This window comes from Lolium rigidum, chromosome 6, assembly GCF_022539505.1.
Source record: "Lolium rigidum isolate FL_2022 chromosome 6, APGP_CSIRO_Lrig_0.1, whole genome shotgun sequence".
NCBI classification, from domain to species: Eukaryota; Viridiplantae; Streptophyta; class Magnoliopsida; order Poales; family Poaceae; genus Lolium; species Lolium rigidum.
Genome location: NC_061513.1, coordinates 80707589 through 80778245, shown reverse-complemented (window position 1 = coordinate 80778245; position 70657 = coordinate 80707589). Strand labels below are relative to the sequence as shown.

The 70657-nt window shown below is 45.7% G+C and overlaps 4 protein-coding genes across 6 annotated transcripts; 3 read left to right on the top strand and 1 right to left on the bottom strand.

Annotated features, from left to right (window-relative positions):
• The first annotated feature begins 26257 nt into the window (after positions 1-26257).
• LOC124665485 lies at positions 26258-31470 on the top strand. Of its 3 annotated transcripts, none has more exons than XM_047202894.1 (15): positions 26258-26386; positions 26509-26586; positions 26698-26784; positions 26884-27051; positions 27139-27207; positions 27309-27435; positions 27747-27819; positions 27933-28049; positions 28684-28803; positions 29426-29444; positions 29701-29779; positions 30079-30386; positions 30611-30726; positions 30802-30895; positions 31103-31470. In XM_047202894.1, exons 1-15 carry the CDS (start codon positions 26258-26260, stop codon positions 31157-31159), a joined length of 1641 nt encoding a protein of 546 aa, XP_047058850.1. In that variant the 3' UTR covers positions 31160-31470. The 3 variants fall into 3 exon arrangements, with proteins under 3 accessions (XP_047058850.1, XP_047058851.1, XP_047058849.1); XM_047202895.1 differs by having other exon boundaries at positions 30076-30386; positions 30829-30895; XM_047202893.1 differs by having other exon boundaries at positions 30076-30386.
• Positions 31471-34453: 2983 nt separating this feature from the next.
• On the bottom strand, positions 34454-41683 carry LOC124660938 (dymeclin). Its single transcript, XM_047198789.1, has 18 exons — positions 41467-41683; positions 39639-39878; positions 39498-39561; positions 39272-39401; positions 39028-39169; positions 38488-38745; positions 38324-38408; positions 37693-37795; positions 37108-37233; positions 36928-37041; positions 36507-36625; positions 36333-36420; positions 36155-36247; positions 35996-36085; positions 35800-35919; positions 35627-35718; positions 35181-35235; positions 34454-34858 (listed from the first exon to the last, which is right to left on the bottom strand). The coding sequence occupies exons 1-18, from the start codon at positions 41666-41668 to the stop codon at positions 34829-34831; spliced, it is 2151 nt and encodes a 716-aa protein (XP_047054745.1). The 5' UTR covers positions 41669-41683; the 3' UTR covers positions 34454-34828.
• Positions 41684-43699: 2016 nt separating this feature from the next.
• Positions 43700-63959, top strand: LOC124661873 (pseudouridylate synthase 7 homolog). Its single transcript, XM_047199763.1, has 20 exons — positions 43700-44059; positions 44166-44351; positions 44431-44678; positions 44767-44839; positions 44923-44979; positions 45227-45306; positions 45408-45470; positions 45776-45863; positions 45962-46064; positions 46166-46269; positions 46732-46805; positions 47001-47065; positions 60590-60747; positions 60855-60922; positions 61000-61060; positions 62447-62484; positions 62763-62831; positions 63011-63287; positions 63651-63774; positions 63885-63959. Exons 1-19 carry the CDS (start codon positions 43784-43786, stop codon positions 63678-63680), a joined length of 2118 nt encoding a protein of 705 aa, XP_047055719.1. The 5' UTR covers positions 43700-43783; the 3' UTR covers positions 63681-63774; positions 63885-63959.
• A 2227-nt stretch (positions 63960-66186) lies between these two features.
• LOC124668437 (homocysteine S-methyltransferase 4-like) lies at positions 66187-67678 on the top strand. The gene is made up of 5 exons (XM_047205580.1): positions 66187-66429; positions 66553-66788; positions 66873-67206; positions 67317-67400; positions 67478-67678. Exons 1-5 carry the CDS (start codon positions 66187-66189, stop codon positions 67676-67678), a joined length of 1098 nt encoding a protein of 365 aa, XP_047061536.1.
• Positions 67679-70657: the final 2979 nt, after the last annotated feature.

Below are 70657 nucleotides of genomic sequence, written 5' to 3'. Positions count from 1 at the left end.
GTCTGAACTAACCTTCTTGTCTGCGTAAGTTACTCATCACATGATCATCTTGTGTTGATACCTGATCCTGAAGTGAGACCCTGTTCTTCTCATCTAATTCTTCATTCGCAACCAAGGTTTTTGTTTGATGTGAATCCATTTTATCATCTCCACCATTAGAGATGAGGGGGACATTTAGTACCTCTGGCATATCTACATCCTTAGGGTCGTCCTTTTCCTTATCTAATATAGACAGAGTAATGAATGAGTGATCTGGTGATTCGGCTTCAAATAAAATTGCACTTAAATTTACCGAGAAATAAACTTTTGCACTGAAAACAATAACTTTCTCACCATTCGTGTTCTTGAGCACAGGTGAGCAATCTGGATGGTCCATGGGTTTGTCAAAATCCTTAGCACCATCCTCCGATACTAGAATTACCAAAAAAAAAAAGCTAGTTAGGGAAATATTTAGACTCATTCCTAGATAGAAGATAGTATTCAACAGCATTCTTACCTTGTTGACCAATAACGTTGTTGTTGCCCATCTCATTGCCCATTACTCTCAGCGCAGGCTCTTTAAGTACTAGACCAGCAGAATTATTGGCTATTAGAAACCATGGGGAGGTGCAAGTAAGCAGTACAGACTATTATGGTGGTGGCTACATCAAGATTAGTTAGAAAGGGTGCAACAAGACAGCACAATTTTCCTGTCAACCTCCTAATAATTATAATGCAGGGAGCACATAATAGGAAACACATGCTTTTTGGGTCATTGCTTCCTGTTGTATCATTTAATAAGAGTCGAGGAAATTAAAGTTAGTGATCTGGTCAGATGGCCCAACGATATTTGAATTACATCTTCATCAATGACTGATATTTTAAAGAATGCACTGTAATGCAATGTAGCAGGAAACCTGAAACCTTCTATACGGAGATCATGGGGAGTGGTGTTTTGGAACATGGGAGCATATGCTCCCTCTATTTTGAAATTCATCTTACATATATTTTGAATTTCAAAAAAATTGAAACCAAAAATTCGCATGTAAATCTTCTCGTGCTACACGCTTACAAAGTTGTTTCATAAAAAATCGACTTATCATGTGACAGTGTGTAAAAAAGATAAAACTCAGTGCTAAAAATAATGCTTTTCACGAGATAAGTTTTCTCTTTTTTATATAGACCACAAAAAATATTGATTTTTCGTGAAACTTGACGAACGAACATATATTATGAAGATGTACATGTAAAAATTTTTGTTAAAATTTTTCGACATTTCGAAATATGATTTTTTGGTAGAGGGTGCATACGCACCCGGGAGCCGAATTGAATTTCCGGAGACCATGCATAATCTCTTGTCATATTGGGTGCATGATTTGCTGGCTCTGTGCTTTTGCTGTACAGAAACTCGTGCATTTGCCTGCAGTCCTTATGCACGGGTTGCATGATCTACTCTCTCCGTTCACAAAAGAATGTCTTAACTTTATCAAAATATGATAGTATCTATATAGATACATCTAAATTTTGATAAAGTTAAAACATCATTTTATGTATGAAGGCAGTAATTAATTAGCCCTGAGGTTTGTTCATGACATGATCTGTCGGCTGGTGGAACATTTCAGGCCCTGTATTTACTGTTGAAGACACGCAATACATAGAGATGATTTTCTTTCTTATGTTAGACACATGTTATTCCACACTAGTTAGTGTGTACGATGCAACGCACGTCTCGATTAGTTGATGTAAATTGTAATGCAACATATATATCATAAGCTTAATGATTTTTCATCATTCATCCTTCCGCATCTTTGGCTTGCCCTCACCTTCGATATCTATTTCTAGATACGCGTCTATACTATGGATCGAAGTTCAACTCTTAGTTGTTGCAACTCACAACAATTTCACAGAAATTGAAAAGACATATTTCATGATCTAGGCGATTGTAGCATCAAAAATTTCCATAAACCTCTCATGTTAAGCGGCTATCAAAACCACCTATTTTAAATATGACAATTATTTTGTATCAAAAACTATATCTTACACATACATGCTCAGAGAAACCTACAAGAAAAAGATGCAATAGAGTACGGATAGTGGAAATCAATCTCAGATTTCCGACATAATAAAGTTTAGTTTGTTAGAAAGAGGTACCGAAGGACTTTGGCTCATTGTGATGCTCAAAACATGGAAAATGCAGTGACAAAGGAAATCAATCTTTGAGCGGCGACGCGCCGCTTGTGCGCGTGGGAAAATGTTAAGTCGGAGGCTGCACTTTGCGGTAGAAATTTGAGATGATTGTGGATACATGCTAGATTAGGGTGGAGTGGGATGCAGCGTATATATTCTAGAGCCTAGGAGCGTGCAGGAGATTTCATTCCAAAATAACTACTAATTCAATGGACGGTTTCCAAATCAGTCGGGCGATTCATTTGCAAGGAGGCGCAATGTCATTGGAGCATCCTAGGCCACCAGATCTCAGAAGATAGATGGCTGAGATTAAATGTTCCTGCCGACTTCTTGCTTTTATAAGTAGTTTAGATTTAGATAAACTTCAGCCTTTTGGGATGGATAACAATTTCAACCAGTACAAAATGCAACGAGCTAGAGCTGCATTTCAATCAACCAATCAAGCTTTCGGCGCAACATGCTCCTTGTCTCAGGGTTTTCTTTGGAAGCATTATGTCATGTTTTTATGGACTTAAAGTTTGGACCCAGTTGAGCTGGAGGGGGACATGCGCCTTTGGTTTTGTTAAATTTTGGGTCTACTCATGGCCTACACGACTCTTTCTGCGGATACCCCTTCTCTGGCAGGGCCCTTGTGTGTGCCGTGTGTTCCCTTGCATAGGTTGGAAGTCGTTTCCACCTCACACTTTTTTGTTTACGATTGTTATATCACCGGCTTTTGATCTTGTAGTTGTTGACTGGTTTTGGCAACTTTTGAGCTTACAATATCTTTCTGTAATCTTCTGATTATACACATGTGAGTATAAGTTAATTTCTGGTTGCTAGAGGATCGATCCTCCAACTTGATCCGCCCCACAATCCCCTCACGGCGATCTCCTCCTCTCCTCTATCTCTCTCCTTCACTAAGAACTGGAGAAGGGCAGCCGTGATGCGGGAGGCAATGATACGTCTCCGACGTATCGATAATTTCTTATGTTCTATGCCATATTATTGATGATACCTACATGTTTTATGCACACTTTATGTCATATTCGTGCATTTTCTGGAACTAACCTATTAACAAGATGCCGAAGTGCCAGTTGCTGTTTTCTGCTGTTTTTGGTTTCAGAAATCCTAGTAACGAAATATTCTCGGAATCGGACGAAATCAAGACCCAGGTTCCTATTTTCACCGGAAGCATCCAGAACACCCGAGAGCCGCCAGAGGGGGCCCTGTGGGCCCCCGATGATAGGGTGGCGCGGCCTGGGGCCTGGCCGCGCTAGCCTATGGTGCCGCCGCCTCTTCGACCCTCTGACGCTGCCCTTCCGCCTATTTAAAGCCTCCGTCGAGAAAACCCTGATGCGAAAAACCACGATACGGAAAACCTTCCAGAGCCGCCGCCATCGCGAAGCCAAGATCTGGGGGACAGGAGTCTCCGTTCCGGCACCCTGCCGGAGCGGGGAAGTGCCCCGGAAGGCTTCTCCATCGACACCGCTGCCATCTCCACCGCCATCTTCATCACCGTTGCTGCTCCCATGAGGAGGGAGTAGTTCTCCATCGAGGCTCGGGGCTGTACCGGTAGCTATGTGGTTCATCTCTCTCCTATGTACTTCAATACAATAATCTCATGAGCTGCCTTACATGATTGAGATTCATATGATGATGCTTGTAATCTAGATGTCGTTATGCTAGTCAAGTGAATTTTACTTATGTGATCTCCGGAGACTCCTTGTCCCACGTGTGTAAAGGTGACGAGTGTGTGCACCGTGTGGGTCTCTTAGGCTATATTTCACGGAATACTTATTCACCGTTATGAATGGCGTAGTGAAGTGCTTATTTATATCCCTTTATGATTGCAATGTGTTTTGTATCACAATTTATCCGTGTGCTACTCTAGTGATGTTATTAAAGTAGTTTATTCCTCCCGCACGGTGTAATGGTGACAGTGTGTGCATCCGTGTTAGTACTTGGCGTATGCTATGATCATGATCTCTTGTAGATTGTGAAGTTAACTATTGCTATGATAGTATTGATGTGATCTATTCCTCCTACATAGTGTGAAGGTGACAGTGTGCATGCTGTGTTAGTACTTGGTTTAGTCGTGTTGATCTTTCTTGCACTCTAAGGTTATTTAAATATGAACATTGAATTGTGGAGCTTGTTAACTCCGGCATTGAGGGTTCGTGTAATCCTACGCAATGTGTTCATCATACAACAAGAGTGTAGAGTATGCATTTATCTATTCTGTTATGTGATCAATGTTGAGAGTGTCCACTAGTGAAAGTCTAATCCCTAGGCCTTGTTCCTAAATACTGTTATCGCTGCTTGTTTACTGTTTTACTGCGTTACTACTGCTGCGTTACTACTGCTTGTTTACTGTCCTGGGCAAAGCACTTTTCCGGTGCCGTTGCTACTACTTATTCATACCACCTGTATTTCACTATCTCTTCGCCGAACTAGTGCACCTATTAGGTGTGTTGGGGACACAAGAGACTTCTTGCTTTGTGGTTGCAGGGTTGCATGAGAGGGATATCTTTGACCTCTTCCTCCCTGAGATCGATAAACCTTGGGTAATCCACTTAAGGGAAACTTGCTGCTGTTCTACAAACCTCTGCTCTTGGAGGCCCAACACTGTCTACAAGAATAGAAGCTCCCGTAGACATCAGGCAACCGACCAGTGTAGCGGCGAACACGCGGACGACGGTGTGGGTTCTATGACTAGCGATGACAGTGCCGCAACCGGTGGCGGAAAAAAATTGTAACATCTCAAAGAAGCATAGGTACACTATACTTTTCACACCTAGCCCTCCCAACCCTAGCTGCTAACCCTCCCAACCCTAGCCGCCTCCCTCTGCCGCCGCCGGCAGCGCCGCCGGGGCAAAGACCTCGGGGCGTGGCGGCGGCGGGGGCCCTTCCTCGCTGTAGCGCAGTGGACGGTGGACGAGTTCCCTCCTCCTTGACGCTGCGACCGGTCGGCGTGGATGGATGGGCGGCGGCGGCCTAGCGCTTCAGACTCCCTCCTCCCGTCGGCTCCCCCCGCAGCACGCCGGCAGGGGCTGGTGGTGGGCGGCGGCCAAGCCCATGGTCTGCGCCTTTCTTCCCCCGGCCTCTCACCGGTGCGTGGAGATGGTGTCGGGCTTCTCCCGCAACACGGGGTCACCCGGAGCAGCAGCCTTGGGTTCGACGGTGGAGGCAGCCTTCTTCTTCGCCGGAGGAGGTCGGCTGGTTGCTGGGGTGACGGATCACGAGATCCCTCTACCCCGGCGATGAAGATCTAGTCGACGACGAGCTAGCGGCGAAGGGGCCACCGGTGAACACCGCACTTTGACTTCGTTCTTGGCGGATGATGGCGGCAGCTATTGGCGTCGTTGCCCTGCGAAGGCATCATCTTTGTTGGCCTCTCTGTTTGCTCTCGCCGAGTTGGGGACTCGCGGCTGTCGGTGAAAACCGTGTCAAGATTGGCAGGCGATGGCAGCGTTAAGCATCGCTTCCTTCTTGAAGGCATCGTCATCGCAGTTCGCGGGAACTCACTCATGCTGCTCCGGGGGAAACCCTATATCCAGCAAGGATCGGACGATGATGGTGCTACCTCTTGGGGCATCATTTTTGGAGCAACGGCTGGATGGAGGTGGTTTTTGGTGGAGTGGTGTTCATCTACCACGTTGTCGTCGATGTTTCTCAGCGGCGTGGAGCTGCGGAGTATCGAAGACGGGCGAGGACTGCTGGACGCGGGCAGGATGGTGGAGCTGTTTGGTGTTATGGTGACATCAACGGCAGGCCTGGCACGGTCAATGCGTTGATCTCGCTTGGAGATGGGTTCGAGATAGATGGAGGTTGCGAACTCTGCGACGTGTGCAATGGCACACTCTCAGGGTTTTGCTTTTTGGATGATGTGTGTTGGTGTACCGTCAAGGAGTATGGCCTTGTTCATATGGTTCCCCCTTCATCGTATAGCGAGTTGTCGCTAGGAAGGAGGCTTCGAGTTGATCTTTATATTCCTCTTGTAAGGCATTGTGAATAATTAAATAAAGAAGAAAAATGCATGCATCCTTTGGATGCAGAGGCTGAGACTATGCTCCTTGATCGAAAAAAAATCTCAAAACAGCATGTCATAATGTGGCCCATCAGTATAATTTTGGTGTTTAAAGTGTAAACCAAGGGTGAACACCCGCTGGCACATAGAGCACTGTTTGGCCCTACCTACACAGAGGCAAAATAATAGGACAAATTACTTGGTAACTTATAGAAAAAATATCTAGTGGTACCACACTTTACATGTACCATGATATACCACATCACAAAATATAAAAATTAGATGTCAAAAAAATGTGAAAAAATTTGTGGGTCCTAGCAAGATGTGTGTTTACATTCATAGAATTTTCAGAACCAAATTTGAAATACGCAAAGAGAACAAAAAAGAAAATTGCTATGTGGATAGTGTCATTTTGTGTTTGTCTTTATGTGACACTATTTATGTTGGATTTCTCTGTTTTTTTCTCTAAGGGTATTTAGATTTTGATTCTGAAAGTTATAGGCAATGTAAATACACATGGGCATAGCCCAGTGGTTGGGGTCGCAGTGGCACACCCCAACGACCAGAGTTCGAATCCTGTCAGGAACGAATTTCTGGAATTCTCACGCCGAGGTCCCGCTTCTACTATATCATTTATTGTCTAGTTCCTCCTAGCACTAATTCATTTTTTTTGTAAATACACATGTTGTAAACACTCATAAATTTATTTTGGATTTTTTTTGAAAATTATAATTTAAATTTAAAAAGTAGCATCATGCATGGTATCAAATAAGAGGAGTGCGGGAAATTCAATTCGGCTCCCGGGTGCGTATGCACCCTCTATCAAAAAATCATATTTCGAAATATCAAAAAAAATTCACAAAAAATTTAACATGTACATCTTCATTATATATGTTCATTCGTCAAGTTTCACGAAAAACCAATCTTTTTTGTGGTCTATATAAAAAAGAGAAAACTTATCTTCTGAAAAGCATTATTTTTAGCACTGAGTTTTGTCTTTTTTACACACGTCACATGATAAGTCAATTTTTTATAAAACAACTTTGTAAGCGTGTAGCACGAGAATATTTACATGCGAATTTTTGATTTCAATTTTTTTGAAATTCAAAATATATGTGAGATGCATTTCAAAATAGAGGGAGCATATGCTCCCATGTTCCAAAACACCATTCCCAGTTATCACTAGATATATTCGCGTAACTTATACATGGCAGCATATGCTTCCAATTTTTCTATTGCTTTTCCAATCTTCTCTCTTCTGATTCTTTTTAGCCATCCATTGTTTTATTTTTTTCTTTTGGGTTCTAGTATTTTGTTGTTGTCTTTCTAATGCTTTCGTAGTTTCTTGTCTATGTACGAGAAGATAGGAAAACAATCTTGTGTTTCATGATATTCATCTTTCGTATGGGCTTTTAATTTATTTCCAAAATGCTTTTTTTAATTGGCAAAAAGTTTTCAAATTGTGGAATAAATTTGGACGTGTAGTACTGACTTGTGAATGGGTCTTCTAAGTGTGCTTTTGGGTAATTAATGACAATTCTTATGGACTAATGTTTTTATGGAGTTTATATGAAGGAATACTCCATAGGTATTTCTTATAGTCCATGTGTTGGATTCAAGTGTGAATGCCATGAAGATACATAAAGATTGTACCACTTTTGATCACGTGATCTTGCGGTTGGGTAAGCTTTATCAATTATGCTTTGTGAACTAACCCATCATATATGTGTTTATCTTATCTATGTGAGTTAGGTATCTCGAGAACTTATGCTTTAAACTTGTCTTCCATTTGGTGATAATGGACATGTGAAGATGTGCTTCAAGGAAGCTTTCTCATAGTGGTGTATGGGGGTGAAATCATGAGTCTTCACGAAGCAACAATAATCAAGTGAGGCATTCTGTCTTGAATGGAGTTTGAAGCGTTGTCATCAAGATCAAGCGGGATGCACAAGGCAGAGTATAGCCTTGCTAGGTTTTCCTTTTACCGGTCTCAAAGTGGTTGTTGGGTGACCGGGTTATAGGATAGATAGCCGCACTATCAAGAGGGGCTTTCGGGAGCTCAATGCTTTTCATGCTTTGCATCACTATATTCTTGTTGCTTCTTGGTGTTTCTACGTGTGAGGTGCTTGAGCTTGTTGCTAGCTTTCAATAAGGCCAAGTTCATCGAAAATAAAATTTGTATGCATCTTTTATTGTGTTTTCGAGTTTGGATGTCTTTATCATTTCTTGACGTTGTGAGGCTTCCTCTCTAAAAGCTTGGGGTTCTATTCCTTGTATCTTTCCAAAAAAATTGGTTTCATCTTAAGTGGAGTTTGGGAACTTTGTCGAAGCTTAGTTCTTCTAAGAAAACAACAATTTGAGGGGTTCTAATGATTTCGGAGCAGAAACTCCCAGCCGGAATTTCTCGGCGAGCCGGAATGCTTCCGGTTTATGACGAAAGGCATACCAGTACATAGTTCCAGCGAAATCGGAATTATTTCGGCGGGTCGGTTGACACCAGCCTAGCCTTATGCGATGTCAGATTCCAGCACCGATTTCGACCGGCCGATTTGTGCGCCCATCCAGTCTAGCGAGGGAACCAACTAAAAGGATTGTATGCCGCACCTAGAGGGGGGGGGGTGTTAATAGGTGCTCCAAATTTTAGTTCTTTTTCAATTTAGGCTTGACACAAAGGTAAATTCTGTAGATATGCAACAAAGTGAACTTACGTAGATGACAAGCTAGACGACTAAGAAAGCTACCACTAAGCAAGATACTATAAATACAATAAAGGATAGAATTAATCGAGAGTGGAGTATGCGGAAACACAAGGGATGATTCCCGTAATTCCTTCCTTTTGAGGGGAAGTACATCTACGTTGGAGGGGTGTGGTCGCCACGAAGGCTAGACCAACGCCACAAAGTTTTCACCCTATTATCCTGTGAGCTTTGCCACAAAGGCCTGACTCACATGTCACCCAAGGGATTTCCTCGAGGCGGAAATCGGACCTTTACAAGGTTCTTGGGGCATGCATCCACAACCGAATTGGAGCCTGGAACACTAGCCAAAGGGGCCTCAAGTGAGGGGGGAATTCAAATTGCTTTGGTGAGGATGTTGATCTTGGTCTTCTCCTTCGATTCTGCAAAGATCAAGAGCTTCGGATGGTTCGGGGTGGAGATCTAGTGATTTTGTCGCTCAGCTTTAAGGTTGTTTTTCTTGGGGAAAATGAGCTGCTTCATTTGGGGAAGAAGGGTGCTATTATACCCCCACAGGAAATGTAGTCATTGAAGGAAAACTTGGGCCGGAGTCCCCGATGTACAGACACCCGAGTCTCAGGTGTGCTTCTTCACTTAGAACTCTCATCCTAGGGACCGAAGTCTCCGGTCCTGGGTGTGTAGAAACGCCCAACACCAGACTCTACGGACCAAAGTCTCCGGTCCAGCCACAAAGACCATGGACCCTGATACAGGGGGCAAGGCACAAGGGCCAAAAAAATTGAGTTTGGTGCTACGGGGACTTTCACCGGAGTCTCCGGTCTGAAGGGACGTAATATCCGGTGTTAGCTAGGTTGGAGTCTCCGGTCTGGAGATAAGCAAGAACCCCAGTTCTTGTGGTTCTCTCCACCAACATTCCTCACCAACTCTTTAACTCCACCAACATTCCTCACCAACTCTGTAACTGGATCTTGGGCACATGTTGACATTTCATCACAAAGCTACGGGCGTCTTCATGATCTTTTCACGTTTGAGTTGTCAACCACCGTGACAATCTTATCGTAGAAAAAATCTAGAACACATAGGCACACAGTAAACACATGTATGTTGTTAACAAACACACAAAACATCATTATGGGAGAAATGTCCTTTCACTGGCGCCGCTGGTTTTACCGTCGGTTTGGGTCGCGGGAATTCCCCTAAACGGCTAGTTTTATCCCTTGAACTATAAATAACCCTTCTTCCTCCTTGAGGAGGCAAGATCAACCATTATATTTCTCTCTCTCTCTCTCTCTCTCTCTCTCTCCCATACTGCATCGTTGAACCTCAAAAGCTTGTTTCCTCTCCATTCTTTCCTATGATTCTTCCATCTTCTTGAGGGATTTGTAAAAAGGGAGATCTACATCTACAATCGCTAGCAAGAAATTCCTCCTCTAAGTGAGGGGAACTCTTAGGAACTAGATCTTGGAGTCATTTGTTGATTTCCTCATTTGTCTTCTTCTCTAGTTCTCCGTAGCGTTTGTTGCTTTGGTGGGATTTGAGTGTGAAGGATTTGAACATCCTTGGTGTTTTTGCTTTTTCATCATTGCATAAGTGTCGAGCTCTCCATTATGATTAGCTCGAGTGAGATACCATGAGCTTGTTACTCTTGGAGGTTTCCTCCTAGTTGGCTTGGCGGTTGGCACTCCGGTGACCTCCTCGTGGAAGATTGTGAAGAGGCATGTGCTTCTCCTTCATGCAGGTTGTGAAGTGCTTGTGGTGCTTGCCATCTATGGATTGGAGCAAGGTAGTCAAAATCCCGATCCTACTACCGGAATCCTACAATTTGACAATCTTACATAACCGTATCGATCTAAATCCCACTATGAATCCCAATCGGGTAGAATCCATGTTGAGTCCCGGTCCAAATCATAGAATCCTTTACAATAATGTAGAATCTCGATACTTTTTATGGATTTTTCGATTCTACTAACTCTTGATTTTTCCCATCCGCTAAGCCAAGGCTTACTACTTAAACATCCCAAGCCCTTTTCACTTGCTTCGGTACCCTTTATTTACCTACCAAACATCAAAGGATCTATCACTAGAACATTATTGCTATAAACTTTATGGATTATTATTTTTATCTCCATTATACTATTAAACAAACATTGTACTTGATAAAAATATCTTCTCTGAGTACGTATAGTAGGATCCCAGATTCTACGATTCGATACTATGACTCGATTCTGCCCAACGAAAATCGACTCAACTCCAAATCCCGACTCTGACTACCTTGGATTGGAGGAAAAGCTAACCATAAGTGTCCTTCGTGGAATTGTCTTGGAGAAGAAGGTGAGCATTTGTCGCGTTCGGGAGACCTTCATTGTAGCCCTCATCTCTCCAACGTGACGTACCTCACTCCGTGTGAGGGAACACTTGAATACATCTTTGTATCTGCGTGCCTCAGTTATCTCTATATCCGAGTTTACTTTCCTACTGATAGCCATCATGCTTGAAGTACTTATATCTTGATATCACTTGTGTTACATATATCTTATGTATGTTTGTCTATCTTGCTTAGTTGTTGTTGTTGCACTTAGTTGAGCCTAGCATATTTATGTTTTGTGATTGTAAAATAAATGTTAGTTTAATTTCACATTCTTACAAGACAAATCTGTAATAGTTTTAAAACACCTATTCACCCCCCCCCCCCCTCTAGGAGACATCTCGTCCTTTCAACTTGTCCAATATATTTTCGAGGAAGGTTTTCTAGTTTTCCTTTTGGTACACTGACCAAACCCACTCTGCATGATGGTCGTGGCGTATGCCTCCAGCAGCTTCGCCGCCCGCTCCACCACCGCCTGCAGTTCTCTGAATCGATGCCGAGGAGCACGTTCCTGTGGCACACAAACCTAAACTGCGGTGCAACGTTGTTGGAACCCGGTCACATGAAGGATGTCCCCAACATGGATGACCTCAGTGGAGACCAAGAAACCGCAGAGAATTTGTGAGTACATGGACTCGAAGGAGTCGGTTCAGAGGATGGCGATGTTGGGGCTCGTGTACACCTGGTACAACTTGAAGCTGCAGTGCTTGAACTAGTTATTCTTGTAGTAGCTTGGTATCTACGAGACTCCATGTGTTGTATCTACACGTAGGAGGAGGAGCTTCATTCTGATTTTGTAACTGGGGGCAATTGCACCCCCCTCCCCGCGATGTCACGATCACCATGGGGATCCCCCGATGTTGAAGTTGAGCATCGGGAGCTAGGGATGTACTTCCCCATGACCCCTGTCATGTTCATCGGCAGGGATCATCTCTAGTTACTTGGTGTTGCATCACATCCTGGTGATGATCCCTGACATAGGTATGCCTATCAGGCATGCCGAATAAAGTACACTGGCTCTATTAAGAAGCACGAAGCCCATGGACTCGAAGCTTTGAAAGCCCAGAAGGCTAGGGATCTACGAGTTAGGAAAATAGAGTTGTAATAGGAAAACTGTATCAATATAGGAAACGTCCAACGCGCATCGACAGTTTGTAACTTGTACGACACGGAAAGGCCTCGGCTTCGCCTCCTATATAAAGGGGAAGCCGAGGGACGAGAAAAGGATCGAATCATTGTAACCTTAGCCACTGTACTATTGAGTTTTGAACACCTTTGTTCGGCTGAACCTTCGAGATCTACTTGCCCTCTACTTCTTACGAAACCCTAAGTCTACAATCCGCAGGCATTGACAAGTTAATTCCTTGTCAATTGGCGCCGCCCGTGGGGATTGGAGGTCGCAAGGTCCTGATCTCGATGGCATCGTCAACATCATCAACATCGTCGTCGACAGCGAGCAACATCATGGAAGGAGGTAAACGATGTGAACAGTTTTTGTTCCGCTATAGAAATGGCTATATTGTGCTCTCTGAAGTCTGAAGTGAGGAAGCATGTTGCCAATCTGTTAGTATAATACTTAAAACTATATATCCATTTCCTTAGGACGCAGTATAACTCAAGAATTACCTGTTGCGTTGTTGTTTACCGGAACTATGTTTTTATTCATTGCCAAGGTTCCTACCTCAGAGACTTTGCATGAAGTAGTGTTGTCGTAGCCTATTCGACGGTACCTCGGAGGAGGGATCCTCACGAGGGGGAGAAGAAGTCCGGCTATAATTTCCGGCTATAGATTTGCATCCCCTACTTCTTCTCCCCCTCACTATGTTTTTCGGTGATGCAAATCTATAGCCGGAAATTTCGGGAGCGCGCAGTCGAGTTACCTCCACGTCGTTTCACCGCTTTTAACCTAAGACACGTGTCACGCATCCAACGGTGTGACCGTTCAGTTTCCGCTGTCGGATCCGAAGCACGAATCCATGCGTGACGTCTATAAATACCCCCCACGCGCGGTAACCTTTTCATTCTTTCACCTCCTTACCCACTTCATCTTCCTCCTCGCGCCGCGCCGCCAATCCAATCTCAACTCCGGCGAGCTTGCTCCGCAGAAAGCTTCGCGCGCCGCCACTCCGAGCCTTCCCTCGCGCCAAGAGCAACGCGGTTGATCGGGAAATCTCTTCCGCCGCCGATTCATGGTCAAAAAACGAAGTTTTCTCCAAGTCCGGCGACTTCTACCTCACCGGAACTTCATCGGACCACCGCGCCATTAACGGTACGTGCGCCGGCCTCGTAGAAGAAAGACTTAGCGTAGATCCGGTTACTCAAAATAACTTTGCATGGGTGCAGCCGGAAGCATGTCACATAGTTCACCAAACTGTACTGGTAGTTCTCCGAGTATTCCGGAACCCAGCACATTAGAACCAATCTGCCCGGATCCCATTGCTTTCTTGCCACCATTTGTTTCCGACATCAGGCTAGCTCAACCGTTCTCCGCCTCTTCCAAAGACTGCACTAGGCCGGATTCCTACCGCCAAAGAATTCCGAGAAGAACTCGAAGGACAGGCCAGGATGGCAGCCAAAGTTCAGGAGGTGGAAAACAAGAAGGCCTCCAAAGCCCAGATCCGTGAAGGCGAGAGGGGTCAGTGGTGACCTTGTGAAACTACTGATGCGGAGCTTAGGGAGCTCCAAAACGAGGGTATGATCTCCTCTCACTGGAGTTTCATGCGCGACTCCGACGTCCCCAAGCCGGATACGGACGAAAGGGTCATGACCAAGGCTTGGGTCGAACGGGGTCTGTCGCTCCCCTGTTCGGAATTCTTCCTTTTTGTTCTCAACACATACGGTCTTCAACCCCACAATATCTGCCCAAACTCATATCTCCTTCTTTCCAACTTCGCAACTCTCTGCGAAGGGCATCTCGGAATCCGACCAGATGTCCGGCTATGGCAGTTCTTTTTCCGGGTGAAGAAGGAAACAAAGGACAAGGCCATGGTGAATTGTGGAAGCATGACCTTTATTCTCCGGACTGGCCGCATGTATCCGCCTCATGACTCCGACGAATCTGTCCGGTACTAGAACGCCGGATGGTTCTATGAGAAGAACATTTCAGTTCCGAAAGTCCACGAAGGACTGCCCAAGTTCAAGAACCAACCTCCGGAAGAGCTCGCTAGCTGGAGCTTCATCCCTACGCTTGCCCAAACTCCGATCTTGGAGAAGGCTGCGCGGAGAATATCTTGGTTAGTCCACGACGGGCTGACCGGAGCCCAGCTGACCCTTAGCTGGTTTTCTCGGAGGATCCAGCCTCTTCGATACAACGCACGTCTGATGTGCGAGTATACCGGGGCGGACGACCTTCTCCGGGTAACGCGCCATGATCTCCCTGTGGATTCTCTCAAGAGGAGGATCAAGACGCTTGTGAAGATAGGCCGGGGCCAACCGGTCCCGGAACTGATTAAGGACATCAACACGAACAACCAGTGTCCTCCGGTACGCACTTGCTCCTTTGTCATATTCTTCAACTTCTCATATCTTGTGAAGTGTTCTAACTTATTCTCTAATCCTCCTCACAGCTCGATACTTTGGCGGAGGAAGATCTACGCAATATACTTCGTGTCCCCGTCAGTGGCGATGCGGCGGATGAGGATCCGGAAGACGACGACGAGGAAGAGGAGCGAGCGCCTCGAAAGGCTGCCCCTCGACCTTCAAAGCGTCCCCGCGCCAAAGTTTCCGGCTCTGAAGCCGGAGCTAGCGGCGAGGCCTCCGCCAAGAAGCCCAGAGTTACCAAGCTACCTCCGCTGAACTCCAAGAAGGTGGAACGTGAGCGCCTTAAGCTGCTGGCAACAGCAGGAAAGAAATCACGCCCCAACATCCCTGGCGCCATGTGAGTCTCCGAGTATTGCGTGCCTTCATCTTGATAGAACTTGTTACTTAAGATTTTTCTTCGCTTATTTGTAGGAATCCGAGTACCACCACCGCATGGCCCAACATCCAAGAACCCATCACAAAATACATGAAAAAGTCTCCGGCCGTTGGGCCTGCAACTCTAGCTCCACCAAGCGCCTCCCATGCCACTCCGCATCCATCTCCTCCTCAAGCCGAGCATTCTCCCCCTCCTGCTACAGCCACTCCACCGGAAATAATTCCGGTAAGCAGCGAGAAAGTGGGCGGAGAAAACTCTGTGGCAAAATGAACTGTTCCCCCCGAAGCTGGAGTACAAGACCAAGAGGAGGCGGAAGTCACCTCTTTGGGAAAGGCCGAAGCTGCAGCAAGCGATGTTGTCGTGTTTCCAAAGAACTTTGGAGATCCGGCTGACCTCACCTCCACCCCCAAAGCGTATGCAACCAAATTCTTCAACAAGCTTACTGAAGCGGAGAAATGGGAGCTTGAACAAGATCTGCTTAACTCTATGCTAGACAACGCCTGGGGTAAGCTTGACGCCGAGTCTTCGGAAATTCAGGACTTCAAGAAAGAAGTTGGCCAGTTCCTCGACAAACTCATCTGCAAGCGCAAGGTACTCCCCAGTAGCCCCCAAGTATATAGGCGGAAACTAGTCAATAGTTAGCGTCTAAATACTTAGAGAATCTCAAACTGAAGTAGATTTTAAAAAAGTGTCGCAGTAGCCCCCAAGCATTAGGGCGGAAAATGTATCCGGCGTCAATGCTTCAAAAGGACATACTTTACGAAATACCCGAAATTTACTCCTGCTCTTGTTTGCATTTACAGGAACAGCAGGCCCTGCACTACGAGCTCCATAAGAACATCGCTCTGCAGCGCCGCGTGACCTTGATTCAGGCAGAGAAAATTCAACTGTTCAAGCAAGAGAACGCGGATTTGAAGAAGCAGCTGTCAGACACACAAGGTTGGTTTCCGGCTTCGCATGCTAAAATTCATGATCCGAATTCCGAACTAATCTTGATTTATCTTGAATAGGTGCATCCACTTCCCTTGTCGCCGCCTCCTCCGAGCTCGAGACTCCGCGCTCCTCCCAGAAAGACTTAGAAGCGAAGCTCACAGAGGCGGAGAAGAAGCTGGCGGAGAAGAGCTCAGAGCTCATCCGTAAGGAGGGTGAATTCCAATTGAAACGAAAGGCTGATAGCGAAACCATCCAGAGGCAGCAGAAAGAACTTGGCGGTCTCCAAAAGTACATGGAAACGGCGGAGGAGCACTAGGACTTGCTAAACACCGACGTCATGGGTAAATTATCGAAGTTCATGAAATAATGCATGTGCTAAATTCAACCTGCTATGCTTATCGGAAATTGTTTTCTCCAGAGCCTCTTGGATATAATGAGGAACGTCGGAGCCAGTTCCCACGTGATGATCTGCTTCAACTCGCCGGAGAGGACTGCAAGGATCTCGTCTCCGCCTGCCGAAAAATTTGCTACAACTTATCGATTAAGAAGAGCCGCACTTGTGATGTGCGCAAGCTTATCCAGAGGATGGACATCCTGCCGGAGCTGGTGGTGGATCTGCAGGCGTCGTCGGCGCGGGGTGCTGCCGCAATGTCCTTGGCTATGTGTCTAGCATATAACCCGGAGCTGGATATTGACAGGTTGACTTCCGGAGTTCCTCCGAACTCGAACGTCGAAGCGCTGCTTGACGCAGTCAAGGGCTACGACACTCGCATCGCTCGGAGAATCTGTCACGATGAGTTTTACGACAAGGAGGTTCTTCCCGCCGACGAACCTCTTGAAGCAGAGCTCCATAAGAAACGCGAGGCGGAAGCCCGACCTGCGCAGTCCGGAAGCCAATACACCTGGACCAGTTCCAAGGACAAGGGTGGCGAAGCATCTCCGGCTGAAGATGATGAAGAGAGTGATGATGATATCTCCTCTCCAGCCAAGAACGAAGAAGAGGGCGCTCCGAAGGTTGATGACAAAGGCGAAACTTCTCCGGCTAAGGAGAAGTAAAAAAAACTTATTCCTGCGGGAAGAAAGACAAGGCATCATTTTGGCCCCTAGAGGGTTTGTAATATAACTTAAATTCTTAAGTAGTTAGGGACGAAACACATATGCATGGGCGGAAAACACTTATCCTGCTATCCGTTTGAATATTATTTTGCATGTTTCGTTTATTGAAAGCAAGTGCTGGCTTTATATTTTCCGGCTTGCCCATTTGACCTTCCGCGAGCCGGAAAACCTCTAGCCGAAAACGCTCGCCAGCGGTGACGAAGCCCAATGGTAGTCCGTCAATAACCGCGGAAACAAGCCCCCAGCCAAGGTGCCGGAAATCGCTGCCAGGAATCCATGAGTTTGCAACAGAAAATATTTCCACCAGAAAACTTAAGCTTACGTCCAAAAGGACGATTTTGAAAAATCACAACTTTCATACACGCCTAGGCGGAAGTATCCAGCTCTGCGGTTTTAGTCGAAAAACAAACACGATCTAAAAATGAACAAGTAAAGGAGGTAGAAGACTCAAAGAGTGAACCAAAAGCTTTATTTCATTGATCATGTATAACTATTACAAGGTATGTAATTCGAAAATTTTGCTAAGTGTGGAAAGGACGTAGCTGTGCAATGTTCTAGAGACGTTCTGTTTCATCGTATATGTCATCCGGATCCTCTCGCTTGCGTTTCCGGTACCAGTTGGCAGGTCTATCCTTTAATTCTCGGAAATTGACAAGGTAGTATGATCCGTTGTGAAGCACTTTGCTAACGACGAAGGGTCCCTCCCATGGGGATTGCAACTTATGATCTTTCACCTGGCGAAGGCGGAGGACCAGGTCTCCGGCCATAAACGAGCGATTTCTAACTCTGCGACTGTGATAGCGTCGGAGTTTCTGCTGGTAGATGGTGGAACGTTGGTCAGCTAAATTCCGAGCTTCTTCGATCAGGTCCACAGATAGCTGTCTGGCCTCGTCAGCGGTTTCTTCATTGTAGGCGGAGACTCGCGGTGAATCGTGGATGATGTCGGAGGGGAGCACGGCTTCAGATCCGTATACTAGGAAGAACGGAGTAAATCCGGTTGACCTGTTAGGGGTTGTTCGCAAACTCCACAGAACAGCGTCTAACTCCTCGGCCCAAGCTCCAGCTGCGTGGCGCAGCGGTTCTTCAAGGCGTGGTTTAATTCCGGATAGTATGAGTCCGTTGGCTCTTTCGACCTGACCATTGGATTGTGGATGAGCCACAGATGCAAGGTCAAGCCTGATCCCTACGTCATGGCAATAATCCTTCAATTCTCCTTGTGCGAAGTTTGTGCCATTGTCTGTGATTATGCTGTGCGGGATGCCGAATCTCGTCACGAGGCTGCAAACAAATTTGAGTGCCGTAGCACCATCGGATTTTCTCACTGCTTTGCCTCGATCCACTTACTGAACTTGTTAACAGCGACCAGGAGGTACTCAAAACCGCCAGGAGATGATTTCTTTAATTTACCAACCATATCGAGCCCCCAGACCGCGAACGGCCAGGTGATAGGGATGGTCTTCAGCTCTTGGGCTGGGGCGTTTGGTTGAGTAGCGTAGTACTGGCAACCTCGGCAGGTTTTTACCAGCTTGTCAGCATCTTCTTTAGTTGTGAGCCAGTAAAATCCGAGCCGAAAAGCTTTTGCAACGAGTGACCTGGGGCGGCATGATGCCCGCAATCCCCTGCATGGATCTCTTTGAGGATTTCAATACCATCTTGATTAGAGACGCATTTGAGAAATGCTCCAGTTGCGCTTCGTTTGTAGAGCTGTCCGTCAACAATTGTGTAGGATCTTGCTCGTCTGATGATCTGTCGTGCGAGGACCTCGTCCTCTGGCAACTTCTAATCAATGAGGTAGTCCAGGAAAGGCTGCGTCCAGGCCAGAATGATGACCATCACTTCCCTTGCCGGAGATACTGCCACCTCTGGATTTTCCGGGTTAGCGCCCTTCACCAAGGGTATCCGTAGGTGCTCCAGGAAAATACCAGGCGGAATTGGTTTTCTGCCGGAGCCGAGCTTGGATAGCATGTCTGCCGCTGCGTTATCGTCTCACCTGACGTACTTGACTTCGTATCCGAGGAAGCATTTGGCGATCTCGTCAACTTCATCTCTGTAAGCCGCCATGACGGGGTTTCTGGCGTTCCAGGTTCCGGCTACTTGTTGGGCCACCAGGTCGGAATCTCCGCAGCAAATGATGTGCTTGATCCCGATTTCCTTAGCGATGCGCAGACCATGTAGTAGAGCCTTGTATTCCGCCATATTATTTGTAGCTTCGAAGTGAATCTGCAGAACGTACTGCAGTTCTTCTCCGGTAGGGGACTTGAGGGTGACTCCGGCTCCTGAGCCTTGATGCTGGTTGGATCCGTCGAAGTGCATGACCCATGTTTCTGGTTCCGGCTCCAGATTTGCATCCGGAGCCTCTGTCCAATCTGCAACGAAATCTGCCAAGATCTAGGACTTGATCGCAGTCCTAGCTTTGTAACTGATGTCGAAGGCGGATAGTTCGATGCTCCATTTTGCTGTGCATCCTGTTGCGTCAGCGTTGTTGAGAATTGTTGACAGCGGAGCCTTGCTCACGACTGTAACTGGATGCTCTTGGAAGTAGTGCCTCAACTTCCTGCTGCCTAGGAATACACCGTAGGCTAGCTTTTGAAAGTGAGGATATCTTTGTTTGGATTCCGTCAGTACCTCGCTGATGTAATAGACAGGCCTTTGGACTCCATACTCGTGACCTTCTTCCTTTCGCTCCACCACGATGACGAAACTAATGACTCTGTTGGTAGCTGCCATGTAAAGGAGCATAGGCTCTGACTCTTCTGGTGCTGCTAGGATAGGTGGGGAGGTGAGTATTTCCTTCAACCCTTGGAGTGCTGCATCAGCCGCGTCGTCTCAGACAAATTTGTCTGTTTTCTTCAGCAGCTTGTACAGGGGTAGTGCCTTCTCGCCAAGACGGCTGACAAACCTACTGATTGCTGCTACACAACCAGTTAGTCGTTGCACGTCTTTGAGACAAGTTGGCCTTTTGATGCACAGGATTGCCTTGATTTTCTCCGGGTTAACTTCAATGCCCCTGTTAGAGACGATGAAGCCAAGGAGTTTTCCGGCTGGAACGCCAAAGACGCACTTCAGCGGATTCAACATCAGCTTGTACCGTCGGAGGTTCTCAAAGGTTTATGTGAAGTCGCTGATCAAGTCGGATCCTTTCCGGGTCATGACCGCGATGTCGTCGACGTAAGCGTGTATGTTCCGGCCAATTTGGTCCTTCAAGCATCGCTGCATCGTACGTTGGTAGGTGGCACCTGCGTTTTTCAAACCAAAAGACATGGTGACATAGCAGTAAGTGCCAAAAGGGATGATGAACGAGGTCGCCTTTTGGTCGGACTTCTTCATCCGAATCTGGTGATACTCGGAATATGCGTCAAGAAAACACAGAAGTTCCTCCCCTGCCGTCGAATCAATGACTTGGTCAATGTGCGGCAAGGGGAACGGATCCTTCGGACAATGCTTATTCAAACCGGAGTAATCGATGCACATTCTTAGTATTTCAGAATACCTTTTGGGTACAAGGACGGGATTTGCGACCCAATCAGTATGGATAACTTCTACTACAAAACCTGCCTCTAGTAACTTTGCTAATTCCATTCCTATGGCGCGGCGCTTCTTATCTCCAAAGCGTCACATAGCTTGCTTCACCGGTTTAGCCCCCGGATTTATGTTGAGGTAGTGCTCGGCGAGTTCCCTAGGTACTCCGGACATGTCAGAAGGCTGCCATGCGAAGATGTCCATGTTAGCGCGGAGGAACTCGACGAGCGCGTCTTCCTATTTGGGGTCCATGTTGGCTCCGACCGAGACCTGCTTAGTGGTATCTCCTTCCTTGAAGTCGATTTTCTTGGTCTCTATCGCGGCCTTGAACGAGGTTTTCTGTTCGGACATCTGCTTCTTGGTGGTATGCATCTCTGTTGGATCCACTGCGGCTCTGTAGCCTTGCAGCTCCTCTCCAGATATCACAGACTCTGCGAAGGCGGCTTCACCTAGCTCGCACTCGTGAGCCTTCTTGTAGTCTCCGGACACGGTAATCATACCATTGGGACCCGGAATTTTGAGCTTGTTGTAGATGTACCACGCTCTTGCGTGAAACTTGTGGTAGGTGGGCCTGCCGAAGATGACATGGTAGGAGCTCTTGAAGGGCACGACCTCAATGATTTTTTCTTCGCGGAAATTATTGATATCGCCGAAAGCCACGAGAAGTCTGATGCTGCCAAGGGAGTTTGCCTTTTTACCCGGAACCACACCATGAAATTCAGTGGTGCTGTGTTTAAGCTGTTCCTTGGTAAGGTTCATCCGCTCCAGAGTCTCCAGGTACATGATGTTCAAGCTGGCTCCGCCGTCCATAAGGCACTTGGAGAAATCATACCCATAAATGCGGGGACTTACAACCAAGGCGTAGCACTCCTTTGGGATGACAGTAGGATGATCATGTCTGTCAAACGTACACGGAGTTTCCGACCACCTGACATACTGCGGCACAGCCGGAACTGTGGCGTTCAGGATCCGGAGAGCTGATTTGCTGGCACGGACTGTTGGGGTTCCGAGGAAGGTGTGGTACGCACCCGCGCTCTTTTTGACGAAGGGGTTGGGTTTAGCTGCGGATCCTTCCTTGAGGTCCGGCGAAGCGTCATCCTCATCCATTGCCTCAAAACTATCTTCCTCTTTGTCCTTGTTCTTTCCCTTGCCTCCTTTGCCGCGTGGGCGGTGCTTCCGGGCTCGCTTGTATCCTGCTTCCGGATTAGCTTTGAGATCGTTGACCCACTTGCAGTTGCGGTTAGTGTGAGTGGACTTCCCCGTAGCCGGATCCAGGTGGACGAGGAAGGGCATGTCTCTGTACTCCTCATAAGTTTGTGGGGCGCGGGTTCCGGTAGCGGTGACCTCGTCACCACGCTGCTGGCCCCTGCCGGCTCCGCCTCCGCGACCGCGGCCTCTTCCGCCTCCTTGACCTCCGCGTTGGAAAGCCATGGCGACCATCTCGGATCTGCCACTCTTCTGGTCATCAGGGGGATTTTTCCGCTTAGTACCGCTGCTGTTACCGTTATCACGGTTCTTCTTTTGCTGATGCATGGGAATTGTTGTAGCTGCGAGATCTCCGCCTGCGTCGTCATCGGCGGCAGTGTGATCGCTGGCAATGGTGATCATGTCATCCAAAGTCAGTTTATTTGCGTTGACCAAGCAAGTGAGCTTGTGCCGCAGCAGTCCTCCTCTCTGCAATCCACCTATGAAGGTGTGCATGGCTGTGCGATTATCAACATTTTCGCACTCGTTCCTGGTTGCCAACCATCGTGTGAGGAAGTTCCTTGATGATTCTCCCTTCTTCTGGATACATGCCTATAAGTCGCTTGTCGTGGCAGACCTTTTGTAGGTGCCTCTGAAGTGCTTTTCGAAGGCGGTCTTCAGGTCGAACCAGCAAAAGATGGAGTTCTTCTCGAGGTCGCTGAGCCAGGTCCGGGCTGGACCTACAAGGTACAGCTGAAGCATGCGGCAGACAATATTAGGGGTTCCTCCGGCAAATGTTACTGCATTATAGTAATCCTCAATCCAGGTTCGGCCTTTCCGTGCCATCATAATTCTTCAGGTTTCCAGGTAGCTTAAGGTTCATCCTTGGCTTTGGTTCCTCTCGAATCATCCTGCCAAAGCACTTTGGGCCGATGTAGTCAGTTTTGTATTCGTTGAGACGTTCCCGCGCATCACGCGAGCCGTTGCGAGGTGATTTTGAGCGTGAGCGAGATCTTCGACCACCACCTCCACCTCCGCCTCCACCGCTAGGTGGTGGGGAGGGAGACCTGCGAGGGGGCCTATGTGACCTTTTGCTTCCGCCTTCTGGTTCGCGTCGCCCCTCACGGTGTTGACTCCGGCTTCGGTGGCTGCCTTCACCATGGTGTTGGCTGCCCCCGTCGTTCCGGCTTCGGCGTGGCTCCGGCTCGCGTTCCTCGTTCCGACTCTTCCTGGGCTCGGGCTCATGATCATTGTTCTGGCTCCGGCGGGGTTCCGGCGTACGCTCTCTGTTCCTCGGAGGCGGCACGTTGTCGCGGATGTTGATTCCACCTGGACCATGGGGCCTGGTGTTTCCGACTGGACTACAGCGGCGAGGAGGCGGAGGACGCGGGTACCCGTTGGGTGGAGGTGAAGCGTTCCAGTACTTGTCCCTACCAGTGTACATTGCATCCTTTCCCTTCTTCGGATCCGACAGAGGTGTCTTTGATGGCACAGGGATTGGATTTGGGTGTTCTCTGGTTTTTCTTCTGCGTTCCGAGGATCCGGTCCGCGATTCATCGTCGCGATGGAGATTGTCATGGGCGTCCTTCTGCGCGGTAGATATGCAATGATCCGGGTTGGATTCCAACCTGCGCGAAGTATCTGCCTTGCTCTGCTGCTTCATTGCTGAGGCAACGAGCGTACGGACGTAGTCGATGTCGATCTCCTCGTCCTTCTTTTTCAAGATCTCCGCAGCCTTCTTCATGTTATCCTTTGGGGTTGCGAGTGGCTGTTGCTCTGTGGGAGTTGCGAAGGTGATTTTGCGGGGAGCTACAGCTTCTCGCCTGATCCTATCTGCCTCCTGTTGAGCCTCGGTGATCTTGTCCTCCCAGTGCTTCCGGAGTTGCTTGACTTTTGCTAATGATTCGTCCACCTGATGCTCTCGTTTGAGGAAATTGTCCACGAAGTTCGCGGCCTCCTTCCTTGCATCTAGCATTGCTGCCGCGGTGGTGGCGATTTTTTTGGCTGTTGCCAACATCTCCTGCCTCTTGGCTTCTAGAGCTTCCGCATCTGTTGCGTCTTCAGGAGTTATGGGTTTGTTGAGGATATCCGAGTGTGCGATTGCCTCCATGCACGCTCGTTCGACCAGTTCTTCTGGGGACAGGACTTCCTTCTGCGGTCGTTCCCGCGATAGCGGAGATCTTGCATTGGATGGCTGTGGGTCGGAGTGGGTATTTTCATCCTCTGATTCCCGCTGATCCAGCGCCGCCAAGGTTGCGAGAACCTGTTTAGGCTGGGCGGATTCAACTTCAGGCTGATCGCCTCCTCCGAATTCCTTCAACTTGCGATCGAACTCTTCAGTATCCATGGATGAGGTATCCCCGGAAATTGGGCTTAGGTTGCCCAGGATCGATTCTTCACCCGGAGCACCGCTTTCTCCGACAGCCTCTTGCTGATCCGGAGCGGCGTTATTTTCCGGTGCCTCAACCTGCATGGGGCCCGCTCCGGCTTCTTGAGGGGCGGCTCCTGCGGTATGGGCTAAGAAGTGTACGAAGTGACACCTTTGCTTCTCTAACACCTGGGAGACCCAGGCGGATCTGCATTGGTCTTCCACCTTTATCTCCTGCTCAGGGGCGGATTGGGTGGGTTTTGATTTTTCCAGATCTAAGGCGGAATCTTTCATGGGAAGTTCCTGCATCTCAGATCGGATCTTCGCGACTGCGTCCTGCTCAGCGGCGGTCGCGTCAGCGTTACTTACCAGTGCGTTCCCGTCGGAATCGACGGTTTCGCCGATGAAGATGTGTATGCCGCCAATTGGGACGATGGAGAGCTTGACGGGGTCGGTCTTAGCCGGAATCCAGCACTCGTCCGGAGGGACGATCGGAAGGTTTCCGGCGTAGAGGACTTGCCCCACGGCGATGGAGTCGTCGTAGCTTCCCATGGCGGAACCCTCCCAGTTCCGGCCTCCAGACGCCGCTGGCCCCATGGTGGGCGCCAACTGGCGTAGCCTATTCGACGGTACCTCGGAGGAGGGATCCATGAGGGGGAGAAGAAGTAGGGGCCATAGGGCGGAGTGCACACGGGACGGTGGTACGCGATTTACCCAGCTTCGGAACACCTGCACGATGGCAAGGCCTACTGCTGCTTGTCTGCATTATCTGGACGCTTTCGCGTTGTTACAATGAGTTGTGGTTGTGCCTCTAGGGCTCCCGGGATCCGGCTTATAAAGGCGCACGGATCTAGGGTTTACATGGAGAGTCCTAGCCGGAATACAAGTTGCCTAACTACGGTACAATATCTTGCCGTGTACGTCAAGGATCCGCCTTCCATCAGGATCGTGCTGGATCCGGATAGTTCATGGACCTTCACGGATCCGGCCTCCTTCGTAGGTCGGTTGGGATCCGGCTTCCTGTTCCTGGGCTGGACTTCATCCTTCAGGATCTACAGCAACTGGGCCGCCCGATGGGCCACATGCCACATCACCATCTGTGGGCCACCCGGGCTTGCCAGATCTAGGTCATGCCGTTGATATACCCATAAAGTATACCCACAACAAGTGTCATATCATGATTATATTATCCCAGTAGGTTGGATGTAGTTTGTTGTCTGATTGGCTTTTATGTTCATTGTTTCAAATGATATCTGAACTGGCATTCATCGCCGAGCATCGGAAGAAGTTGCTACGGACTTTGTAGCACTTCCCTAACCATGTATGGAAAATTGATTTGTTCTAGCCTTCTAGCAATATATTTTAGCATATCAGGAATTATAATTGAAGTTGCAAAAACTATGCGTCAGTTCAGATATCATTTATAATTCCATCGTCAGTACAGACTAGAACAAGTCAATGTGATAACTTGGAACGTTATTTGTATTATGATTGGATTTTATTTTCATTGTTTCAAATTATATCTGAACCGGCATTCATCACAGAGCATTGGAAGAAGTTGCTACCGACTTTGTAGCACTTGCATAACCATGTACGAAAAATTTCATTTGTTTTAGCCTTCTAGCAATATATTTTACTTACACAGTGAGATATGCGCCATCTTAGAGAAGCGTTGTGCACGATGTATCTGGTCTTGAGCTGACATTTACCCACGCGCCCGGCGAGATGGGGCCCGTGGTTCTTATCCCGCCAACAGCAGCCACATGTCCGTCGGCACTGGGTAGCGTGCGCAGTACAAGGCACACTCCTCGGAGACGGTGAGATCGCCGTGCAAAAAATAAGTGAAGAATATCTCCTTTATGGCATGGGCTTGGACGGAGGCTGACTTGACAGGCAGCCCGGCCCATCAACACATTACCTCCCAGTTCTACTGCAACCTGCAGCTGAAGCCTGAAGGGCTCCGTGCTCACGGACGGCGAAAGGAATGCAAGCCGAGAAAGACGCCGAATTCGTGGGTGCGGCGCTGGACGCCGGCCTCCGCGCCGCTCGCTTCTCGTTGCCGCCGTCCTCAGAGGAGTTCGCAGCCTCCATCGAGCCCAAGAACGTCCCCGCCGTAACTCCTCTACGCCTCATATTCTCGAAGCTCTCCCTGTCTTCCTTCTCTCCCTCTTTCTGCTCCCATCGATTCTTCATGTGTTCCCGTGTTTCTGCGTTGGGGGAAACCCCAATATTCAGGTATTCCGCGGTGTGCTAAAGGGTTCTGCGGCCTTATCCCGGTGGGATCCTCTCCATGGTGGCCTCGACTACTTGCTGGTTCGGATCCCCCTCTCCCCAGTTCACACGAGGAAATAACGGATGAAGTAGCATATGTTTGAGTCTTTGGACTTTGCAATCGATGCAATGTTTACCCTGGACATTTCTTAGGAGAAGGTGGGACCTGATGTTGCCGTGGAAGCCATGATGTCGAACACTGGGCATGTGTTCTATGGGGATCTTAGAAGCCATGAGAGGGTTGTTTTTAACTCATATTTGCTGCCTAGAAGTAGTCAATGATGCCGTATGCACAATTCGCATTGAGCTCACACCTAGGTTTACTGTTTCTTGATGTAGGTGTCTATCCCGTTCTCTACATTCATGCAATCCTGCAAATCTCACCTGGGGCATCTGAATGCTGCTAGTGATTCATCCAAAGATAAGGGGATTGGGAAGGATTCAACTTGTTCAGATAAAATGTTTCCAGCCAGCTCAGAGAATTCTGAGCAACTCTACTTGGCACAGGCAAGTTTGCTTGCTGCACCCTTCTGGCAGTGTGGTGTTATAGAGTTATTTACTTGCCATAAAATAATTCTAACCTATAACGTACAGGTGTCAATTCTGAACACCGAGAACAAAGATAGATCCTCTTTACAAGTTTTAAAAGAGGACATTCAGGAGGTCTGACTTATCTCTTTTTTCTTAGCCAAATTGTCTCCTTTCAATTAACCTTCATGTTCGAGCTGATTGTTTCCCCAATTTGTTTCTTTTTATTCCTGCAGCCTATATTTCTGAAAGGGAAATCTTTTTCGTCCATCAACTTTTGGATGAGTAGAGCTCACATGAGATCAAGTACCCATTATGATCCCCACCATAACCTTCTCTGCGTGATGGCTGGATGCAAAAAAGGTGTGTTTCATGTTTCAGATAGTATGTTATCTTTTCATGTCCTATTTATGTTAATTTACAAGCTGTTGAGTTCATGTGTTGGTAGTATTTTAATTTGCCAACACAAAAATATCGTCATTTTACTTCAGCTGTAGACGGACTTCTGTCTTCTGTTTGTGCTTGCTCTTGCTTCTTTTCAACTTTAGTTTCATTATCTTTTCACATTATGATCCTTATTGTTGTAGCTGTTTGAAATATTGGTGATATGTAACACCTGATAAATTTCTAGAGAAATCTCTTAATTGTTTACTTTTCCTGAAAATTCCATACAGTAACTTTGTGGTCTCCTTCCGCGTCCCCATTTTTGTATCCAATGCCTGTATATGGGGAGGCCTCCAACCATAGGTAAACTCCTTTTCCCCACAGGAATTGTTGTCCATTTTTTCAGTTGGCTTGACTAACTCAAGTTGAGCAGATCTGAAATGCTTTTATATGCTCTCTCACATCTTCTTTGGCAGTTGTGTCAGCATTGAGGAACCAGATTATTCAAGCTATACAAGAGCAAAATACATGAAGGAATATTCTGAAAGAGTCATCCTAAATTGTGGTGATGCTCTTTTCATACCAGAAGGATGGTACATATTTTTTAACTATTTTATATTTTACTTCATCTTGTTTCTGAGCATCTCAATTTTGGACACAGAGATTGTTCATATTCCCTCCAGTTTTGTATACAAGGCCACTATCTCAATTTCCAGATACCAAGAAAACAAAGTCAACTGGTAAATAACACAATTAATTGTGTGGGAAACCTAACGTGTTTCAAGCTAATTAAACATGTTGCATGCGCTGCCTCTTTCTCTATGGTTGCACGCAGCATTCGCATTAATGAGTACCATCGTACCAAGGTAGAAATTTAATCAATTCTTCTCAGGAAGAGATAGTGGCCTTGTATAGCTGCAAATTATATTTTTGATAGTGGCCTTGTAATCAAAACCGGAGGAAGCACAATAGATCGCAAGCCATCTCTAATCCATATCTTGCAGCTTTTTCTTATTTTGTTTTGCTTTGTCATACCAATCTGAACTCCTTATTTCCTGTCAATGTAGAAAGTGGTAATTCGGTTCAATACACTTGATATATGTGACAGTTCATATGTTGTAGAATAGAAAATCATTGTTTTTGGACTTCTATTATGTTAGCTGTCCTCCAACAAAACTAATTGTAGGATGAGTAATACACCTTACAGTTTTAGAGTTCATTTAACAGGTATCACCAAGTTGACAGCGATGATTTGACCATAGCAGTTAACTTTTGGTGGAAGTCAAGAATAATGACTGAAATGTTAGAACATATGGATGGCTACTATCTGCGTCGAATTATGAGGAGGTATTGTATTGTAATTTGGACTTTTCCTTTAGTATGTATTGTAGTTTCCCCAGATTGATTGTTTGTAGTGTATGTAAGTGTAGGAATATGCTGTATTTTCCAGTTCCCTACAGTTTCTCTCTCCAAATGAATTGTGTACTAAATAGGTAGCAACATAGGGCCAAGCATATAAAGAAATCTTACCATTTCATGGTCCATTTATAGAGGATGGTCAAATCTTAAAATATGTATAGACAGAATGGAAAGTACCCGAACATAAGATGAAGTGCTAAGTGTGCTGTTATAGAGGATGGTCAAATCTTCAATCTGACTTTACATTTGATGATTTGAAAGGATGTGCTTGCCACCCAAATCCTTGGCTCTTGTGGGTATACTATTAAAATTACCAACAGGTGCTATCATTTACTCAGTACCAATTCCCTTCTTTCAGAGCGTAGTAGCATTTCATTAGAATATGCAGCTCCTTACCGAAGGGCCACTAGAAATTCATTTTCTCATGTCCAGTTTCTTTATGTTTTTTCTTATGTTGCATTACCTATTTTTAACCGATATATGACTAGTTTCCCTCTTCTTTATGCACTATCTTGCTGGTGTCTGCCTCTACAAATGATTTGTAGTGAAGACTGGTGGATACAGAGATGGTAAGCACCATTACACTATTTTCTTAATTTTGATAGGATGAGACTTCATTTAATCGTTTGAAAATACTTTGAGTATGCTACTTATTTCTAATATCCGCCTGTTTTATCCTTGGCTTCTTACCCTGTTCTGGGATTTTCAACTTTAGATGATTTGTCACGGTTGCATGCAGTAGTTAGCACTTAGCAATGCATTTTCTCCTTTTATTGGTTGTGCAAATAACTTGTGTACTAACTCTGCGCCTCTCTCATGACACAGAACAAAATAACACAGATGAGTTCCTTTAGTCATTCAGAAAGAAACCACGATTTTCAGTCTACGGATGGATTATCAGAAGGTTAGTATTTTACGCCTATTAAGAGGCACTGTGAGCTTTTCTTTCTATTTCTATTTTAATTAAATTCAGTGGTACAATGACTTTATAGTGCTTTCTTAGCTTCATTGACAATTGATATACGTTATAGTTTTATTTGAACTTCAAGATTGTCACAGTAACTGCCAGTTCCTCTCTTTTACCGTGGAAACAAAGCAAAATTTACCCCTTCATACTTTTTCTTAATATTTTTTTTTTAAATTTAGTTCCCTTTTGATTCTCACACAATTAAGATTGAAGACCTTATTTTATTCATTTAGCAGGTTCCCAACCATTCAACAAGGTTACAAATTCTGATACATCTGACAAGAAAGGTGCAGCGCTGCAATCTTTGAAGCCCTGCACCCTCCAAGCGCTCTATGAGCTCATGTCACTGGTTCACAACAGTGTTGAAGCGGTTGACCAGAATGACAGGGCAGAATCTGCATCTCAGGATACATCTGTGTGCCAAAGCAATGAAAGGAAGAAGACTGCTGCAGATGATTCATCTCTCTTGGAGAAAGATCCGGTTGCAAAAATAATTTTGCCAGTTGAACCATTTGAATTGCGGGGTATGCTACTAGCAATGGTGGTATGTATTGTATTATATATTTTTTAAATTATTCAGCTGATATCATCTATAAAAATTTGCACACAAGTCGTTCTTGTTTGTATGCCTTGTATATAGCGCACAAAACCTCTGTTCGTGTGCATGGAGTATCTACTTCATTATGGTTTATTATCTGTTCAGCATCTGGGTTATTCAGGACTGAATCGTTAATTTGTTCTTGTTGTTTGAAATTTCATGCTTTTCAGCACACTTTCCCAAGGACATTAGAAGGTTTAGTCCTCAACATACTTGGACCCACAGGAGCAGAGATACTGACTAGGAAGTTCGATGAGATTGATCAAGGAAGCACACCAGAAGAACAGTGAGTAGCCTCTCATGTCATTTTCTTAATTTTCACCATAGTGACACTTCTAAACTGTTGATTGGCATGATACAGAGCTGAGTTTTACAAGATATTCTACAGTGCGTTTGATGACCAGTATGCTGCAATGGATGCGCTTCTCAATAGGAAGGAGTTGTTTTCTTTTCAGGTACTTTTATTTTCATGAAATTTTTGATTTCCTAAATTAGAACCATCAAATGTGAATATGCTTTTTTCTAGATTTACCAGAGAAGAAAATCTAATATGTCAAGAATGTACCACCATGGAATTTAGCAGGAGTCATGGTGATATTAGTGCTAACTCCGGATTCGTTAATACCAGTTGACCACATTTAAAATGCTTTTATCCGATGCAGGTATTCCAGAGTGTCCTTGACCAATATCTGAGGGTGTGTGTTGACCGCCCCAGCTAATGTATCACGGACAAATGCATGGAGGATGGAACAAAGAGCTGGTGTGTGGCGTCCTTATTTTTTCCGACAACTTTGGTGTTGGGCGTCCTTGTAGTGCACGGTGTCTAACTTCGGAAATTTATTTTAACTGGTTGTTGGATCAAAGCTTGATTGAAGGCCGCATTGCTGTCCAGAACTTACGCTTTTGAAGGCAGTTGAGGATTCATTTGAGAGTCGAGCTTCTTTGTTTGGAGCCGCAAGAGGGATCATGTATGACAACCAATTGATTTTTTTTCCACGGATTATCATTCTAAATTCCTGCCGATGATTTATATATATATTAGGAGGCGGTACTTGCAGCGATTTAGTTCAGGTAGAATTCAGGAAAATGCCACTATGGAGCTTGCTGCCACTAGTCACGCATACCTTTTTTTTCTTTTTCTAGAAACGTTCTCAGATCTGTCGAGGGAAAAGTGTAGGAAACCGACCAAATTCGTGATATGCCATGCCACAGTTCACAAGTCTGAACCCACATTGACCCCATTCAACTTCTGTCCAACCCACAATCACCATGGCGGTGTGTGCATTAGGTTTTTCAGCCTTCCTTTTTTATAAACGGAGGCAAAAGCTTTGCCCCAATTTACTAATTAAGAAGATGCTTTAATGGAAAATTGGGCAAAAATTGTTACAATGAAACATAAGCGAACAACACCCACACATGAAACTTCCTGATGGAAAGATAAACCAACACTCCTGACGGAAAGATAAACCAATACTCTCTCAGCCTATTTCAACTCCAAACTAAAGACCCATGGATCACCACACTGCAACCAAGACACACTAAAGTGACACAACAACCCGAATTGGGCCTCTCAAGCAGCCGCGAAAGCTTTCTTTGTAACGCCATTCTTCTTTCTTTGGCTAGCGCCTCACTAGATGGAGAATCCACAACCGAGGTCTCGAGAGAGTCCACCTTCACCTGCTTGACGAATAAAGGCAAAATCGGTTCCCCACACAACTCCTCAAGTTCAGACATGATCTGTAGCATCGGAGCCATAACCGTGTTTTTTAGTCTTCCTCATAATACAAGTTTTTGATTATTGTGCTCGCGTGTGCGTACAATAATTAAGAGTCAGCTTGGCTAATCAAGACTACTCTATGAGCAGGCAATGGACTACTCACAGAAATACATTTCCTGGATGCATATGCTCCATTTGTTTGAAATACGTTTTAAAGATATTTAAAATGTCCAAAACAATCCAAACTATAATGTTAGGTGTATATCTCCACGTCATACGTTCTCACAAGGTTGTTTCAGCCAAAATCGATCTTTTGAGCATCCTATGTAAAAAAGATAAAATTCGGTGAAAAAATAAGACATTTCTCGAGCCTTTTTTTTTGTATTTTTTTCACAAGGCAATAAATCCCGGTCCTCGGCGAAACATTATATGCTCACATGGAATGTGGAGATATACATGCGAAAAAAATCTGAGTTCTTTTTTATGTTTTAAAATTGTTTTCTTAATAAAGTGAGCATATGTAGCCAAGATCAAAAGTGAATCTCCGGTAGGCGATTGCCTCCCAAGTGAAAATCTTAGGTAAGAGAATGTTTTATTTGTTTGTGTGTATCATCAATACATAAAACAAAACAATCCAAATGTACAAAATCTAACCTAATAACAATAGAAGAAACATGTATAGTACCTTCTCTTTCAAGCGAGAAAAGATTCTTCGAAGGATAGTAACATCGCCTTGCATGTGGATAACAACGGCAACCGAAACAAAGAATACCTATACGCTAGATCCGAGAAGGAACTAAAAAGAGAATGTGTGGAATATAAGCAGGGCCGGTCCAAAGATTTTGGGGGCCCTACGATGACATGACATCAAGGGCTCTTTATTTATAGTGGCAGAGCTTCCCTAGAGCCAAGGGGGAGGCGTGGAGCCCAACAATGGCCTCGTCCTCCTGTGCAACCCCGTTGGCTGGAGGCCTGATTAGGGCGGTGGGGCGCTCAACAACGGCCTCGTCCTCCTCTACAACCATGTCGGCTGGAGGCCTAATTCGGGCGGCGGGGCGAGGCGCTCAACGCTGACCTCTATCTACCCTACAATGGTGCCAAGGGGGCATTTCACGCGGTCTGGATGTGCAGTAGCACCGCGATGGAGTTCATCGGCGTGTCGTTCTGCATCCCCTACCTCTGACCAAGGGGGCGCTGTTATTCTAATATTTTCTAGTTTATGGGTAACCTACTACCAGTGGCATGATATCCATGGCGCACGGCCATGCGCCACGAGTAGCACAAGTGGTAACATGCACATGTTACTACTCTATGTTACTACCTCCATAGTAGGTAGTAATATATGTGTGATGTCATGTAAAACCATATTAATTAGGTTGTAGACTCATCTAGTCTTGAGAAATGTGATGTTATGATAACATAGCTAGTTACTAGCTCTATCGCTAGGCTTAAGGCCTATATTTTTTCTCCAGAAAGTCAAACGAAATAAAGTTTAACCAAAATTTTAGAAGAATTTATGAACAAATATGATATTTTGTAGGTACCATATGAAAGTATATTTCATTATCTATCTAATGATATTGATTTTGTACTTTTCATGTTAATGATTTTTGATAAAACTTAGTCAAACTTAACATAGTTTGTCTTTTTGAAAAAAATATAGGTCTTAAGCCTTGGGATGGAGGTAGTATCACAATGCTTTCTTTTCTCAATTAATGACATGCCATGTCATCAAAATGTTTAGTTGGCATCGCAGGTAGTTCTATGTTACTACCCAAGTTACTTCCACTATAAGTAGTATTAGGAAAGTGATTATTAACTTAAGTTGTATAAGCATTAAGCAATGATTAGTGAATTCTCATTCTCCTATATAAAAAAATCACGCTGGTGGGTTTGTACTCCCCCGTTCCATGACATATATCCACTTTGCCGAGCGCCAAGAGAGTTGCGGGAAGGATACCAAGTGAGCATTTGGTATGCTCCAATCCTTATGTGCTATTGTTTGGCACATGCTACCACGTCGCAAAACAAAATATGGAAGGTGATGCATGCTTGTGTGATCATACACAACATGATCACAAGACTCAAGCCAGACATGTTGGTCCCTATGAGTGGGAGAGCCCTCTTGTGGATGTTGATCACCAGGTGCTCACGGATTTTGCTGACTTCATCGCCATACAAATCCTGATACAAATATTCATGAGCAATTGCAAAAAAAACTCATCCGTGAATATTCATGAGCAATGCAGCATAATGTAATGGTGGTTGCGGTTCTTCTATTGGGAAACAGAATATCAGTACAGTCAATAGGCGATAACACCCCAGGCCTTTCAGTTTGGAGGTAAATATACAGACAATAACTTATGAAAGAACTGTATTGAACACCTCAGGCCTTTCAGTTTGGAGGTAAATATACAGACAATAACTTATGAAAGAACTGTATTGAACCTACACACTGCCTATTTTCAACCAGATACAGTTCCTCCTACCATTCTATCTGGTATTACATTATGGGAGATGGAAATATTAACACGAAAAAGAATGAGAATACACCTCCGAATATATCTCGTATATGCCGCCTATATACAAAGAGCTCTTCGCCACAAGGGGCGAAAACAGGTCAAACGTTTCTCTGTGTTGTTGTCAGAAGCTCAAAGGTTCCACATCATCTCTAAACCTTTTGTACGCTTGATGGTGTATCCTGGGAGTGGTCCATTTTGACAAAACCGAAACATCATTATTACAAAAGCAACAAATATAACATAACAGGGCATATCTAATATCTACTACCTCCGTTCCAAAATGTAAGACATTTTGGTAGGCTGTTTTACCTACCAAAACGTGTAATATTTTGGAACAAAGGAAATAATATTTACTCATTTGTGATGCTCTAAGAGCCCAAGCATAAAACCTGATTGATCTTCAAACAAAATAGTTGTAACCAAAAACTTCTTTTCAATGAAAAGAATCACCTAAATCTTTGTGTTAATGTGTTTTCTCAAAAAAAAAATAGAGCAACTTACATCAACATGAATCTCCACCGGGAACAGATTGATGGCACCAGGATTGAAAGAGAATCTGTTAAATGCAGGAAAGAATTGAGGAAATATCAGTGAAATGACAGGAACATATAGCAAGTTATTATATAAAAAGTCGACGTTATATTTTTCTGATAGGCCTGCCACGTGGTATTGTAAAATGTCTAGTTGGCATGAAATGGAAAAAATTCCATCGTCATTTCTAGTTGATATGCCAGCCTCGTCCCACAATCCTGACAAAGCCAACATTCAAATAGGGATTGACTAGGCAATTGCATGGGAATAGAAATATGAAAGCTTATGACAAGCTTGTACCATAACCCAAAATAACAGTTCCAAGTCATTTCTATGGCATCTTTATCAACATCACTTGCATATTGATAATAAGCAACATATGTGAGAATTAGCATACACAAACAGGAAATATTTACCCTCGTGATAGGATAAGCCGCCAAGCATATGGAATGAAGAATTCCTCGGGGTGACTTTCTTGCTCATATGTAAATCGTAACTGCGTAAACATCTGGAGAACGTGTAATCATGTATTGTTATGCCACTGAATGACTGAATACCAGAAGACAACGAGGTCACAATATGTTCTCACCTTCATTCCTTCTCCACGCCATGAACGACAATGTTTGTTAATGAGCTCAAGAACCTTGTCTACAGACCATTCTCCATCTAACTGTTGCATGTCCATTCGACTGTTGAAGAAATCCAACACCTGACAGACAAATTCAAGATGGAATATGGTCACCTGGAGAACAGAAGATTATGAGGTACTGTACGGTAAGACATACCGTGTAAATATTCTCAAGCAATTCATTGAAACGAGGATGGTTCTTGAAGGGCTCAAAAACCTCTTGGCGGTGCAATATGGCATACACAACCTGTTGATGAACATGTTAGAAGCAGTTTAGTTCTGCCTATCAGGTAAACTGCATCGGTAACAAACATACCTCAGGATTTCTGGGCAATGCATATGTAAGGATTGCATTGATGATTTCCAGAACAATTCTTAAGAAGTCAGTGTATATGTGAAGCTCTGTTGACTGCAAAAATAAACCACTGTTTGCAATTATATAAAGGAAAACATAAACAATGGTGCTATTACGATGCAAGATAACTGTAGAGTACCATATCATCTGAGATGAGGTCTGTTTCCATTTGATCAGATATAACTTTCAGAGCCTTGTCATTCTTTAACTCAGCTAATTTGGCATACCTGGTAGATGATACATACAAGCAAAAGGACAAGTTAACTTTAGGTGCAAAAAGTGAAAACCAAATAGAGAGATTGAGATATCATACTTGCGAGAAAGCATGTCGAAGAGGCTAACCAGCCTTTGAGATGCATATGCGCTCAGTCTATGGACATGAGGGCCCATGTTTGCTAGAATTGCGAGACAGTTTGTGTGAAGGTACACATCCTGCAAGTACAAATAAGCTTGTCATTAGACAGTTATGAACCAAAGTACTCCCTCCGTTCTAAAATAAGTGTCTCAGATTTATCTAGATTTGTATGTACACACTAAAACATGTCTAGACACATGAATCTAGACGAATGTGTGACACTTATTTTAAAACGGAGGGAGTAGATTTTAGCTAGTGTGTAGTAAACTGTAAGAATGGATAAACAGTAACGGAAAAGGAAACTTCTAATGAAGTATGGTAGATAACATAGGGCGAGTATTTGACATGCGTTTGGAGAACAAAAGACTCAGGTACGTACTCGCAGTTTGGAGAGGTTATACTTGATGGTTCGAATTAGTATTACAACCATCAAAGATCCCAGAGATGTTTGATGCATGAGGCGCTCCTGGTACCAAGGAACGGTAGGAACAACCTAAAGTCGTACACTAAATCGTCAGCAAACCATTCAAATAAAGTAAAGGTTAGTTTGTTTTCTTACCAATTTGTGCACACAAGCATTGAAGGTTGAATCTTGACTGAGTATCAGGAGAATTATCAACAACATATAGATTTGATTGGAAGTCTTCCTTGATGCATTGTAGAGCATTTCCAAAATAGGCATTAGCTGTCCAAAACAGACAAATTATGAGAACTCACAATATTCTGCCTTCTTTTTGGTTGTGAGGGGGGAGGGGGAGGGGCGGACAACTCTGTCTATAAATGATATTCTCCAGTAAATATAAACAGAGCCTATGCTACCCCATACAAGTTTCTGTTGGGCTATTACTTTAGCTATCACTGCTTGGTTTTACTACATGTTTATGTGATATGAAATTTAGGTTCCGATGTTTCATGTTGACATGGAGTCGCAGATTTAGTTTATGTATGAAATTCACCAAGACAGTATAAGCTAATTCATGGAGGAATACAGGTGAAAAGATGTTAAACGCTAATACATTGTCTCGTTAAAAAGGAAAGTGTTTTCAGCACAGCTGTTTTATTAATTTAAAGCATATTCTGTCCGAATATTTGCCTGCATGCTCCAACAAGAAGGCTTACAAACATAGTTGCAAAAAGAGCATACCAAAGTATCCAAGTCTGTTCGAACCAGAACATACTCCTGAAAGTTGCAGTTCCCATGGACCAAAGAATAGAGCAAAAGAACTGAGCTCTCATCTTTTAAGCACCTGTATGGATAACCGAAACAAATGAAATACAAACACCAAGATCTGCTTATACATGATGATGCTCACTCTTGAATAAATAATGATAGGTCCTAGATAATGGGCCCACAGAAGATGTCAAAAATATTTATAATACCAAACTATTAGTTTCAAATACTCCACACCAGTCTCACTTTTACCCATCAAGCCCTGAAACTGTTATAGAGTACATGAGTCCATCTGGAGCGCCATGTTCGATGCTATTCATAATCTACATATGACTAAAATCATTGCTAAGAGCAGTGTTGTATCTATCCAACAAACCTGATAATCAACCAAAATCATTGATGTGTTTTCACTTGTGAAGAAAAAGAAAATAATCTCATTGTTTTCAGCGAATGCCTCCAGAAAGAACAACACTTTTACTTCACCAGGTTTGACAACCCTATTTGATAGACTGTTCCCCAAGGCTGACAACTAGATTTGGTGAAATTGCATGAATATAATAAATAAAAGTATGAGCATACTACTGAATTAGATCGAATTACTTACGTGCCAAGAGCATCAAACAGCGACGCAAAAGACAACCTCACAATAGGTCCATTTTGAGCATTCCCCTCTACATCAGCACGATCAACTGCAGCATAATTCATTTCTGTAACTGTTAGCGATGCATACGAGTGCCACAATTTCTTTGTAGGTCAGCTGCATCTTACATTGAATGTCGTTAGCATTGTTTAGCGCCCTGCAATAAGGGTTCTCATGAAAAGCTGGTGCATCCTTTACATTGGTATTTGAATCACTCATGTAGATACTGTCGGTTGGAATGGACTCATTCGTTGAGATGCACTTTCGGTAGTGGATCAGAATAAGCAAAACAACTAAACTATTATCTGCCAATTGACTTGTTGCACCTTCAGCACTTGCACTTACAAGATAGTTAAAAGTATAATATGGCAGTAGTACAAGATTTGCTGCAAAACCAGATAAACAAGTAAAGTCAAAGATTTTCAATAATGAAAATATTTTATTAGTAGGGCATATAAGGATGATTGAAGTGTATATGACAACTTCCTGAGTAAAATAATAGTGGGAAGCACAACACAGTTAAAACATTCTAAACAAAAGGTGTACCTATAACTCTATAAGATGATATGTTCAAAGCATTGCCATGACATGATTTTCCAAGACATAAATCATGATGATAATGCAGTAAACTATAATCACTTCGATGCAGAAAAAGGAACCCGCATTACCAGCTGCTGAGCCAACTCGTTGCAAAACACCAGGCCCGCCATCATCAGAGAAAATAGGGTGCGAACCATTTAATGGAATCTGTGGCCGCTTTACGAAATTTAGCAGCAACTTTTGAACTACCAAAGCCACTATGGAACTGTCCTGCAGAAGAAAGATGTGGCAAAGAAACCCATCCCAAATTAAGCTAAATAGTAACTGTAAATAAACCATCATACATAATGCATTAGCAGATTCTATTTTTACCTGGTGCATAGCTGCATCAATGAAAGGATGCACATCCTTCGGTTCTGGAGATGGTCCAGAACATAACTGAGTCGACATGAGAACTAGCATCAAGTTCAGAAGCTCATGATGCAGGTAGCATGACTCCGGACTTCATATAAAACATAACAATAAAGTGAGATGCAAATGAGAAAAAAACATTTTGAAAAGCAAACACTAGATAGAATTAAGCCATCCATCAAGATACCTTACATCCACACTACCAATGTAGTTCAGCACCCCTTTCATCAGAAAATACTCCACGCTTTGGTCTAGAAGGAACAGGGAACCATAAGATATCAGAAGAGTCGACTAAATAATGCATTTGGAATTTTGAATAATCAATTACCAGAAGGAAAAGTTTCCATCCCCTTCTCATTCTTGTTGATATCAAGGCATAGCTCTTGCCAGTTATCTGCCTTCGCATTTTCAATAATGAACTTGAGAAATATGGATGATATATACGCAGCATTGATAGCCTTTCTATAGGAGCCATAAGATACAGGAGAATCCGATGTGCAATCTTGCAAACACCAAACCAAATGGATCAAGATCTTTGCGAGATGCTTTGTCTGGTAGTTGTTCTGTGCTGCACGTTGCACATAACTCTGACAGTCAGTCCAATGAGCAAACGACCATTATAAATTAATTGCGGAAATTAATCATGAAAAATCTGCCAAAACACTGGGGCCATCAAGCTAATAACTCGTATAATCTAGTAAAACATTTAAATCTGCAAGTATGTAATTGTGCCTATCAAACAGAACCCATAGGACGTGTCCCGTAGATGAATTCCAAGAGGCACTATACCAAACACTGCGAGTTCGCAACTGTGCCTATCAAAAGAGCACCCACAGGTTGTGTCCCATAACTATCATGTTTGCTTCTATAACCATACTTTTGTATTTGATATCCATCCCTAAGAACATCAACGTGTTACTCTTTGAATGATATATGCCTACCGACTACCGTCCATTTTAACACTGTCCACAACAAACAGCAGTTGTGTAAAAACAAAAGAGAAGCAAGATATCCCTAGTCTAACCCTTGAACACTACATCGCCAACCTCCATTCAGTTAATCATATCCTGCAATCCACGGATCACAGTTAGTAAAGCAAAATGCATGACTAACCATACCTCCACTTGACCAACCAGGTTTCAAATTCAGGAACCCAAAATGCTTTAAACTCGTGAAACAAGCGGGGCAAAACTTATGGGCTATAATATGCTCACCTACGTATTGCTAGTATTTTATGTAATATTTACTACAAATTAGACCGAGATAAAAATCATAGATTCCACCACACAGACAGATCCACAATGAGGTCTCTCACTGGTTGCAACATAAAGCAGAAATGCAGGCCCAAGCCCCTGATTCACGCATTTCCACTGCACTGGGTAGTTGAAGTCCGAAAGCAAACAATCATTGCAGCATTCCACAAATTAGAACTAGCACCTAAATCCTTCATCCTGACTATAATGAGCCTTGGGACCTTTATTTGCATGTTTCCCCACCAAAGACAATCGATTCTCAGAAGACAATCCTGCAGTTCGCTATTTCTTACCTAAAAAAAAGAGTAAAATGTGGGTCTCTCTCTTGCTCCAAAAAGTAGTCCAATACTTGACGAAAACAAACCCAGTCGCACAAGAACTCTCATGGGTTTTTTTTTTCTAGTAAGAAGGTTAAAACTCTCATGAGTCATGATAGATTGTAAGCATTGCATATCTTGCAACACACTAAGATCAGTCAACCCTGATCAGCCGCCAATACAAATGCATATGCCTTATCGCCTCGACCATCGTATCATGTCAGAAGGGTAAACTGAACAGCCCCCAAATTCCCGTCCTGAGCAGAAATGCAGCTGGCGGTGGGCAGAAATCAACACCCGGAGCATCTCAATGGCACCATAGGCGCGCCGAAAGTGGCAGAAACACCACGCCGACCCCGCCCTCTCACCTCGAAAGCACTAGATAAACCCGCCGCGGCGGTGCGCGACCCACGACCGCGCGGGCAGGCAGGCAGAAACCACATGATCCGCATTGGCCCCCCACGGATCAATTTCCCGCGGAACACGAAACAGTCAGCGCCAGCGAGCGCGAGGCTGAGAAGCGGAAAGCGATCGGAGAGCAAGTGCGGGCGGGGTGAGGGGGATATGGATCTCGGGCGGCGCTCACCGAAGGCGTGGCAGGCCTGCAGGACGCGGCCGCGCGGCCAGTGCAGGGTGAGGGGCAGGTCGAGCAGCTGCGTCCAGAACTCGGAGGAGGCCGGGTAGGCCTCGGCGCCGACGAGCGCGGCGAACATCCGCTCCGCGGCCCCCGGCGCCGCCGCCGCGGCCGCCGGCTCGCCCAGCCTCGGCGTGGACGGCGCCGCGCCCATTGGATCTGAGGAGGCCCCTAGGGTTTGACGCGGGCGGGCGGGGAATGGCCAGGTGGAGTCGGGGCCAAGCCAAGGTTTTAAATGGCGTGGAGACTTCGGGCGGAAGGGAGCGGAGGAGGAGGAAGGGGGCGGGTGCGACTGGCCGGGTTGGCGGTGTTGGGTTTGGGAGGTTTTGATGGGATTATTACCGGTGGACCAAATCGCCCATGGGTCTCGAGCGGCGGGTGGGTTCGCCGGGCAAGAACTGGCGGGGGCTGTATGGTCTTTTGCCGGGGTCGTGGGGTGCTGGGTCGCCTGCCGTCGGTGGAGGTGGTTTGGTGGTGGAGCATTCGTGAGGCTTGCACTTGAGGTCAGCCGGGGACGATGAGGACGGGCCGCTTTGGCCGTGTCGCACTTCTGCACTTGATTCCAAGTTGCTCCCCGCCGGATTCTAGGCCGTGTGCTTGACTTCGTCGCTTCTGTTTGGCTCTTTTTGTCTGTTACCTCGGATTTCACATTTTCATATACTCCCTCTCTTAGGCGTGCACGTACCACTAGGTCGAAAATTTGCTCAAGTTAGCATTAGTTATATGTTATAAAATTATTTCATTAGAAAGTTTAGATGTTCTATTTTCTAATGATATAATTTTTGCATTATATAATCTAAATTATATAGGTCAAATTGGTGACCTAGGAAAACGGAAAAGACTAGTAAACTGAGACGGAGAGAGTAGAGAAAACAATTAAAAATCTGAGCAAGCTTACACGGAAAATAACTGAAACAAGCTGGCCAGCACTTCAAATGGTTTTATCTTTACTTAAAAAAATGCTTTTATCTTTTTCTTCTACTTAAAAAATGTAACCCTAGACTATAACTTTTTTGGGTATCAAAAGTTTATATGACCGAAGTGATCTTCGGTTCTGACAAGTATGATTATTTACTTTTCGCATTTCAGATAAAATGAAGTCCAACAACTGTTCCTCGAGAATAGATATGCGCTCCGACAATTATGCACGTCGGCGGCTTATTTTGTAAGTGGGTTACCTGTTGCTATTATGGCTTGGTTCAGGAGATTTATCTTGGCTTGAACTTGCAATCTAATTCTAATATGTTTGGAGAAATATGCACCAAAATAAGACAAGATTTCGTAAAAAAACAGCCGAGATATCGGTTTGATCGTCGTGGTATTTTTTGCATAGCATATTCTGAACAAATTATGTCTTCTTTAGCAAGCTTAGCTGCCACCTTTGAAGCTAGTACACAACCTCAATCTAAAAATATGATCTACCTGAAAACAAGATGCGCAAGTATAAGTTCATTATACTAGACATGCGCACACTATCACACTACTATCAGATCAAGCCACACATTCAAATATCTAAGAGAGCAAGTTCAAGGGTTTGGTTACTTGCACCGGAGGTTGGACGAGGTGGAGGATGAAAATGATAGCTCGTGAAAGAGGAAGAAATAGACTTGTTGTCGCCAAAAACCACAGAAAACGACAACGCTTACTTGTTCGACGACCGGAGAAGAGAGCTCAAACGGAGAAAGCCGGCAATGGAAGGGTTTCGGCATTGAGAATGACCGGCGATGGAAGGGTTTCAGCATAGGTGAGCAAACTTCTCTCGCCCAATTTTAGCCGTAGCGCTCGTATCTCCATGGTCACACGAGTTAATGAAGTCGTATGCCCTCTTTGCACCACCTAGCAAGTTCCGAGCCTAACTCCATGGAAAATGGCTGATTCGAGACCAACCTTCTCCTTCCTACCAAACACCTCTTTTTTTTTAGACGACCAAACACCCTCTTCTTGTTGGATACATTTGCAACGAGATGCAAAATGCAACCCCTTGTGAAGAGATAGCGAAGATGCAAAGTCGAGGTATCGCACTATCAATATCGGCCGTCCATTTCGAATCGAACCTGCGTGACCAACACACCCGGAGCCGCGCAGTTACGCACTTCTCGCCAGTCACCAAGCTCCGGTCCCGTTGCCGGAGAAGATTTGCCGCCGCCGCCGCCGCCGCCACCAGGCTTCAATCGCTCAGTTTCCACTCGCACCCCACAGAACGGACACGGAGCGCGCGGCTGACCGAATCACCACCCCTCCGCCGGCCATCCTCCCACCGCACGCCCGAATGCGCTGCCGCCACTTCCTAAACCCCATCCTCTCCCCTCTCTCCTTCGCAAAACCCCCTTCCCGTCCCCTGGCCTGCCGCGCCGGCGCCGTAGCCCAGCCGCCGGGGCAGCGCCGCGCCGCCCTCGCCGAGCCCGATGTCGGCATCTCCCGCTTCGCCTCCTCGCTCCCCGGCTTCCGCGGCGCGCTCAAGCAGCGCTACTCCGACTTCATCGTCCACGAGGTCGCCCGCGACGGCGCCCTCGTCCGCCTCACCTCCTTCGACCTCCCCGACGAGGTTTCTCTCTTCTCCTTCCCCCCACCACTGCGGTTTTCCGGATTCAGCAGCCGTGTATAGTCTGCTGACATCTCGTTTCTGCTTGGCGCCATTTGCGGACTCGCAGGATGTGGATGCAGAGGAGGAGGCGGACCCCGACCCGGACCTCCCGCATTCGCTGGAGTCCTTCCGGCTGCTCTGCGGCGATGCTGATGCTGACACGCTGAGGGAATTTCTGTCGAGGGTTTCAGAGGACGATAGCACTGTCTCGCCAATCATTCTCTCTCCTGACGCCGATAAGGCTCATCGCTCGGTTGGTTTTATCCTCCCAACATTGTGGTTATACTGTAAACTGGGATGTGAAGTTGTCATACACATTCCACATTTTCCAGGAGGTGCATGACTTTTTCAAGAGGAACTTCAAATTCTTGGCCACGGATACCGTTGAACACAGCGATGGGGTTCAGAGGTGTATTAGGGTGCGATTGAAGTCAGGGCCACGTGGACGGAGGAATTTTCGCGAGAAGGCGAGGAATAGGACGGGCATGCGAAGTTCCCGGCATTCGGGCTGGAGAGATGATAGGCCGTTTGATAGTAGGGTCTCTGTAATCTGGCCTTATCATCTTGGGAAGTACCTCAGGTGATGGTATATGTTCACAACATTTTTAGTTATGACAGCTTAGTATTTATGCATAAGGATGCACATTACGTTGTAATTTATGCCACAGGTTTCATCTCTACAAGGAGAACAAGGACACCCAGGAGGCACTAAGAGTGATAGGAAAAATGTTGGGGCTTCAGGTACATGTTCGCCATTGTTTCATCAAAATTCTAGCGAATTCATACACATACTCGCTAATTACTCGTAACTACATTATCCACAGCCACGGGCATTTGGGTTTGCAGGGACAAAGGATAAACGTGCTATTACAACCCAACAGGTCCTTTATTTCTACATTGATTTATGTTGTGCAACTCATTCAACATTTCAACCTCTTGCATTTCCTTCCATTGTTTTTTTGGACAATGTGAGCCATGATTCAATATAACAAACATGGTTCAAAATGGGAACTGTAATGATTTTTATCAGAAAAAGTTGGTACAAGGAAGAATGAATGCTATAGTTCGAGAAGAAACATATTTTTGATTTTTATTGGATTCATGATTTTTTAATTCTCTTCTCATCAGGTAACACTTTTCAGGGTACATGCCAGTAGGTTGGCTGCTCTAAATAGTAAACTCATTTGCATTAAAGTTGGAGACTTTAAGTAAGTGTTTATGTGTAGTATAATTTATGTGCAACAATTTTAATGTAATTGAGCAAAAGTAATTGACAATTTGGTAATTGATTAACTTGTTATTTTTCTAGTTATGTGAAGGAGGGCCTTGTTCTTGGTCAACTCATGGGAAACCGATTTACGATTATCTTAAGGTGCATCTTCTCCTTGCTATATACTGATGGCACTATACAGAATTGTTATAATGAATTTGTTTGGTCTTCTGCAATATAAATGGTGCACATAGGTTGTCATTATGCTACAGCACAAGTTTGGTGGCTATGCCGCGGCACAATATTATGCTAATTCACAGTGGCTAGAACTTACAAAGAATTTCATAGTTTGGTGTCGTTGTGTAATGTGTACTATGATCTTACATTCCTGTCATGACCTTGTTATTTTTATTTTCAATTACAGAGGGATCGGATAATTCATGCTTAATGTTTATGTTATTTGTCAGGAGTGTGGTGGCAGAATCAGAAGATGTAATTAAGGCAGCTGTTGATGGATTAATAAATAGTGGGTTTATTAATTACTATGGTCTACAGGTACAAGAAACATGTCCTCTTATTTCTTTTGCCTATGCTTCAAACTTTTGGCAGTGTCCTCTGACTTGTAGAACATTATTTGTATCGTTGTTTGCTAGCGTTTTGGTAGTGCTTCAGTACCAAATCATCTTGTTGGTGCTGCTTTGCTTAGAGGAGAGTGGAGAAATGCAGTTAGCTTGATCCTTGATCCAAGGGAAGGAGATATCCTTGAGTAATTTTTGCTGTTCTACAACCAGAAATTTTAATATTTAGTAATTTTATCTTTTGGGGTTAAAATTGTTCGATTTAACTTAGCTGTGTACAGTGTGATGACATGAATGGGGTAAGGGAACATTATAAAGAGCATGGTGATATTGACTCTGCAATTCGGAATTTCCCTCGGCGTCTCGTAGCAGAGAGGGCTATTGTAAGTGTATTCAGTCTTCCTTTTCTTGGATTATATTGTTATATCTGAACATTTTTGTTGTCCTATCACAGCTATTGGCTATCTTTGTAATGATCTAGCTGGTTTTAGTGCTTGTAAAATCTATTTATTCATATCAGGTGAGATTAATGTGTCCCACACAACATTGAATTAGTGATGAGAGATACTTGTGATGTTATGGATCAACAGAAAGCAAGATGATGCCACATATTTGTCTATGCCTATAAGTTAAACTTGGCTCGATTTTAGTACATGTTGTGTAATGGAGAAAACTTACCAACTTATGCTGGATGAGGTTATAAACAAGAAATTCATACGTTGGTGTCTTGATTCAAATAGTATTAATTATTAACTTAAGTTATAACAAGACAGCTTTCTTATCCTCCAATTCATCATCTAATTTGACACTGGAACCTTTAAATCTGTGCTTTGTGTCTTTATCAGCTTCAGCGTTTGAAGAAGTACCCTGGCAACTATCTACAAGCACTGATGGCTATACCTAGACCACTGAGATTGATGTATGTTCTATTGCATGATTTATGTTTTCACTGTGGACCAGTGATGGTAATTCGGGATGCACCATCTATGATGGCTGTAGTATTTTTCTAGAATCCATAATGCCAGAAAAGTAGTTACTTTTGTCTTATTTACCATGAAGACTTAAGTTCTACATATCTACATCTACCTATTAAGCCGTGTTAAAATTTATACAGGTATGTGCATAGTTACCAGAGTTACTTATGGAACCATGCTGCGAGTATGAGAGTTGGAAAGTACGGTTAGTATACTTTCTGCTTCTGATGATTTTGATCTGATTAGATTCATTATTTTGAGACAAGCACTGGAGACTTTCTGTGGTTACTTCAAGAATTATAGTACATTTATTGCGTAGCATACTAATTTAGGAGTTCTACTGAATGAAAATCCGCTCATACATAGAAAACAATTAAATAAATACTAAGTTGCAGGAGAGCACGTTTTTACCAATAATGATTCGGATGGGTGTGACTAGTTTGCTCTTGTTTATGTTCATTCTCACCTTTGGCTTGTTCCAAGGTAACATGGGCATTGCGATATGTTTGAAAGACTTTATTTGCAAGTGTACTGTTGAAAAAAGCAGAGGTGTCAGTGCTATAATCTGGAAAAGAAAAGTTAGGCATGTTTAATTCAATCATATGAAACTATCTTCTACACCCAATATTTTGGTGCACTTTTTGGATGGGAACAGTAGAGCACTACTGAATATATAATATATAAATAGTTTCAATAGTACAAGAGAAAAGATCCATAGGATCCACTCCTGTTATTGCAGGATTTGGAAAGATCTGCAGTATAAATTGCCACAAGAGGAGCAAGCTTCTCTATATCGAACTTGGAGAAATATTTTTTGATCAAGACATGAGAATATCTTACCAATACGGATACAGAAAATCTCGTACAATAAAGAAGATTAGTGATAGTCCTCCTAGTCCTTAGCGACCTCTTATCGGTATTATTTTTTTAATCGACTGTTTTTTTTATCAACTGGCACGGCCTCTGGATTTCATTTAGTAGAAAATGACCAATTAATAAGGAAAACTGGTATTTCATCTTCCAAAATTAGATTTCGAGACAAGCATGTATTTCACATATTTTACCCTAGAAGGCCTTTTGGAACACAATATTTTTGGAATTCACCAAAAAGATCCCCCAACCACTATTTCCCATGTTTACAAACAAATATTTGACATCTTGAACTAATTCCGTGTCATGCACAATATTTATACCTTTGCAAGATTTATGAAAGCTCATTTTAACACAAAATAAACATGAACTTCAAAATAAAATCAATTAAAAGCACTCATTTCCATACAACCTTTTACATGAGTCACCGTACACCCATCTGCATCAATTTTATTAAGCACTCTTATCACGAAGGCTGCATTTGATCTATACGAAGCACAATTATGTGATTTGAACTACATCTAGTATATCTGGGTCTTACAAGACTAGTTTGTATAGATGCAAGTGGTCCATCATTAGGGTACCCTCTACCCTCTTTAGTCCAAAAAAATGAACTCTACTAGTTTGTTGATGCAAGACTCTTCCACTAGATATTTCACCTCTCTCAATCCCTATATAAAACATATAATAAAACTCTTCTTCCAATGCATCCATCCATTTGCAAGATGAACTTATTGTGGTCAAATCAAAGAGATAACGATGAACTCTCAATAATATACAAGCAACAACTATCAGCATACATAACAGCCAATTGCAAATGGTGGGCAAAGCAATGTACATAGAAAGCATGCGGCTTTCTCCTAGAAACATTTTGTTGCATGCCATTTATTTCACCTCTCATGTTTGAAGCTCCATCATATCCTTACTGTCTTAGGTTTAAAATAGACCTTGCAAACAATCCCTTACAGCATAAGTGTCTATTTCAAGGCTAAGATGCCAGGATATGATGGGGCTTCAAACATGAGAGGTGAATTTAATGGCATGAACAAAATATTCGATGTGGAACTCGCATGATTTATATTCCCATTGATTTTCCCTCCATTTGCAATTGGTGGTTTTCTCCGTTGTTAGTTCTTGCTCATGTTTCATAGTTTTCTTGAATATGTCTCCTTGATTGCAACAAGTATATCTTGCAAAAAGATGATTGCATTGGCTGTTTTGGATAGGCTTGATAGTAGTGATATATGTAGTAGAAGATAACTAGTTCTGCTATACCAAAATATACCAGATGGGGTTCACATAACTTTGCTTTATATAGATCCATTGTGGACGCTTTGTTCCATGGAAATTGGCATACCGAGACTTATGTCACCGGTTGTATAGAAAAATAGAGTGTTTTAAATGTAGTTTATGTTGAACCGTATGTTGAAGTGACTGGTATTAAAATGAGCCCATCTTGGGAAGGAAGTATATAAATATTATGTATGGTATGGAATTAGTTCAAGATGTCAAATCTGGGTTGATAACCATGAGTGCATTTTGGTTAGATCCAACAATATACTGATTCCAAAGGCATAATGCAAAATATGGATGATGAAGTACATATTAGTTTGCTCAAGGTTGCAGTACTACCATTCATCTTGATTTCTATCATCCTATGATTGTCAGTGTCATAGTGGACAAGATGTGTGTTGAGATGAATAATCGGTTGTTGTGAAACAACTCAAGGTTACTTCTATGCTTCTTAATTATTCATCTAAAATGTTTTTTCTCCAAGGTCTATATAGAGAAGTTTGCTTGTCTTGCGAAAATTTAAGGTGCAGACTTCTCCAATTATGATCGTGAATAATAAGAGACCAGTTTTAGGCATGTGCTCTTTATAGACATGTGCTCTTTATTTGAGAAGCAAGCTAACTTTCTACTTGTAATGATGAAAATTTGACTCAAAAGATGGTTGAAGTCGATAAACAGTTATCTTTGATATCTTCGTCTCAACGAATGGGTAATCTAGATCATCAATTGTAAATTGTGAAACGAGATCAGTCATCTTGTGAGTAGTTACACGAGATAAACCCCGTACATTCATCGGTTCAACGGTTCCTGATGAATAAGTCATTGTATTCTGGTCTTTGTGGAGCTGCTGCAGCACACACATGTTCCTGTGGACTGCAGCACACACATGGTCCTTTGTGAAGGACAGTTGGTTAGGATAGGATAGCATCCCTGATCCTTAGCATCTCCTTGACTGACTGGCAGTTAGCATCTTTAGACTAGCATATTCTGGCTGGCTAGCAGCTATAAATCTGTAGCACCGTGCCCTCAGTATGGCATGGCATTTGTGTGAGATGTGTGTGAAATAAACCAACGAAAATTGCCCCAACTCTCCTAGTGTCATCCTCTTCTTCATGAAAGTGAGGCTAGAGATACTAACAAGTGGTATCAGAGCAAGGTTGTCTTGCAGCCTGAGCATCTCCTGCTCCTCTCCTTCACAGGGAAGGGAGCAGCCCCAACCAGTAGCCTGGTTACTTACCTCCGTCCGGGTTGTCGAGCAGCAGCTCGTCGGAAGCAGCGCTCAGCCCCCCAGCAGCAAGCCATGTCCGACGGCCACTCTCAGCACACGGCTACCTCCAGCACGCGGCGTCGGCAGGAGGCCGATCGCGCCGCGGCAGAGGAGCGTGAACGAGTGGCCGCGGCAGCCGCTGCGGCGACAACAAGGGCGTCGAGGCTGGCAGCGGCGGAGCTAGCAGCAGCCAGAGCGGAGGCAGCACGTGCGGCGGCGGAGGTCGAGGTGCTGCGCGGCAGCGCCAACGGCTCCGTTTCTGCTGATGGCAGCGCCGACGTAGCGGCGCCACAGGCGGCGCAGCGGGCAGCGCAGTGGGCAGCCGAGCACGCCCGCGCACCTCGGGATGGCGTTCCCAGAGGAGGCGCGCACGGCGGTGGCGGGCCGGGATGACCAAGACCGCGGCCTCTACGGGGTCCGGACGGTGGTCGTGGATGTTGGTCCCGGTGTTGGGTGGCCTACCCTCACCAAAACCAACTACGTCGAGTGGGCCGCGATCATGAAGATCGGGCTCCGTGTGCGGCACATGTGGGAGGTAGTCCACGACGGCGACGTCGACCATCATGAGGATCGACGGGCGCTGGACGCCCTCATCGCTGCAGTCCCGGCCGAGATGCAGTTCTCGCTCTCCCACAAGCAGACTGCCAAGGAGGCTTGGGACGCCATCGCCGCGGCACGCATCGGCAGCGACCGTGCCCGCAAGTCCACATTGCAGGCACTTCGCAAGGAGTGGGAGAACCTGGCCTTCAAGCCAGGTGAGGACGTTGATGACTTTGCTCTCCGTCTTAACACTCTGCTGCGGAAGATGGTGCAGTTCGGCGATGACGCCTACGACGAGGAGAGAGCTGTCGAGAAGCTCTTTCGCTGCGTCCCCGAGAAGTACAAGCAGATGGCTCGCTCGATCGAGTCCCTGCTGGACCTCTCCACCATGACGATAGAGGAGGCGATAGGTCGTCTCAAGGTCGTCGACACCGACGAGCCACAGTCTTCGTCGGGGCCCATCACCACCGGCGGGAAGCTGCTCCTCACTCGGGAACAGTGGGATGCTGGCCACGGTGACAGGCGGCCGCAAGCGCGGCAAGCCACGCAAGGCGCGGAAGGATGGCCAAGCCAAGGCGCAAGGTGATGCCGGCAGAGGCGCTGCCGGCAAGCCCAAGCCGGCAAAGGACGACGCCTGCCACAACTGCGGCAAGCTTGGTCACTGGGCCAACGAGTGCCGACAGCCACGACGTGGCCAGGCCCACGTCGCACAGGCAGGGGAGGAGGAGCCAGCTCTGTTCATGGCGCATGCCAGCATCGAGCTGTCTCCAGCGGCACCGACCGCAGAGGCTCTCCACCGCACCACTCTCCTCCACCTTGACGAGTCTAAAGCACACGCCCTTCTCGGCGATTGCTCCGGCAACGACAAGACTGGCGGGTGGTGCCTCGACACCGGCGCCACCCACCACATGACCGGTCGACGGGAGTTCTTCGCCGAGCTCGACTCCGACGTGCGAGGCTCCGTCAAGTTTGGGGATGCCTCCGCAGTGGAGATCAAGGGCGTCGGCTCCGTCATCTTCGCCGCCAAGACTGGAGAGCACCGGCTGCTCACCGGTGTCTACTACATTCCCGCGCTAAGGAACTCCATCATCAGCCTGGGACAGCTGGATGAGAACGGCTCCCGCGTGCAGAGCGGAGTTCTGCGCATCCGGGATCGCCACCGTCGCTCGCTTGCCAAGGTAACCAGAGGCACAAATCGCCTCTATGTTCTTGATGTGCAGGTGGCACAACCCCTCTGTCTCGCTGCTCGTCGGGAGGACGAGGTGTGGCAGTGGCACGAGCGCTTCGGGCACCTTCACTTCGAGGCCCTGAAGCGGCTTAGTACCACGGAGATGGTGCGAGGCATGCCGTGCCTTGACCATGTGGAGCAGTTCTGCGACGTCTGCGTTTTGACGAAGCAGAGACGACTCTCCTTTCCCCAGCAAGCGAGCTTCAGAGCCAAGGAGAAGCTCGAGCTCGTGCACGGGGACTTGTGTGGCCCGGTGACACCAGCCACACCAGGAGGACGGCGCTACTTCCTGCTGCTTGTCGATGACCTCTCCCGCTACATGTGGGTGGTGCTCCTCGGCAGCAAGGGAGAGGCAGCGGACGCCATCAGGCGCTCGCAAGTTGCTGCGGAGGCGGAGTGCGGCCGCAAGCTGCGCGTGCTGCGTACCGACAACGGCGGCGAATTCACGCCGACCGACTCGCGTCGTACCGCGCCGATGAAGGCATCCGGCGCCACTACTCCGCGCCTTACGGCCCCGCGCGCAGAACGGCGTCGTCGAGCGGCGCAACCGGACGGTTGTGGGGATGGCTCGGGCCCTCCTCAGCGCAGAGAGGTGCCGGCTGTCTTCTGGGGAGAGGCGGTGCTGACGGCCGTCTACATCCTCAACCGCTCGCGTACTAAGGCCCTCGACGGCAGGACGCCGTACGAGGCCTGGCATGGGCGAAAGCCGGCAGTCTCCCACCTGCGGGTCTTTGGCTGCCTCGCATTCGCCAAGGAGCTCGGCCACATCGGCAAGCTCGACGACAGGAGCACTCCGGGAGTGTTCATTGGCTACTCGCAGGGCTCGAAGGCCTACCGCATCCTCGACCCCAAGACACAACGTGTGCGCACGTCGCGTGACGTTGTGTTCGACGAAGGGCGAGGATGGGCATGGGGTAAGGCGGTGGAGGACAGCTCGACTCCGACGTATGACGACTTCATTGTCGAGTACGTCCACTTCGAGGCGGCCGGGGGAATAGGCAGCTCTTCTTCAACAAGCTCGCCTACCTCGGTCCCCAAGTCTCCATCGACCCCGGTGGTTGCTACACCACCACAGCCGGCGTCACCACGTACTCCAGCACCGGCAGTCACTCCTCCGGGCACGTCTACACCAGCTCATGTTGAGCACAGCTCGGTGGAGTTCGCTTCCCCGCTCTCTCACGACGGGGAGCGCATCGACGCGTATCATGGCGGCGAGCCTCTGCGGTACCGTACGATGGAGAACCTTCTCGGCGACCAGCCGGTGCCGGGACAGGTGCCACGCGACTCGGAGGCGCGCGCTGCAGCTTGCGCGTGACGATGGCGAGCCTCAGTCCTTTGCAGAGGCTGAGAGAGACGCAGCATGGCGCGCTGCCATGCAGTTGGAGATGGATGCGGTCGAGAAGAACCGCACCTGGCAGCTTGCTGACCTCACTCGTGGTCACCGTGCGATCACCCTCAAATGGGTGTTCAAGCTGAAGAGGGATGAAGCCGGCGCCATCGTCAAGCACAAGGCTCGCTTGGTGGCACGAGGCTTCTTGCAGCAGGGGGGAGTCGACTTCGACGACGCCTTCGCTCCCGTGGCACGGATGGAGTCCGTGCGACTCCTCCTTGCGCTCGCTGCCCAGGAGGGCTGGCGCGTCCATCACATGGATGTCAAGTCTGCCTTCCTCAATGGCGACCTGAAGGAGGAGGTCTACGTGCAGCAGCCGCCAGGATTTGCGATTCCCGGCCAGGAGGGCAAGGTACTCCGCCTGCGCAAGGCTCTCTATGGCCTGCGGCAGGCACCACGGGCGTGGAATGCCAAGCTGGATTCCACGCTGAAGGCAATGCGCTTTGAGCAAAGCCCGCACGAGGCGGCCGTCTACCGACGGGGGAGTGGAGGAAACACCCTGTTGGTGGGTGTCTATGTCGACGACTTGGTGATCACCGGCATCAAGGATGCAGAGGTGGCAGCGTTCAAGGAAGAGATGAAGGCCACCTTCCAGATGAGTGATCTGGGGCTCCTCTCCTTCTATCTGGGGATCGAGGTGCACCAGGACCACTCCGGGATCACGCTTCGGCAGACCGCCTACACCAAGCGCATCGTTGAGCTAGCTGGGCTCACTGGATGCAACCCAGCCCTCACTCCGATGGAGGAGAGGCTGAAATTGAGCCGCGACAGCACGACGGAGGAAGTGGACGCCACACAATACCGGCGCCTTGTGGGGAGCCTTCGCTACCTCGCCCACACACGACCGGACTTGGCCTTCTCCGTCGGCTACGTTAGTCGTTTCATGGAGCGACCGACGACGGAGCACCTACAGGCTGTGAAGAGGATCATCCGCTACATTGCGGGGACTCTCGACCCTGGCCTCCACTACCTTAGGTGTCCTGGGGCGGCGCACTTCGTCGGGTACAGCGACAGCGACCACGCCGGCGACATCGACACCAGCAAGAGCACGAGCGGGATCCTCGTCTTCCTCGGCAAGTGCCTAGTGAGCTGGCAGTCGATCAAGCAGCAGGTGGTGGCCATGTCCAGCTGTGAGGTTGAGTACATAGCAGCCTCCACCGCTTGCACTCAGGCGCTCTGGCTCGCTCGACTGCTTGGTGATCTCCTTGGTCGGGACACTAGACCAGTGCAGCTCTTGGTGGACAGCAAGTCTGCTCTGACCCTGGCAAAGAACCCCGTTTTTCATGAACGGAGCAAGCACATCCGGTTGAGGTATCACTTCATCCGGGACTGCTTGGCGGAAGGAAGCATCAAGGCAAGCTACGTCAACACCACGGACCAGCTCGCGGATCTGCTCACCAAGCCTCTTGGGAGGGTCAAGTTCCTCGAGCTCTGCTCCCGGATCGGGATGGCTCAGCGCTCCCGCAAGACGGCGTACAAGACTTAGGGGGAGAATGATGAATAAGTCATTGTATTCTGGTCTTTGTGGAGCTGCTGCAGCACACACATGTTCCTGTGGACTGCAGCACACACATGGTCCTTTGTGAAGGACAGTTGGTTAGGATAGGATAGCATCCCTGATCCTTGACTGCTTTTAGAGGCATCAAGGACTGGCAGTTAGCATCTCCTTGACTGACTGACAGTTAGCATCTTTAGACTAGCATATTCTGGCTGGCTAGCAGCTATAAATCTGTAGCACCGTGCCCTCAGTATGGCATGGCATTTGTGTGAGATGTGTGTGAAATAAACCAACGAAAATTGCCCCAACTCTCCTAGTGTCATCCTCTTCTTCATGAAAGTGAGGCTAGAGATACTAACAGTTCCAAGCCATGGAAACTTGGAAAAGATATTCACCTAGGCGTTATTAACATATTGTATTAGTATGTTCCATGATTTTGAATGTGAATACGTGTAGAAGAGGAAGGGTATCTAACCTTGAGGCAGCTAGCAGCTGCACAGTGCTTTCTTAGGGTTTCTTAAAGACTAGCCTGAACTTATATACTATCCCATGTCACTTGGGCTAATGGGTCTGCTAGATAGGATGCAACTCATATACTGTTTAGCACTCCCCCTCAAGATGGGTGATAGATATCTATCATCCTCATCTTGTCACAAGCTCGATCACACTCCTTGACAGCCAAACCTTTTGTTAGGCAATGACAATTTGCTGCCTTGTGCTCACATAATTGATGTTGATAATTCCAGCATCTAGCTTCTCTTTAATGAAGAATCTTTCAATCTCAGTGTGGTTTGTCCTATCATGTTGGACTGGATTGTTTGCTATGCAGTACGTTCAAGTGTCCAACCTTTAAGATCTTCAACTCAGTCAGAAGGTTTCTTACCATAGCATCTCACTTAATCCTAGAGACATTGCTCTATACTCCGCTTCTGCAGTTGATCTCCAACCTGTTGGAATTGCAATGAACTAGAGAGATGCTACGAATGCCTTGTCGAAGGGGACAAAGCTTCATATGATACATAGTTACTGATGTTGTGTACCAAGCCATATCTATCAATTTCTTTCAAGGTAGCTGCTCTTGTCCCCTTCCTTAAAGCAATAGGCAAATCCAACGATTCCATTGTATTGTCAGCTGACCTTTCTTCAGGCAAATCAGCCTCAACAACCGGTAACTCCCCTTGCCGTTGCTCCCCTGTTCTTCTGCATGGTGCTCCCCTGTTTTTCTATCCTTGGTTTGCGTGAGTACACATAAAGATTCTGCTCTTCATTTGGCTTTGGCCGACTTCTAGCATGTGACAATTGTGGTACAATGAGTGGTATAGACCCAACAATCGGAGGTTGTTGAGGTTGTTGTTGTCCATGAGGAGAGCTGCTGCTTGCACTGCTGTTACTTGCACTCTCCTCCTCTTGACCAACAATATGTAGTGTCTGGTCAAGCCCTTCAAATATACTCCCTCCGTATCGTAGCTTAAGGCGTAAAAATCTGAGCGCGTTTATTGAGAGGTGAGGTAGCGATCCTAGGAGAGAAAGAATCGGTCACCTTCCCCTTTTACCCCTGCATGCAAACATTTAATTCTCCTTAATCAACTGCCTCATCACGATCTTCTTCTTGCTCCATCCACAAACGGGAGGCCCTTGTGCAGCACCATGTCAACGCCGCCGACGCTGGCAACACAATGAACTGCAATCCCTCATGCTCGTCCAACGGGAACGCTGGCGCCGACGCCAGGAAGGCCGCGATGCTCGTCCAGAAGTGCGCAAACGCTGCGGAATTCGTCCATAACGGGATGGCCGTTGTGCATGCCATGCTGGACGTCGCGCACGCCCAAGTCCACGGGATGGTCGCTGCGGTCGCCCACCAATGCGGGAAGGCTGCCGCACTCACCCACATCACCACTCTAGGTAGGTGCTTGCTCCTCCGTCAACGCCATGAACGCATCTGCTCACACCATAGAGGCCACCTCCCGCACCTTCCTCCTCCGCACCCGATTCAACTTCTCCTTGACGCCGTGGTTGAAGTTCAAATCATCTTGCTTAGCCATGGAGAAGGGGAAACACCCCTAGAAGAAGATGAACGAGGGAAGGAGATGGATTGCTGCGGCGGGAGCCATTCTTTTTGCTACCAGACAAGCATTGCGCAGTAAAGGATGTAGTACTCGAAAATCGAAGCAACGACGGTGCTAGGAAGAGAAGAGACGGAGCAAAGGGGTATTCCCGAAAAATCAGCAATAGTATCGTACTGACCAAGACCCACGCCTTAAGCTATGAGGAAAAAACGATTTTTTTTTACGCCCTAAGCTGTGAGACGTAGGAGTAGAACTCAAATCTGTTCTTTCACCATAAAAGGGATTAGATTCCCAGAAAGTAACATCAAGACTTACAAATGTGTGCCGCTCAGAGGGGCTCCAACATTTATATCCTCGCTGTCTAGAAGGAATGCAGGATAGCCAATGAAGACGCACTTAATATCTCTAGGGTCAAGTTTTGTCACTTGTTCTCTCGTAGCAATAATGCACAAGGAGATTTCATATCTTGTATTCTTGAGGGTATGCGATTGATAAGAAACGTAGCAGCCACCACTCCAGAGGAATTGTGGGATATTCATGGTATACATCAATGATCGAGCCACTCCATTTTGAGGTGGAGCATTTTGACATGATGTTTGATGTAGAATACCATGATTAGATAGGAACCTGCCAAACATCTTATTGATATATTCTGTCCATAATGATCTGAGCATTTGGACCTCCACCTTGAACTGGGTTTTAACATACGCATATAAATTCTGGAAGCAAGGCACTTCATCCTTATGCTTCATAAGGTACACCCAAGTCATTCGAGAATCGAGAATAACAGTCAATGAATGTCACAAAATACTTCATCCCACTAATAGAGGAAATAAGATATGTCCACACATCAGAATGCACAAGCATAAATGGGGATATACTTGTGAGCCCCTTACTCACATAGGTGGTTCTAGGATGTTTAGCATACTCACATGCTTCACACTTAAGATTGTTCTTATCAACTTCACTCATTACATTTGGAAAGACTTTACCCATTTTATAAAAAAACAACATGTCTCATTCTACAATGATGCATCATAGCAATTTTCTCCTTCTCTTGTAGTGCTGCAACTAGTGCTGAACCTCCTAGCTTGCATGATTCATCACGGTCCAGATACCAAAGACCTACGCCTGGTTCCAATCTTCCTTCCACTCAGCCTCTCCTGTATAAAGAATATGTACAACGATTACACGACAGTCTATTTGATCAACCAGTGCCCTTAGAGAGTAAATTCATAGGAAATGCAGGTACATGTAGGATTGATGATAGCTTAATATTTCTTGTACACTAAACTACTCCACTTCCTTTGATTGGTTGAGCAGTTTGAATTGCACTACCAACAACATGTTTGGAGGCTCCAAAGTCTAGTATCCATTTTGAATTTGATCTATGCGTAGCTATAAAGGCACTTTCAGTCTTGCCTTCATCCGAGTAGACAATGTGGGCAAAGTGCCCCAAACTTGCATTTACTTGGTGCTCTCCCATCTTCACTTCACTCTGGCTTGAACTGGACTGTCCTTTCCCTTCATCCATGGCTGACATGTTTACTCTAGCACTCACTTGATACTTGGAATACCTTACATTTTTGCCTCTAACTCCCTTGAAATTTCCTCGGCCATGTCTTGGAGCAAGAAAATTATGACTTAGATGCCCTTTTATTCCACAATTGTGGATATCAGTTGTCTCCTACCTATTTGACACATAATAAGCTCTCCACTTTCTCCATTTGTTTCAGCCTAGTTTCTTCTTGTGCCATGGCTGCAAATGGCCTATTCCAGTGTAGGCAACTGAGGAAGATGAATCAGTGTAGTCCTCCTGCCCTCAAATGCAAGATTCAGTCCCTTCAAAAATTTCACCACCTATCTGTCCTCAATCCACTTCTTCTCTGCTAATGAGGCAGCACCAAGGGGGCAAAGTGACACGTCTCATTCTCCCACATATGTCATCATTGATTTTTCACCTTGACTCAAATCGTGTATTATGTCTTCAATCCGAGAGACCAGCATGACATCTCCCTTGCCCGAATACATTTTGACAGGCATCCCATACCTTTGTTGATGTGGAAAGAGCTTCCACACAACAGGTGTCAAAGAATTCACTAGCCAAGTGAGAACTAGTGAATTTGTAGCGTTCCATATCTTCCACTTCTGTCCCTCCTTGTCGTCCCTCCTTGTCTTCAGGCTCAAGAACCTTTGCTAACACGTACCCTTCCATCGACTTCGTCCTCAGAATCAACATTTCCCTCCTGGACCAATTCAGATAGCTTCCAACACCATCCAACTTGATCTCATTTGGCATGAGCTCAAGCTTATACTGCAACTCACCATGTGGGGCTGCCTGCCTTGCCTTCCCCAGAAGTAGCAGAAGATGCCCCATCTGCTATCTTCGCAGCCAGCAAGTTGGCCAGCTTGTCAAGCACCTTGGCCATGGCCAGATCCTCGCCATCTCCAATCATAGCAACACAACTTCACAAGCACCACTGCCTTCAATCTCCTTCGGATCTACTGCCACCTGCACGAGATCTCACGTCATCCCATGCTTGCCCCTCAGAGAAGCCACAACGGGAGCACCATCATTGTCGCCTTGGTTGTCACCGGCGCCACCACCACCGTCCTCGGTGGCTATGATACGAGGAAGGGTGGCTAACCTTGAGGCAGCTAGCAGCTGTTGTGTTCTTTCTTAGTGTTCCTTAAAGACCAGCCTCAACTTATATACTATCCTAGGTCACTTGGGCTAATGGGCCACATGTGCCAGAATAGGTAGACAGACTGCTAGATAGGATGCACCCATATACTGTCGAACAATATGTTTTCTCTTTCACGAACATGAATTGCTAATCTTTTTTTTTCATTTTCTTTTCATCTTGTAAAGTCTCTTTTGGGTGTGTGATTTGGAAGCTGGATATGTTGACTTCCATTGGTGAATTTTACTATTCGCTAATAGTTGTCGTAACTAGTATCTCATTTTATTTTTTTGTTTATAAACATCTATTAGTGTTTTATGTCATGTTTGACTATAAAACTATTTGTGGATTTGTCGTTCTGAAAATTTAGTTATAACCGTTGACCAAAGGGGGATGGATCCCTCCCTTGGTTGTATGATATTAGGTAGAAGATGTGACCTCCTCCAGCAGCGGATTTACGCGCTGGATAGCACCCCGTTTTTAATTCGGTCCCCCTTGGGACTCGAACCCGCGTGTGCTGGCTGCGCACTCGCTGGCCTTGCCACTTAGCTAGGACTCAGTTCTCCAAAATTTAGTTCTAGTTACATGGCATGTAGCCAACTATCCGATTACGGTTCTCAAATGTTTTCGTCAGTTTGCGGTTTTTTACATTCTTCACATTTATCCTAGATCTGCCAGCAGATGCAGCAATTCATCCCAAAACTGATTATTGCAAAGCACACAAGCCACTTCTCCACAAGTCCACATTGATTTTTTTTGGCATGTTTAAGGACCATTTATGTTTTTTTTGCACTAATACTTATTCAAGGTGTTGAGACTCTGCTTTCGTTTTTCAAGGGTACCCTTTACTCTTCTTTCAGTTGTCTTTGTATGCTAATGGGTATACATCACAGGTTTTTCAGGAGTCATTGAAGGTGACTTGGTTTACAGAAAAGAATGCCCTTTTGGAGAAGGATCGGTAACGGGTGCTTCAAACGATGATAATACTAACACATCTGAAATGGACATATCTACTGAAACACTCCTGGAAGAAACAATCCAGTCTGTCAAGGTTTACTATAGACAATCAATCTAAAGCGTATTTACACACAAACGGTGTGAAACTTGTGCATGAGAGCTTCTGTTTGTGGAATTCCCTTTCATACACTCTTGTTGTAGATAGCTGATTCTGAAGATTTATTGAAGGCGGTGTACACGCTTGAGGATGTTGTCCTTCCTTTGCCTGGGTGATGAGCACTTGCTGTATGTTTTTTATTAATACATTTAATTGCTGAAGTTTTATGTTTACTTTTTCAATGTGCAGTTCCGAAACATTGTTTCCTCGGAATGAAGTTTCTGGGATTTACCATGAAATAGCTAACAAGGTAATGCTAGTTTTTCTCTGGATTTGATTGAATAACCATGCCTGTAAGCTTCTTGTTTTTTTCTACCTAACTACTAACTATAGGGTGTAGATGTATAATATGGGGTTTCCTTTTTTTCGTAATATTTTAATAGCTACTCATGTGCTATGTATACCTTATACTCCCTCCGATGTCAGATTAGTACAGTAGGTGATAATTTCTGATTTGGTTTTCCATTTTACAAGGCGCATGCTTCTACCGGAACAACTACTAATTTATGTCCTCCCATTATACGCTCCTTCTCTTTTCTTGGAAACATGCAGAGTCCGTGGCGGTGCTACATGCAAAATTTTGGGTCGGTGAGGTCAATCACAGCTTTGGCAAGACTCTTTTACCTTCTTCGGATCTTATACAATAATCTCTAGATGTTTAAGACATTACGATACATTGACATCACAGCTCAGCTCTCAGGTCCTAGCACTGCTACTGTCAGAGTGAAGTTGTCAACCAATCATGCTATTAGCTACTAGGGTCCACCCTTTATACCCTCCTTTGCTTGGCTCGGAAACCTGCCAAGTGAAGTTGTCAACCACTCACGCTATTAGCTAGCATTCAGCTTTCTGTTTTGGCAATAAATTCAGATGCATTCCACAGCTCTTGCTTTTTAACTGAAATCTGTAGGGGAGGCCCTGACAGTAAATTATATGTATAAACGCAAGATATTACAAGAGAGGTGGGAGGGGATGTACAAAGGGCGTAGCCTGAAGATTACAAACTGTCTAGCCAGGCAACAAGGGCAAACATAAGGTCCTCCATTCTGTAAGAAAGAAGAAAAGGCTCTCTTTTAAAATAGAAGGACCAAGAGCTAAATCTAGGATTTACATTGTCAAAAAATTTGGGCATCCTCTGCTTCCAAATGGTCCAGGCAGCAGTAGAGAAGACCTCAGGGTTTTTCAAAGGATGATCTAAAGCATGTTGATAAGGTCCTGACTAACATCCAGCCGAACATTGATCGAAAGCCAGCAGCGCTTGCTAAAAGAGCAATCACAGGCTGCAGCGATCACCGTCATCAATCCAGAAAATTTTCTTTCAGTATATTTCCATCGCGGCCTTTGTTAGTTTGGACCCATCTTAATCTTTGTGTCGAACACAAATATACCTAATAATTTGAAATCTTAGGAATATTATCTATCTGGTTTTGTGGATACTCTTTGTATACATGCTAGAAGTAGTGGTCTTAAGCAATTTCTTATGTTGGGATTTATGAAGTTGTTTTTTCCGTGAGTTATAAAAAACTTGGCATACTTGTGGAGCGCAAACCTATATTAGTCAGACTGGAAAAAAGATAATATATGCATTTTCTTATTAGATGTGTATTTAATGTCTATTTTGGTTTTTGTGTCTCAGGATGGTATCAGCTTGACAGAGAGCATCCACGGTGTCGAGTAAGTTTGTTTGTTCCTATATATGCATGTTACTTTGTGAAGCAGATTTAAAGCTTTGTATGGGTATTATGGTCACAACAGGCCTCTAGAAAATGGGCATTTGTAACACATCCAATGAAAACAAGGGTTTAAATACTACATTTGGTCACAAAAATTGCATATTTGGGGCAACTACTGTGTTACCCTATTCATATTCATGCAATTGTTGATCTTTTTATTTTAACATTCAACTCTGCATACTAACTGTTGTGCTGGGTGACACAATTGCCAACTCTAAGGGAATTCTCAATTACAAGCATAAAAGGAGGTTACCGCCGTGTAATGCAACGACCTGTTGATTGTGACTGGTATGTGCAACTTAAAGAAAATCGTAATGTTTCGTTCAGTCAATTGCTTTGTTTATGTTTGGGTTTGTTTAACTTTTACCTATTTGCTGTACAGTGACTTCTATATGTTCAATGCAGTTGTTTGTCCCTTTGTAGGATATTTGATGGTTTTCAGTTAAATCGTTTCCTAATGGCTGCAGGGACCTCATGACTTACACGGATGACAAAATACAATTAGTGGAAACCGATTTAGATGTTCTATCCAAAGCCAAGCCATCGGAAGCAAACAAACTATTATCTACTGGGACATCATATGAAGATTCATTGAAAACCTCTGGAGCAACCATCCTAGCAGAGACCAAATCTATTGGCTGCTCAGATCTGTTACCAGAGCTTGCTGTAAAACTAACTTTTACTCTACCAGCATCATCTTATGCTACAATGGCTATCAGAGAGTTGACGAAGACTTCAACTTCGGTATTTTCCTAATTCCCAGACCATTTATTTGGTTTGATTTAAATATTTTTATTTCGCTTTGCTTCTGCAACATTTTATTCTTTTAGTTCTTTAATTGGCACTGGACATTACAGGGCATTTCATCTAAATGCTGTTCAAGTGAGTTAGTATTTGTCATTTTGCCTGTGCTGTTATTGATTTACAACTAATGGCTGCTTAAGTTACATTTGTATATGCGTCAATGAATGAATGGAAAACTTAGCTGAGTTATAACTGTTGGTGTTATTTACCGACTTCATTACTCTTTTTATATCTGGCATTTCTCTTGTTAATAAACTTTGCTGGATCAGTGTGGAGCTCATAATTTTTTACGGTTGCACTCAGGTTGATTATCAGAAAGCATTGAACTCCTGAACCTACAGCTATGTGCATTACTTGCGAAAGCTGATCTCTAATGTTGAACGTGTGGAAGTTGCGGGCATAAGTTACATCAGTAAACACTGCTCTGGTAAGTATTTTTCTCTAGGTCAATATATTTGCTACCGCATTTGGTGTTTTGGACTGTAGTAATTTTTGGCAAATAAACTCTAGTAACCGGATGCTTCTTTGTGCTTGCAGTGATAAACTTCCATAATGTTCTGGATTCTACGCCTTGACTTCTGTAGCATTTCTGCATGTCATTAAGAGGAACATTGAGAACTGAGTTCTAGCTCAGTGCGCAGCCAGCCCACCCGGGTTCGAATTCCCATCCGCGGTAATTTCGCAGGAGGGGCGAATAAACCGGGTTATCATCCATCCGCGTCCATCCGCGGAGAGAGACTCATTCTACCTAACAATGTATAGCCAAGGGAGGGATCATTCCCCCGTTGGTCAACGTAATTAAGAGGAACATGCATTAAGAGGAACATGCGATCAGCTACTGTGAAAAAAACGACAAATATATAATAGGATGCCTCACCGAGTAGTATAGGCAGTTTACCCCCGAAAAGAAAAGAAGAGCTACTAACAGTTTTGTATAAGCTATCAGGGATGTTGCACATCAGCAGTGGCAAAGTGCACACGGCACATCCGGATCCTGACTATCCCCATAGGATCCATCTCTGTGGAACCTTTTTGATAAAGTAAATTTTTCTTAAAAATTCAGCACAAAATAAACCCTATCTTAAAAACAATTCTCAAAAAATTCCAAAATTGTGTGAATATATTTATTTAGAGTTCTTCTAGATAGTAAAATTGTCATTTGAAAAGGCAAAAAAGAGCTCATTATTTCTTCAAACATCTGTTTTTATATGCAGATCACATGTGAAGAGAATTTTGATGCAGATATGGAGGTACATACTACTAGACAATATGCATTTACAGAATTTTTGGAAACCCGAAATCTTTTAAAATGAGAACACTTGCTACCAGCGTTGGTACATTTGCGGCATTCTTCAAAGAAAATCTCAACTGGAAGTCTTTCTTCTCCCCCATTGCTCTCGCCCCCTCCCTCACCTTCTAGAGTCCACCAGGTGTTGGGCCGGTCGGCCCCTCCTCTCTCCTCTCCGGCGGTGGCCAGCGGCGAGACGGGCGAAGGCCCCCTCCCTGTACAGTAGAAGCAGTAGTTTAGCATAGGTCTAGTTGCAGGTTTGCGTTTTTGGCTCTATGCTAGTCTAGAGTGCTCCGCCGGTGCTTGTGGGCCCGAGTCCGGCGACTTCTGGTGGTGATTTGTTTTCTCGTGGTGCTCCAATGGTTGGAGATGGAGGTGAGGAAGGGTTGCGCCGCCGGCATCTCCTTCAATAAGGCTTTGGTTCATGGTGGCGGTCTGGATCGGTGTGGTGGCGTTTGATGTCGTCATCTTCTTCGTTGGCGTGGTGCTGACAGGAAGATGAAGCACGTTGATGCTGCTGCCGATGTATCTAGGTCGTTGCGGGGAAGATCTTTGCTGCAACTTGGAGATCTCCACACGGTGGCCTTGGGTCGCCGGATCTTTGGCCGGAAAGGCGGCCTCTCCAGGCGCCGTTGAAGGCGCTAGTTCAACCTCCTGTTTGGAGGCCCTTCGCTGGATACTCGCCGGAGTTCAACGCACTTGCTGCCCCAAGTGATCCCGTCCCCGGTGGCGGCGAGGGTGGCCGGCGATGGAGTCCATGTTTTAGTGGTGGAGAGAAAGGACCCAATCACTTTTCTTTTCAGATTTTTAGGGTTCTTTCTGTAAATTTAGGGGACTGGGTTTGTACTTTTATTTCTTTGCTGGAGTCCTCTGTAATCTGTACCCCCACCTTCGTTAGTAGTTGCAGCTAGGTCCTTCGGGCATATTCCCTTGTTAAAAAAAAAACTTGCTACCAGCGTTGTATCGGTAAAGGGGTAGTTTGTAATGTAGTTTTGAGAGGCAGGGCTGATTTTCATTAAGAAAAACCTCTAGACACCCCGAGTCTCGACTCTCGAGCTCTGCTGCGTTTCGTCGTCCTCTTCGTGTCACGCCACGGTACGCACGTATGCCACGTATATCTACGGCCACGTTGGGACTTGGGAGGTGTTGGTCTGTTGGAGTACCACCAGCCGTGCGCGCATGGACGCGAAAGATGTGAAACTGTAACAGGCAGCGACACGTATCTCCCCTCCAACAGGCGTGTCCGCTTGGAGCGGTGGCCACGTACGCCCCCTCTCTATCCTCGGAGCTTTCCCGGCCGCCGCCCCAGCGAAGCGTACGTGCCAGGATTTCTCGCAGGCAGCAACACCGGCCGGCCCCAGTCTTAAAAGCTGCTCCGGGATCACGATCTCTGCGCACTGCTCCTGAAGTCAGTCTTAGTTCCATTCTTGGCATTCTGCCTTCTCCTCTGATCTTCACCGTGAGGAAGAAAGACTGTCCTATACGTGATCGGCGTCGGCGGCGTGTGTGTAGTGTGCTAGGTGCTGAACGATATCGACCGGCTGGCCGGGCATGGGGCGTGGCGACGCATTCGTGCACGACGCCGCGGACACGCTGCGGCGGTGGGTGCGGGAAGCCGGTGGGTGCTTGGTGGTGGACGGCGCCATGGGCACGGAGCTGGAGGCGCACGGCGCGGACCTGCAGGACGAGCTCTGGAGCGCCAGGTGCCTCGTCTCCGCCCCTCACCTCATCCGCAAGGTCCATCTGGACTACCTAGAGGCCGGCGCCAACATCATAACCACGGCGTCCTACCAGGTGAGTAGGTGACATGCATGCCCAGGCTGCGCACGGCGCCCTTCTTTTCTTGTCAAAGCAACCCTAGCACGGTGACTGACCAGCAACCCTGTGCCCGTCCGGTGTACGTGCGTGGCATGGCAGGCGACGCTGCAGGGGTTCCAGTCGCGCGGCCTGTCGAGGGAGCAGAGCGAGGAGCTGCTGCGGCGGAGCGTCCAGATAGCGCAGGAGGCGCGCGCCATCTTCCTCGAAGGCCGGTCCAAAGGCCCCTACGCCGCGCGCGAGAACAACGACGGCTCCACAGAGCGGCGCCGGCCCGTGCTGGTGGCGGCCTCCGTCGGGAGCTACGGGGCATACCTCGCGGATGGCTCCGAGTACAGGTGCGTAACTGATTCGGGTTCATCATCTGCAGACTGCAGCCTTTGCTCTACTAGCCTACTTAATCAACGTGTGTGTATATGTAGCGGGGACTACGGCAGATCGGTGACCAAGGAAGCGCTGAAGAAGTTCCACCGGAGGCGGCTGCAGGCGCTGGCGGACGCAGGACCGGACCTCATCGCCTTCGAGACCATCCCGAACAAGCTGGAGGCGCAGGCCTACTGCGAGCTCCTGGAGGAGAACGACATACGGATCCCCGCCTGGTTCTCCTTCACCTCCAAGGACGGGGCCAGCGCGGCCAGCGGGGACCCCATCACCGACTGCGCCGCCGTCGCCGACTCCTGCAGCAGGGTCGCCGCCGTCGGGGTCAACTGCACCGCTCCCAGGCTGATCAATGGACTGCTCCTCGCCATCAGAAAGGTACACAGATCATATCTTGCACACAGCTAGTTCACATGTACTCCTGTCAGTTCCAAGCTTTGGACTTGATTGGGAGTACGTACGTACGTGTATGTACTGCTTTGCTGCAGGTGACGAGCAAACCGGTGGTGGTGTACCCAAACACGGGGGAGACGTACGTGGCCGAGACCAAAGAGTGGGTGGTGAGTGCTCTAGCCACACATCTGCATACGCAAGTTCTTCGATCGATCTGGTTTTGCGATGCATAACCGCCAGTTGTGGTGTGTTGCAGGCCTCCGCTGCGGGCGGTGCGTCGGCAACGGACTTCGTGTCGTGCGTGGGCAAGTGGAGGCAGGCGGGCGCGTCGGTCGTGGGAGGTTGCTGCAGGACGAGCCCGGCGACGGTGAGTGCCATCGCGCGGGCGCTGCGAGACGCCGATGGTACTGCCGATATCGACGAATACGACGATTTCCCAGCTGTGGCCGTGCTCTAATATATGGTGGTTCTGGGGTCAAATCTTCTTTCTTTTTCGCCCGAGGCGTAGCGTACAGGTGTATGTACAGTAGTAGCAACCTAGGTGTAGCGACGGGAAGGACTGCGATCGATCGAATCGAGGGACGGTTTGTTGTGTCTTCCTTGATTGATAAATCGCCGTGAACAAGATGCAGCACCTCCTTATAGGAGGGCTCTGAATAAGCACTGCGGTATCAATGGCTAGCTTCCGCGTCTAATGTTTCTTTGTGGCTGCTGTTCTGTCTGTCGGTTGCTTTACATATCACTGATTCTGATTTAAATCGTCTTCTCTACTCCGTAGAGATGCAGCTGGATCCGTAAGTAGTGATCTAGTTCAAAATTTTGAGTTCAAATTTGCACTAAAAATCACAATATGAACTAGTACAAATGAATTGCACTAGAAATCACACTCTTTTGTATATGCCCTGTCATCCAAGTATGCAAATGTACACATTACAGATTGATTGAGGAAGAAAGACAGACGTTTTTTTTTGAACACAAGGGCCTAACAGACGAATTTAGTCATCTGTAAGAACTCCATTAATTTGGCCTCTGTTTCACATGTACCAAGAACTACGAACACTAACAATTTTGTTGAAGAGATGGTTGCATACTTGTATTGTAGTAGAACTCACGTACAAAACTGCAAATGGAGAGATGGTTGCATACTTGTATTGTAGTAGAACTCTCATACAAAATTGCAAATGAAGGCCAAGCTACATGTAGCTTTTCATTTTTTTTAAATTGAAATGGAAGTTATATTCTGAAGTTCTAAAAAACCTGATAAATTATTTTAGATGTAGCCAATGACTTATGCTACAAAAGTGCAATATAATTCTTTGTATTCTAGCTACATAAAAATGATAAAATCTGACAAGCACTATTCACTATACTTAGATCCACGTATTTATTATTTATGTGTAACTTAAAATATAATGAATTACACGGTTTGTAGATTTTATCATTGGCTACACCTGGGATTTCTTTTCAGATTTTCTAGAAACTTATAAATATAATTTCTAAATTTTGAAAATGAAGAGTTAAATTTAGCTCGGTCTCTATTTATCTACTATCACCTCTCTGTAGCTTATTGTAGTAGAACTCTCATAGAAAACTGGTTGCATACTTGTATTTTAGTAGATCTCTCATACAAAGTTGTAAATAGAGGCCGAGTTATATGTAGCTCTTTGTTATTTTAAAATATCAAAATTTATATTTTGAAGTTTTAAAAAACCTAATAAATTTTTTAGATGTAGCCAATGATGTATGCTAAACGTACAATAAAAATTCTTTGTATTCTAGCTACCGACAAAATCTGATAAGTTCTATAATTTTACATGCGCACTATTTACTATACTTAGATCTATCCATTTGTTATTTTTGTGTATCCTAAAATATAACGAATTTCACTTTTGTAGATTTTATCATTGGCTACACCTAAAATTTCTTTTTAGAATTTTTTTAAACTTACAAATATAAATATTAAACAGAAGGCCCTCGGTCCAGCTTTATAAATAAAGTGACGAACTCACATCAAAGTTAGATACAACTCATACACCCAACAAGGCAGTCTGGTCCCCCTCAGATGTGGGCATGTGGCCACGACATACACACAACAAGGTATCACGTACAAGGTAGCATTGACCCATACAAAAGTCTTGTCCAGTAGCCCCATGTTTCTCGGTCTGATCAACACCCCTCGGTACTGCATTTGTAATGATATCAATTTACCTTCAATAGTAAACTTGTTACGTCTATTCCACAATGCCCATCATTGAACCTACGAAGAAGGCCGCTAAACTTTGGGCCAACACAATGAATTTATCAGCCCTGCTGGGTTCAGTTCGAGCCAAGGAGATTCTTAGCTCCATCCCACATGAATCTTGCCATATCACAAGCGGGAAAAAATGTGGTTGCAGTCCTCAGATCCCCACAGACTGGCCATGACGCTTAGCCACCTAATCGCTAGAGGGGAGTCTACCCCGGATGAGCGGTCAGAGGAAGACTTTGATCTTAGGTGGTATCCTAATCCGCCGCACCTTCTCGAAGGGTATGGCAGCCGCTCCTTGCGACAGATCAAGGTAGATCAACCTAGAGGATAAGATCCCAGAAGAGTCTAGGAACCACCAGACTTCACTGGTGGAAAAAGGGCCTTTGGTCGCGGTTTGCAACTGCCATTAGTCGCGGTTGCGCAACCGCGACCAAAGTAGCGTGACTAAAGGCCCCCCCTTTAGTCGCGGTTTCTTACGAACCGCGACTAAAGGCCCGTCCACGTGGGCGCCAGGCGACCGTCGGGGCGGAGGCCCTTTAATCGCGGTTCTACTGGCCGACCGCGACTAAAGGCCGCCGCAGGTTTAGGGTTTTAGGCCCCCCCTAAACCTGCCCCCCTAAACATGTTTTCTGTTTAATTTGTATTGTTTTATTTCTTTTGTGCTTTATTTGTAATTTTGAAGGAGTTTCACATATTCTACGGTACTACATACATGCATGCATATGAATGTACAATTTCAAACAAATTTTAAATTAGAACCAAAAAGAATTCAAGAGGAATATACAATATATATTCAATATCATCGGATGACCATATACAAGTTTGAACAAGTTTCCATACATAATTTAATGCATGTATAGTTCTACGTCCTCTACGTAGTGTTGTCCCGTAGGATCGATGACTTCCTCGCGAACCATCCAGCCTAGTTCCTCCCGAAGTGGTCCGAAGCGAGCTTCCGGACTAAGCGTCTTCCGGAGGTTATTCCTCTTGATGTTGATCTCATCCGACCGGTCCCGCTCATTGGTGTATCTCCGGATCCTCTCACAAACATAGTATCCACATAGATTGGTCCCCGGTGGCTGAATATCCCCGCCGTCCGCACGGCCCTTTTAAAATGTAGCTCTTTTTTGAATTCACCGACCTTTTCATCTACGAACCGTCTCCAAACCCTACGAGGCAAAAAAAATT

Coding starts and splice junctions, on each gene's coding strand:
- LOC124665485 (XM_047202893.1), top strand. CDS start 26,258: ATGCAAGCCGAGAAAGACGCCGAATTCGTGGGTGCGGCGCTGGACGCC. Junction 27,052..27,138: donor AGCAACTCTACTTGGCACAG/GCAAGTTTGCTT, acceptor TATAACGTACAG/GTGTCAATTCTGAACACCGA. Junction 29,780..30,075: donor TACGGATGGATTATCAGAAG/GTTAGTATTTTA, acceptor TTATTCATTTAG/CAGGTTCCCAACCATTCAAC.
- LOC124661873 (XM_047199763.1), top strand. CDS start 43,784: ATGCGCTGCCGCCACTTCCTAAACCCCATCCTCTCCCCTCTCTCCTTC. Junction 44,679..44,766: donor CATCTTGGGAAGTACCTCAG/GTGATGGTATAT, acceptor TTTATGCCACAG/GTTTCATCTCTACAAGGAGA. Junction 46,065..46,165: donor CCTTGATCCAAGGGAAGGAG/ATATCCTTGAGT, acceptor TTAGCTGTGTAC/AGTGTGATGACATGAATGGG.
- LOC124668437 (XM_047205580.1), top strand. CDS start 66,187: ATGGGGCGTGGCGACGCATTCGTGCACGACGCCGCGGACACGCTGCGG. Junction 66,789..66,872: donor GCGGATGGCTCCGAGTACAG/GTGCGTAACTGA, acceptor GTGTATATGTAG/CGGGGACTACGGCAGATCGG. Junction 67,207..67,316: donor TGCTCCTCGCCATCAGAAAG/GTACACAGATCA, acceptor GCTTTGCTGCAG/GTGACGAGCAAACCGGTGGT.
- LOC124660938 (XM_047198789.1), bottom strand. CDS start 41,668: ATGGGCGCGGCGCCGTCCACGCCGAGGCTGGGCGAGCCGGCGGCCGCG. Junction 39,879..41,466: donor GCAGGCCTGCCACGCCTTCG/GTGAGCGCCGCC, acceptor TGCAACGTGCAG/CACAGAACAACTACCAGACA. Junction 36,086..36,154: donor CATTGCCCAGAAATCCTGAG/GTATGTTTGTTA, acceptor GTTCATCAACAG/GTTGTGTATGCCATATTGCA.